General features: G+C 39.7%; 4 protein-coding genes across 12 annotated transcripts; 2 read left to right on the plus strand and 2 right to left on the minus strand.

Annotated features, from left to right (window-relative positions):
• Positions 1-1,593: 1,593 nt before the first annotated feature.
• Positions 1,594-4,076, minus strand: cfap298 (cilia and flagella associated protein 298). 2 transcript variants are annotated; one of them, XM_030746827.1, is made up of 8 exons: positions 3,932-4,076; positions 3,540-3,709; positions 3,130-3,297; positions 2,904-2,971; positions 2,654-2,812; positions 2,326-2,457; positions 2,150-2,245; positions 1,594-2,072 (listed from the first exon to the last, which is right to left on the minus strand). In XM_030746827.1, exons 2-8 carry the CDS (start codon positions 3,676-3,678, stop codon positions 1,962-1,964), a joined length of 873 nt encoding a protein of 290 aa, XP_030602687.1. In that variant the 5' UTR covers positions 3,679-3,709; positions 3,932-4,076; the 3' UTR covers positions 1,594-1,961. The 2 variants fall into 2 exon arrangements, with proteins under 2 accessions (XP_030602687.1, XP_030602688.1); XM_030746828.1 differs by lacking the exons at positions 2,904-2,971; positions 3,540-3,709; positions 3,932-4,076 and having other exon boundaries at positions 3,130-3,207.
• Positions 4,077-6,396: 2,320 nt separating this feature from the next.
• synj1 (synaptojanin 1) lies at positions 6,397-32,528 on the minus strand. Of its 2 annotated transcripts, XM_030746145.1 has the most exons (34): positions 32,264-32,528; positions 31,159-31,320; positions 30,814-30,900; positions 29,867-30,134; positions 29,497-29,722; positions 29,052-29,135; positions 26,349-26,410; positions 23,951-24,047; positions 23,002-23,177; positions 22,619-22,700; positions 22,385-22,537; positions 21,080-21,245; positions 20,708-20,731; positions 19,989-20,180; positions 19,075-19,159; positions 18,466-18,606; positions 18,193-18,385; positions 17,953-18,111; positions 16,972-17,128; positions 16,619-16,745; positions 16,254-16,466; positions 16,085-16,163; positions 15,774-15,939; positions 15,481-15,663; positions 14,835-14,963; positions 14,640-14,678; positions 14,405-14,440; positions 14,155-14,193; positions 13,152-13,199; positions 12,320-12,358; positions 11,510-11,568; positions 11,223-11,412; positions 10,547-10,875; positions 6,397-9,152 (listed from the first exon to the last, which is right to left on the minus strand). In XM_030746145.1, exons 2-34 carry the CDS (start codon positions 31,280-31,282, stop codon positions 8,136-8,138), a joined length of 5,169 nt encoding a protein of 1,722 aa, XP_030602005.1. In that variant the 5' UTR covers positions 31,283-31,320; positions 32,264-32,528; the 3' UTR covers positions 6,397-8,135. The 2 variants fall into 2 exon arrangements, with proteins under 2 accessions (XP_030602005.1, XP_030602006.1); XM_030746146.1 differs by lacking the exons at positions 12,320-12,358; positions 13,152-13,199; positions 14,155-14,193; positions 14,405-14,440; positions 14,640-14,678 and having other exon boundaries at positions 32,264-32,527.
• Positions 32,529-32,601: 73 nt separating this feature from the next.
• On the plus strand, positions 32,602-51,520 carry LOC115791865 (solute carrier family 46 member 3). 5 transcript variants are annotated; one of them, XR_004020990.1, is made up of 7 exons: positions 32,602-32,722; positions 33,123-33,336; positions 34,523-35,405; positions 35,852-35,935; positions 36,153-36,309; positions 38,620-38,838; positions 51,485-51,520. XR_004020990.1 is itself a non-coding variant. In XM_030746149.1 (7 exons), exons 2-6 carry the CDS (start codon positions 33,142-33,144, stop codon positions 38,735-38,737), a joined length of 1,437 nt encoding a protein of 478 aa, XP_030602009.1. In that variant the 5' UTR covers positions 32,602-32,722; positions 33,123-33,141; the 3' UTR covers positions 38,738-38,781; positions 40,188-40,225. The 5 variants fall into 5 exon arrangements, 4 of the variants coding, with proteins under 4 accessions (XP_030602009.1, XP_030602008.1, XP_030602007.1 ...); XM_030746149.1 differs by lacking the exon at positions 51,485-51,520 and adding an exon at positions 40,188-40,225 and having other exon boundaries at positions 38,620-38,781; XM_030746148.1 differs by lacking the exon at positions 51,485-51,520 and adding an exon at positions 38,895-39,705 and having other exon boundaries at positions 38,620-38,781.
• On the plus strand, positions 40,188-50,843 carry LOC115791866 (solute carrier family 46 member 3-like). Of its 3 annotated transcripts, XM_030746151.1 has the most exons (7): positions 40,188-40,253; positions 40,336-40,399; positions 47,001-47,212; positions 47,808-48,687; positions 49,093-49,176; positions 49,398-49,554; positions 50,519-50,843. In XM_030746151.1, the coding sequence occupies exons 3-7, from the start codon at positions 47,024-47,026 to the stop codon at positions 50,625-50,627; spliced, it is 1,419 nt and encodes a 472-aa protein (XP_030602011.1). In that variant the 5' UTR covers positions 40,188-40,253; positions 40,336-40,399; positions 47,001-47,023; the 3' UTR covers positions 50,628-50,843. The 3 variants fall into 3 exon arrangements, with proteins under 3 accessions (XP_030602011.1, XP_030602014.1, XP_030602013.1); XM_030746154.1 differs by lacking the exon at positions 40,188-40,253 and having other exon boundaries at positions 40,307-40,399; positions 47,023-47,212; XM_030746153.1 differs by lacking the exons at positions 40,188-40,253; positions 40,336-40,399 and having other exon boundaries at positions 46,799-47,212.
• Positions 51,521-60,948: the final 9,428 nt, after the last annotated feature.

Below are 60,948 nucleotides of genomic sequence, written 5' to 3' on the forward strand. Positions count from 1 at the left end.
AGTAAACCAGCACTTTCTGAAATACTTGTCTGGCACCAAAAACCATACCATGTCACATACCAGTTTGAACTTCAGCAGGTCATCTTGATCACATGTACCTGCCTAAATTCAGTGATTGATGTAAAATTAGACCATGAGGAAATGTTCAAGTTCCCAGTCAATAGTGGGCTGTTTAGCTGCGCTGAGGACTGAATGCTATTCGGCTCATATTACGCCACTAGATTTACTGGTTCATTACCTGCTGCCGTGTGATTGACTGATTAGATATTTGCATTAATCAGCACTTGAACAGGTGTAACTAATCAGGTGGCCAGTGGGTGTATTACTGTACTGATTCATCATCAAGCAGTCTTGCAGCAGCTGTGTCTATGATATAAACCAAAAAACATGTCAGGAAGCAGGTCCTGTAATCTAAAGGGATTATTAAAAATTATAAAGGCATATAAGGGCCATTTGATGTGTTACAAAAAAGAAGCTGAAAGAGGGTGATAATATTCCAGGGAAAAATTCAGAATAGCAAAGATTTAAATTTCAGGTATTCTACGATACTGAAGTGATAACTTAGTGGGAAAAAAAAAAGCATTTAGATTAAAAGCCATACATTTACAATAAAAAGGAAACGCCACATCACTTCAATTTGCAAGGTTAGATCAACCTCATCACACAACAGAAGCCACCTGTATCACAAAGGATACGTGTACATGTATTAGTGAGGCAGTGCAAAAGAAAGATATCAGGTTTTTTTTTCTTTTGGCAGTTTAATCAAAGTCTGCATGCTGCTGATAGTGTGGTGATTATTTGAAACTACAAGTATTTCCTTATTGCATCTTATGTGTTACTCAATTGTGTCATCCACTGCAGGCCTAATACACAGACAGTGACAGCACCTCTGGTGATGAGATTGATGCAGCCTTTTAGAGTAAAGCTTTGACCAATAAAAAAAAAAACTTTAATCTCAGAGAATTTTTGAGATTTTCTGCAAATGTATCACTTCAACTTTTTAAAAAATATTCAGGTTTTTCCTGGTGAATTTGTCCCTTCCACAACTTTTTTTTAACCTAAAAAAAAAGCACCAATATGCTATTGTAAGAAAACATCCTGAATACCAGCATCAGTGAAGGCTTACTCTTTAACCACAAACAAATTTTTGTGTCAAATGTAATCTTTTCTTATTAAAATGTTTTTAATTTATAAAACGTTCTGCTACATTTGTGGTCGTTAAATAGGCAACTATTGCGGATGCAGCTTCACATCAAGTCGCTCGATTAAAAGATGCCTGAAATTTGAGGAATTAACCTTAAAACTTGACACACTTCTTTGGCTTACTGCATCACCTCTGCCAACAGTTCAAGCGGATGAAGACTCAGTCTGAACTCTACACCTTCCTCAGTCCTGCTGGGATGGCAATCAGCTATGTGGCAACTTCCTGACAGAGCAACTTTCACAGGCGTGTGTTTATGTCTCATTACCAGGAAGGAGACAAAGAGAGGAAAGGTGTAGCATCCTTGTCCCTGCACTTCCAGGGATGTAAAACCATTTCTGTTTATAAATATTATTTATATTTATAAATTTTGTATTCACACAGTCAAAATATAAAACACAGAATTAACTTTATTTTTTGTACAGATTCAATAAAAAAGTAACTTAATAACAGGGTGAAAACAGCACAGGAACACAGGGACCAGATTTAAATTTAAAGAAATCAAACACCAGCCTCTATTTGACATCATATAATATGTCTAGATCCAAACATCAGGACATTTAGAAAGTAGGAGAAGCATCTACTTTAATCCATAAGAACACATAGGTTACATCATTAGTAAACCCTGGATGATGTCACATAAGATCAACAGGAAGCTGACAGGATTTGGATAAGGCATCTTGTCCAGCTTCATTTAGAGCTGTTATATTTCAAGTCACAGAAGTGACTCCAACTTGGGTACAGAGAGCGGTACTGGTCTTTATCTCGGCCCCCATTTGATATTAGTGAGACCTTGAAACTGTCTTTTGAGGGCCTGCCTGTCTGACCATTCTGAGTCCAGGTAGCTGTCGTCGTCCGCCTGCTCCAGTTTCTGAAAAAGTCGCAAAGAAAAGGTTAGCCTGTATATTCATAGCCAAATGATTTTGAATGTGTGACACGTTTCCCCACCTTGAGCTCCTCCTGTCTTCTGTAGTAGTGCATCATCATCTGTTTCTGCTGCTCATCAGTGATTATAGGCTCTCTCGCTGGCGCCCCCTGTCCTTTCTGAAGTGAACAGCAACATAAAATATGAGCTACGATGCAGGCTGCAAACATACTTAAAAGTTGGCTGAAATGGCTCTCACCTTTTGGATTTTAACCACGAGCTTTGTCTTTTCATTTCTGCCAATGTAGTCCTGCAGTTTTTTACCCCTCTGCATCTCTTTGGCAGCCCACCACACTTGGCATTCATCCTCTGTGATCACCTGCAGAGACGCCTGAAGTATGGAGATGGATGAAGAGGGCAGATGAAGAGAAAAGAAGGAGAACCAGTTTCATGCACTTCAACATAACCTTATAAAAAAATTAACACCTCCAATGATCCAATTGGCAATGGAAGATAAAAATGACTTTGGTAGTTTATTGCTTTTGCTAATTTTACATGTGCATCAGCCACCATTTCAGCTGTTTCACCTGTGTTCCTGAAAGGTCTTCCTTGTTCTCAAATTCCATCCTGATAGGGTCGTGAGGAGGCAGCCCCATGGGGTACACGATCATGACGGCTCCCCTTAGCTGATCCAGTGCTTCCTTTACCATCTCCATAGTGACACAAACATTGGCTTGAACTTGTTTCTGCAGGATGAAGAGAAAGATGTGATTAATTTGTGAGCCCTTGGCAAACAAAGCAAGTAGCAACGCTCAACTGTTAACACTAATAACTCACTTTAGAGGTCAGCGCCTTTGCCTCCTCCACCGTTCTCGTCAGCACCTCTTTCAGTTTATCACTGGGAGCTGGTAAAAGGTAAAAAAAAAAAAAAAAAAAAAAAATTTAATACCAGAGCAGAACCACCCTGCAATCAAACAGCACCCCAAAACCCAAAAGGATATGAAATAATGTGTCATGGTCTTCCTGACAACAATAAAACTACACACAAGAGCCAGAGTCTCACCCTGTCCATTCCTCCTCCCAATCTCATCCTTCCTAAACACAGGGCCTCCAGTGGGGATGCACTTTTCTTCCCATTCATCCTTCAGTTTCAGCTCCTCAATCTGCTCTTCTGTCAGCCCCTGCATGTTGGGAGGCAGGGCAATGCCATGGTCTCCAAGCTCGAGAATCTCTGAGGGCACACAAAGGAACAAGCAGGTCTGTCAGCGGTCCTCTTACAGGACTGGATGATGTTATTTACTGGATCTCAGAGACATGAAATGGGTCAAAATACAGAGTCAGCAGTAAATTAGAGGACACCAATACTAAACAGCTTTGTCTCTCATTTGGTTAGTAATATACAATCACTTAGTTGCTGTCCTGCTTAAACAGTAGTGAGGTGTACACATGCGAGTCCCGACGATGTGTTTTCACCTGAACATAGTCTCTCCACTTTGAGCCTTCCGTTGTAAATGGCTGTAATTTGCTGGATCAGCGTTTCCAGAGGCGCGTCCACGGTGGTGTTAAAAAGAAACTGGCTTTCATCTCCACGCTTCACGTGCAGCTGCACCATCTCGACAAGCAGCACCTGCTGTTCGCCCACCCTAAAAGTGAAATTTAAAGAAGAAAGTTTGGGCTCTAAATGAACCGGTAACACCAGCGCCACGATTCCGCTTAAGGACAACCGTGCGTAACCATAGCGACAGACGAGCCAGATGCTTCCAGAAAACATCAGCTAGCATTAGCTCTAAGGAAGCTTGCTGTTATGGCTGCTCATTCTGCTGCTTGGTATTTTCTCCACACTGACCGATAATGGTGACACGTACCTATGCAGCAAAACGTGAAGCGCTGCGTCGGTCCCTCCGGTTTAACTTGCGCTCAGACTTTGTTAACAACCGGTGGCATTACTTCACAGCTACCACTGGTCAGTGCAGCTACTTTCTTCTACTGTGATTTGGAGGACACCTTGTGTTACTGCAAACTGCGACACTGCCCCCTAATGGTACGCAGCGGTAACTGTGTTTTTTGCAAGGAGAGAAAAGGGGGTCCTTGTGTGAAAGTGACTAAAAAGCGTTCATCTTGAACACTGGTTGTCGTGTTTGGTACGTTAAAATCCTTTAATCTACCCATTACTCACGATTTTCTGACCTCTTAAGGAAACACTTTATTAAAACCTCATGTTTTTTTAAGAGGGTTAAGATGGTTTTAACAAAATTAACTGAACCAGGTTCATCCGTTTACATGGAGATAACAATTTAAAAGAAAAGATATTTAAAGGTAAAGTAAATATTATGGAATAAATGTATTTTTCCCAAAAATTTGAAATGACAGGAATGACTATGCCACTAGGAATAAGTGGCATGAATGGGGCACATGCAGTCACCAGACTGGCTAATTGGATATTAATGAAAATATCCAGTTAGCCAGTCACATGGTAACAACATTTAAGCATGTAGACATGGTCAACACTTGCTGAAATTTAAACTGAGCATCAGAAAGTGGGAGAAAGGTGATTTAAGTGACTTGGCATGGCATGGTTGTTAGTGCCAGACAGGCTGGTCTGTGTATTTCAGAAGCTGATACTCTCTTGCGATTTTCCCACACAGCCATCTGTAGGGTTTACAGAGAATGGTCTGAAAAAAAAAGAGAAAATATCCAGTTAGCAGCAGTTCTCTGGGTGAAAATGCATTGTTGATGCCAGAGGTTAGAGGAGGAACTCGTATAACCACTTCTTACAACCAAGGTATGCAGAAGAGCATCTCTGAATGCAAATGTTCGCACTTGAAGCAGATGGGCATACAGATGCCACTCCTGTCAGGTAAGAACAAGAAACTGAGGCTGCAAGTTGTAAGGGCTCACCAAATTTGGACAGGAGGACTGGAAAAACATTGCCTGGTCTGATGAGTCCAGATTTTTGCTGTGGCTTTCAGATGGTAAGGTCTGAGAGCATGGATCCATCCTTGTACCAGTGATAGTGATCTAACAGTGTGGGGGATATTATCTTGGGACAGTTTGGGTCCCTTAGTATTGGCTGAGCATGTTTTAAACGGTACAGAATACTTGAGTATTGCTGCAGACCTTTTTGACTACCATGTGCTCATCTTCTGCCACATCACAAAGCTCGAGTCATCTCAAACCGGTTTCTTGAATATGCCGATGAGTTCACTGTACTCGAATGGCCTCCACAACCACCAGATCTCAGCCCAATAGAACATCTTTGGGATGTGGAGGAACAGGAGGTTGATATAATCAATGTGCAGTTGACAAATTTGCAACGAGTGGGAGTGTAACATAAATATTCAGGTAGGAATGTGTAAACATTTTATGCAATCAAGTTGAATGCAGTCAAAAACAACAAGCACTCAAGTCAACATACATTTATTTTATTTTTTTTGCATACATACAACATAAACTGCTTCGTACATAAATGTGCCTTCTGCTGTGCACATAAAATATGGAACGATGGATATTAATGTGAATTACAGCTCCAGGTTTTCACTTTAATACATACAGAATATGTTCCACAACACAGACTCCTAGTTACTATGGATTATAGCCATAAAAAGGAACATCAACCTCACAAAAGGAGCCTTTTGTTTCCTATAAAATGTCATCTTGAACCGTGACATGACACAAAGCGCTGGCTAGTCACCTACTGTTAATGCCGATACAGTGTATACTGCACACATTTGAATAACACAATAGATGCATTTTAGAGATGACACTGACATGTAAGCAGAGGCAGCCTGATACACTTGCTTACATAGAGAGCTACTGCCTTCATTGCAGTGAATGAAGAATATTTTTGCGTATTTTACATGGGTTTGAACAGAAAGCAGGAGCATTAGTTAGTAGGTACGTTCTTAAGTCTGATATTTATCTTTCATGGACCACTCTAATGCTTTTCAGATAACATAATTCCTGAAGGCTGGGGGTGGGGGGGGGGGGGGGGGGGGGGGTGGCATGTGTAATGTTAGGAGGGATGACACTGTTGCTTATCTTTCTGCAAATCTATTGCTTATCATCACCGTCAACGTTAACGCTGACTAACAGCAGTGAAAAAGTGAAGTAGGTAGTAGAGGACAGAATACTGACACATCACCTGACACACACACACACACACACACACCTGAAGAATGGCTACAATATCAGCGAGGCTCAGTCATAAACACCCTCAAACAATTATGGGACAGATATCACATGTGGATCTGCAAACGCTGCGATTTTGACACCCAACACTCAAATCACACTGACAGAAATGTGGGTCACACTGTGCCTGAGAAGGACACAACAGTTATGTGGAAATGTGTTATTCTGATGCATCCGGGTATGAGCAGAGCTTGTAGTTTAATGTCGTCAGTCATTGGTGAATACTCGTTTCTACAGAGGAATCCTTATTTAGGCGTAGGTTGCCATGAGAAAAACAGTCCCGTCTTGTATTGTTAACGTTGCTGCGTACAGTCTTTGTGTAGACACTGGCAGGCTGAAGGAATACATACAAAGCTGCAGCCAGGAGTGAGTAAATACAGTGGCTGTTAGTTCAGAACCTGCCAGGAAATACACTGTTTATACTCAAAGGGAAAAAGCGCTGGTATTCAACTCTTAAGTCTGTACACACACTCACATCCAAACACAAAACACTGTCAAACACAATAAGAGACAATATGCACCTCAAACACATCACTTCTCACCACAGTAACATTACGATTATTCAGATTAAGCTCTATTAGAAATGAGAAGCAGTTAAAAGAAAAATGAAAGTGGAAAAAAAAAAAAAGTGCCCTCTTTTTGATGCACGGCATGTGCTCTTTGCCATTTCTACAGCCCCAAATCACATCATCTTTGTATTGTAACACGCACACACATGCACTCACCACATTCTTTAAATTTACAATAGCATAGTGTGATGCTTTGGATAAATCAAGAAGGATCAAAACACAACAGGTGAGAGAAATGTCAAAAATCCCTCTTATCTGTTTCGTCTGCAGACTCTCAGTCTCCCTTCAACAGCCAGGAGAGCACCTACAGTGCATTTCAGTTACTCTGTGCAAACCACTGACACTGATCATCGCATACACGCGCACATATATTTAGCAAGTAGTTTCCATATTGAAAACACACATTTATACATAACTTCTATGTATAGGCTTTGATAGAGGGCTACAGAATATGTTCAGCTAAGCATAAGAAAGCCGAACAAACAGAGAGAAAACAGAATGCCGTTCTACCAGGTGGATGAGATGATAAACAGCTTCAGTCCCCGGCTGAGCAGTCTGAGCGACTGACTCGTCTCTTTTTCCACACTGTGGCATCAGCAAGGAGCCAATGACGACCCCAGTGCAAAATAAAGTACATTCATGATAAAAGCAAGCATACTGTGTAATGTTTAAAGTTTTATCTCACATAACAAAAAGAAAGAACAAAAAAAAACAAACCTTACAATTGACTATATGCAAATCAAAGCAAACTGACTGCTGCAAACAACAGCAAATATTAGGGCAAATGTAAACCTGCAGCGCACAGCCTTCTGTGACGATACTGTGAAAAGTAGATCCGGTGAAGAGCTCATTCAAAATGAAGGATATGAACCGCAGTGTGTGTCAGCGGATGTAACAATTTTAAAGTTGCACAGATTTAGGTAAAACTTTGTAGGTACATGCAGTGTGCTGCACGGCCACACAATATTTTGATATTGCACAGATGGTTACACAAATGAGTTGTGCGTATAGATACACTTTGTATAACATACTGTAGACACAGGCACATGTTTGCTGCCATAAATAAAAAATAACCATCAGAGTGATTCTTAGTAAAATAAGTGTTAATATCAGAGAATGTAAAATCAGAACACACTTTTTGGCTCATACACGTCTCATCGTACTGCTCGAGATACAAAGCCTTTCCTGTGATTCAGAAGGGAATTGGTCTATACTTCTTATATACTGTCTCTTTTGTACATACACACACATATACACATTTACCATAGATCTATACATATCTGGATATGCCCTTTACATATGAACTGTGATTCTATCTTTCCATTGACTCCCTTGGGAAGAAGTTGTTGCCACTGGGTCCCTCTGGGAACGTTGGGTTACTGGTTGCAGTTCTATTTGGGATGGCAGGAGGGAGGGTCGGCACTGCTGCAGGCATGGCAGATAACCACTCTGGTTCTAAATCAAACACAGAGCTGGAAGGCTGAGTCTGAGTTTGGGGCAGGAGGGAATTGGAAGGGAAGACGGGGTTCTGTGAAGTTTTACTTGGAGATGGAAAATCATCATCAAAAGTGACCCACTGCTTAGCTGGTTTCCCTACTGGGGCAGGTGGCTGGTGCCGAGGCACGAGGATAGGTGGAAGAGAGGAAGGTAACGCTACGGGCAAAGCAGGGGCAGGAGATGAGTCAGGGGTAAGAGGGAGTAAAGGAGCAGGTTCAGGATTAAGACTGGATGAGGGTCCAAACAGAGACACAGTACTCTGGAACTGGGTGGTGGGTGCAACAGCAGGGGCTGCTGTTTGAGCTGTGGTGGGGATGAGTGGCGGAGTAAGAGCAGACATAGTTCTCTGAAGGTTTGTTGCTGGAGCTGAATGTTGAAAAGTGAAGTCAGGGGTAAGCGGGCGCCGTTGCTGATGCTGCTGTACCAGCGGGCCAGTGAAGGGATTGGTGCTGCTGGGTCGGGCAGGAAGTGGGTCGGCTGAGAAAGGGCCGGGGGAGGCACGGAGCGTCTCCTGAGAGCGACTGCGAGATGGGATCGGAGGAGGCGGGAGCAGTGCTGAGGCAAACGGGGATGGGGTGGACAGTGAGGAAGAGGAGGATGAATCGAAGGCTTGTAGGTCTGTTAGAGTGGAGGACTGGTGGGAGAAGGATGAAGGGAGAGTGGTGGAGGAAAACATAGGTGGACAACCAGAGGGTGGAGTATATAGGGAGGATCCTCTGGTCAGTGACTGAGTGGTGTGCCAAGATGAGGAGGACAGGAAGTCAGATGTAAGTGCGTCAAAGGGGTCGGGCTTCCATTGTGCTTCTTTTTGAATTCCATTTAGTCCGTTTGTCTGAGAACGAACAAAACAAAGAAAATCATTTTCAGAGATCACAACAAATGTGGTATCAAGATATAAACATGAACTAACATCACTGGACTGCTTAACTATCAAATGAATATGTATTTTGAAACACAGATTAAAGGGACCCGTTGGGAGTTTTCTTGTAAACAAACTTCCTGAATATGATTCCTAATCAAACACTAGCAAAGCTTACTTTTATGACCATATTAAAAGCCTGTACAGTTTATATCCATGCTTAGAACTGGGAGCAGTCAACTTCTTTACACACCCTTAAATAGCACATTCATACAGCTCTTGGTGAATTACTACCACTGACTGTAAATTTAGGGAAATTATATAGCTCATCTTTAATTTGGAGAATAACTACCCCTACCTTAGCCCACCCTAGAACTGCCACTGCCCCTCTGCAACTTTAAGTTCAGGAGTCCTGTCAAACTTCCAAAGCAAAGGAGGATGCATCAAGCAAAGTGCCAACTGGTATGCAGGCCTAGGCAGCAGCAGCTTGTTAGACATGTTTATCTAACCATTTTAGAAGACGTACTATAATCACCTTTATGGTTTGCATGCTTTAAACATCTGCATTACATCCCTCCACAGGGTACCTTTAATCTGGCAGACATAAAACGTTTACAAACATGTACATGTTTCATTTACTACACTGACTACTGCTGCCAACATCACTAGATCATTACAAATGAATAAAATAATACCAATTAAAAGAAATGTCAAAATAAATTATGTCATTGCATATGTGTTCACTTGACATCTGTGAGCCAATATGAAAGGACAAATGATGGGAAATGATCAAAAACAGGAATCACCCCCCCCCCCCCCCCCCCCCCCCTTCTCAGATCATTTATGGTTTGATATGTCGACTGACAGAAGAAGTGAAAACAAATGATGCTCTGCTTCGAGGCCTTGTAGCAGACTAAAACATTCAGGTTGGCATAAAAGATCAAATCAATTACAAAGTAAGAGAAAGGAAAGTTACTGGGTGTAATGCATGAAGGGTAATAACATCAGAGCAGAGGACTGTGCCATGGAGGATGAGACAAAAAGGCGGTTTAATACAAAGTACCTTTCACCCTGAGGGTTTCTCCAGCTTGTGAAAAAGAGACAAATGTATCAGAAGGAGCAAAGCAGGAAGAAAGACAAAGAACACTAAGCTCATCTGATGACAGAAAAGGAAGCAGAAAAGGAATCTTTTTTCCTATCACTGTAGTCTCTATCCCATATAATAACTTATTTAATTAATAGGAGTTCAAATCTGTTAATGAGAACAAACAGCAGGCCAGAAAAATAGTCTCACTATACTCCATAAATAATTACATTAGTGTTTGTTCAGTGGATAATAATTTAATGTAAAGAAAGTTGGCAACTACCTGTGCAGCTGGAGCTGTCTCAGACTTGGCAGCATCAGGCGGCAGAGCATGAGAGGAGCGGGAACGTGGTGGGGGTTTGGGAGAGGCTAAACCCTGCTGAGGTCCAGCCAGGACAGCGGCAGCAGGTGCAGCAGATGGACCTTCTGCTTTAGGAGCTGTGGCTTGCTGTGGCTGGAGAGGAGCTGGAAGTGTGGGCTGCATTGGAGGTGGAAGTTGAGACTGAGGAGAAGGGGCAGCTGGTTGAGGCTGCATGGGAGGCTGTATAGGTGATGGGACCTGCGGTTTCATTGCAGGTGGAGCTGCAAGAGGTGGTCCTGAGGGTTGAGGACCTGAAGAAGGGAGACAAGCGTGAGGAAACAGAAAAAAAGTTAAGGCTTAAAAGTTGCTGTCACAAAAAAAAAAAGACTTATTATATGAGGGTCTGCTGGCACACCATTACATTTATTGCCCCTTTGAGCACCCCTAAATTCAGTCTCTGTCTGAGACAGGCTGTTCTAGTTTCTGCCTCTTTAAAGTGCCCCTTCCATTAAGCCTAACATGTCATGACTGGCTGGCTGCCCCTCTGAGACTTTTGCTCCCTACAGAAACAAGTAACTGGATTTCACTTCTCTGTTTCAATAATGTCCTCTTGTCAATAATGTAGTTTATTAGCCTACATGAACACATATTTCTTTACCCAGAGGCAGGTCAGTTGGTTTGGTTTGGGCACTGGGCACTGGTCGTGGGGCTCCGGGGTGGGTGTCTGGGATAGGCCGAGGGGCCCCAGGATGCACTTCTGGAATGGGCCTTGGTGCTCCAGGGTGAGAGGGAGGTGTTGGGCGAGACTGAGGTGGCACACTGATTACCCCAGCTCGAGGAGGAATATTCTGGAGGATGAAGAATGAAAAAGTGAATAGAAATAAAAAAAAAGAAAAAAAAAGGAGACAAAAAAAAAAGATGATAAATCAAAAGTTGTAAACTCACTGGTCTGGAAGCACCTACTGGACCAGGTGCTCCTGCTGCTGTCTGGCCTCGACCTGAAACTGTTATAACACACACACACACACGCACACACGCACGCACACACGCACACGCGCGCGCACACACACACACACACACACACACACACACACACACACACACACACACACACACACACACACACACGTCAGACGGTTTCTTCCAATCAATACTGACCATACAGGATGTGCATTACATTTTAAGCACTGCGCTAAATCACATTCGAACAGACTGAACTGACCCCAACCTATGACAGACCAAATTCCCTGAGGCTGACTTCATAATTAATGATGACTCAGTCATTCCTGAGCTGCAGGAGGTCTGGAAGAGAAGCAGGCCTTGTTCTGTGAGCCAGCTGCTTAACACAGAAAAAGCATACTCCTCATCTTTCACTATTCTCTTCTTGAGCTCCTCTCAGAGACTGACAACATTTTCTCACGCCACTTGGATGTCTGTTTCTGTATAATACTTCACTGTACTGTTACCCAACATAAGTCACCCCTGCCAACCACACACCTCCTTACCGTGTCAGACGGATTTAGTTAACTTAGTTAATTTAGATAGTCATGCAACCCATACAAATGGGTCAGGTGGAGAGAGGGTAAGTCACCAATAGGCTATGCATCCAAACCCTATCCTCCACCCTAGGACAGGCATATTTTGTGTCAGAGTATCAAAACATACCCCAAGGAAAACACCACACAAAGATAAACTCCTTTGTCTTCAATGGTATATGGACGCTAACTGAAGCTTTGCATGCTATTAGGCACTCACCTGCAGCATCTGGCCGAGGAAGGGCAGGGCTTTTTTGTCCTTTGCAGCACAAAGGAAATCAAACCACATTATGTTACACACAAAGTGGACTGGTACTGATGGGATGTATGTGTCCCCAATGATAATACTAGCAAAAGCACTAGCAAAAGCATACAGTGGCAGTAATGCAGCGGACCAGTGAGGCCTGTGATGCTGTGAATGCCTACCTGCCTGAGGAGGATTTTTGCCACTACTCAAAAGGGATTAGTCAAGCTGAATTAAAGACCACCTAAAAGACCGAGGGATTTCCCTTCAACTCACATTATCTCCCCAGTTATGACAACTACAATCTTATGAATGCTTGTTCAGTCCATAATGACCAAAGACACGGTTGTCAGGTATCCTGTTCATCAGTGTGTGCAGATGGTTTTTAACAAAGCGTGGACCTCATGAACCCTGATTACTAGCTTTATTGTGCATGTCCACCTTTTTTGCTCAGTTGTAAAATTAATTTTCAGAACACAATGCCCTCTGGTGGACATGTTACACTGCCGCTGAATATTAAATGGGAAGGAAGAAATACGGTTTTCCAAGCCTGAATTTGCTTCTGTTTTACTTGTGTCGGCTTCTCCTTTAACCCTGCATTTCTTGCTTATTCTGAATTTAAATAAGTAAATTTTTTTTTTTTTTTGCAGTGGGCTACAAAACACACCTTTCTCTTTCACAAACACACACACAAGACTGAAAAGACTCATACTAAAGCAGACTTTGTCATCCACCAATGTAACACTGATGATGGGGTGAAGGATTAAAGGGCTCAGAAGAGATTTAAAAACAACTCCTTTTTGGTTACCTTGACTGCCTCTCCTACCAAGCAGTGGTTTAGGACACTGGTCAGATTCTTAAAGTCAAAGAGGGGAAACAATATTTTGAAAATAAAGTACAGAAGGATGCATGAAAACCAATATATTAAAAACAAAAACAATAAGCTGCAGTGTGGATTAAACAACATAAAAAAAAATGTATGAAGTACTAACTACTCAGACTTCAAGTAAATACAAATAAGGGCAACCAATATCTAAAACACCAAATGAGAACACTACAGCACTCACAGAGGTGACACAGAGGGAAGACAATCATTAATGACTATATAATAATTTATATCAACCAAAAATCACACATTGTGGGGAGTACTTGGAGGATGCACAGAGAGCTCTGCATTTTATTATTATTATCTGAACTTGACTTAAAGTGGTTCTTTGGTACTTTTCAACTGATAAACTTCATAAACACAGTCAATCTAATAGCTGCTCACTGCAAACCAAGCAGAACCAAGTAGTTCATTTTAGGTTTTTGCAACACCCCAGCTGAAAAGCTCGAGCTAAATCCAAAGGCCATCTAGATGTATGTTCATTCATTAAGGCAGGTACATGTTGTGTTAGTGTAAGGCAACAGTCTGAAATACTCCAGTAAACTGCCAGCAGTCATGTTCCCAGCCCAAAGTCTGTTTTTATTTGCTCAAGAGCACTTCAATGACAGTTTGTATACTTAATTATACTCCACGGAAGCAAATGATTGCATCGGGCATTTATTTTAATCTGAAATCCCTCATGACTTGTAAAATTTGGATCTGGAACTGTTCACACTTTTCTTTTAAAATCACAATAGGACATTACCAGCTTTAGCACTGAGTTATGAACATATTCTTGGTTTATAGCACACATGCAAAGATGAAAGGTTCCCAAATCAGCACAAATTCATTGCGCTCTTCTGTGTACAGCTCAAATGGAAAACAGCACCTGCTACATCAAATGCTTACGCAATGTAAGCATTCAACTGCACAGCAATCACTTTACCTCCAGAGTGCCTTCTAAGTGGCAGAGGACTCATGCCTTCTTCAGAAATAAGGCAAAGCATGCAGGAAAGTGAAAATGTTAACATCTGCCGACAGCCCATACAATACCAGGCAGAAAAATGAAATATCCAAACTTCAAATTATAAATTATATTTAGCTGCTTTTCTCTGCGTAGCTCTAATGGAAAACAGCACCTGCTATATCAAATGCTTACGCAACGTAAGCATTCAACTGCACATCAATCACTTTACCTCCAAAATGCCTTCTAACTGGCAGAGGGCTCATACCTCCAACAGAAATAAGGCAAAGCATGGGAGAAAGTAAAAATGTTATCTGCCTATACGTCATACAAAACCAGAAAGAAATATTTAATATCTACACTTCCAATTAAATATTATATTTAGCTGCGTTTCTGATGGAAAACAGAGCCTACTACATGAAATGCTTAAGCAATCTAAGCACTTAACTGCACAGCAATCACTTTACCTCCAGAGTGCCTTCTAACTGGCAGAGGGCTCATGCCTTCTTCAGAAAGCATGGGAGAAAGTGAAAATGTTAATATCTGCCTACCAATGCAATACCAGCCACAAAAATTTAATTTCCAAACTTCCAATTAAAGATTAGATTTATTTGTTCTAAGGTTGCAGGCCATTTCGTTCTTATAACTAAGGCTTACTTTACCTGAAGGTGGTGGTGGACGTTGCGGAGGTGCAGGTCTGGCGGGGGGGGCATTGGGGCGAGGGGGAGGTGGGCGTTTGGGCTCCAGGCCTTGAGCTGTGGGGGCACCCGGCTGGAAGTCAACAGGAGGCCCTGAAAGGTGAAAATAAGAGAGGTAATTTAAAAAAAAAAAAAAAAAAAAAAAAAAAAAAGGTTTTAGAAAATGTGTTGCTGCCCAATTCAGACACACTGTGAGAACATGCACTAATGCTTTTTGTACAGTTTTCTGAAATGTCTAACTTAAGTTGTTTTATGTAAATATTTGAGTCATAAACATGTTCCTTTTTGATAAAACTCCCAAGGTCTAACAAAGCACCTATTTAGTTTGGACTAGAGAAAAGATTATGTTAAAAAATTGCACTAAAACATCTCTCAAAAGGAAAGCAAGCATGTACATATCATCTTCTAACACTAAACATAAATTACATCATCACATATAACATTCCCTGATATTCCTTCCTCATTGACAATGGACTTCAATCTGCTCCCACACATTACAAACACAACAAAATTACAGTTTATATTCCAGCTGGCAGAGACTGCTACAGAAGCAGATGACTCTTAGCAACCCAACCTGAGTAATCACTTCTTTACTAATTACTGTATTTACCTTGTGATGGTCGGGAAGGCTGTGCTCCACGACTAGGTCTGCTGGGGGCAGCAGGTTCTCCATGGGTGGGGGAGGGACAAGGACTACTTCGAGGAGAAGGGAGAGGGGAAGATCCAGGGGCAGAGCCTGCTCCAGGTTGCAAGTGCTGGGGAAGGATCTCCTCAACCTCCTCATCTACGTCACCTGGTATGGGACACAAGAGGGCATGAATTAATACCTGGAAACCGTTCCCTACAGCTTTCACTTACAATCCACACTTTTGAGGATAAGGACTGGGATCGCTCACTCTTCACCTTCCATGTCGTAATCGTCGTCCCCCATGTCTGTATCTTCAGCAAGCAGGGTGGAGCTGGCAGATGTGGGAATGCTTCCACAGATTCGCTCTACACTCATCTCATCTTCCAGACTCTTGATCCAGCCTGGACTCTTCAGACGGATATCAATCACCTTGCCAAGGACCTTAAATGTAAAGCAGGTGATACGGACAAGAGAGATTAAAGAGAGTAGTTACCAGGTATGCAACTCGCAAAAAAAACAGGGTTGATAAAGTCAACCTGTTTATTTAACACAGAATATAATAATTTATATGCTCGTAAAGACTTACAGTGGAAGCACTGAGAGACAGAGCAGCTAGAGCAGAGTAACCTTCCAAGAAAGTCACCCACATTTTCTCCTCAACAAACCTGCCCAAACAAGGACACTGTCAATCCAGACTAACCATCTGAAGGTGAAACATGTCTGCCTTGTTGTTTGTATCAGGATGTCAGGCTCACCTGATGAGGATAACCTCTCCAAAATTAGCAAACTTGTCTAGCAGCTCGTCTATGAGTGCATCATCAAAGTAGTCGTCAGGCCCGGAGGTGCAGAGTGACACCAGAATGGTGCCATCTGGAGGCCCCTGCCGGGCAATGACATCTTTGTAGACCTGATGCCGAGCTTCTGGGTCCACCTCTAGGATGTCCACATCTATTAGTGCCACCACAGGCCTATAGACAGACATGAGAGAACGCAGGTCACCTTGATGTCAGCGGCGCTCGATTTACAAGGAACACCACATTTTAACAACTGTGTGGTTTCTAACCTGTGTGATGAGTTTAAATTTAGAGCTTTCACATCTTCTACGTGGGTTGTTAGTTACCTGTGGTCTGAGGTCTTGAGCTCAGCCCTTCCATAGTACTTTAAAGTGCCAGGACTCCAGGTGCATTCTGGATCATCATCACTATCTCTGGATGAAGAAGCTCCTCCTACTACATTCATCTCCTCAGCTGTAAATTATGCACAAGCACAAATATGTACCGCTGCAGGCATTATATAGTAAGATTTCCTATGCTTAAAGTTTTAGTACATTTTTACACATTAGTACAATTTTATTTTGTCACAGAGGAAATTTAAAACACTTTGCCTTCGTTGCTATAAGACCTTAAGAGATCTGTGACAGAAGGTAAAATTACTTGGTTTAGTTGGGTTATGCACAGTGACTTTGCATCTAACCTGTTTTGTCAAAGTTCCACTTTCTCCTCTTCCAAAGAATACGGTCAGTCCAGGCGGGTGTGCGGCACTTCTCACTGGTGTCATAGTCTTCTGAGAAGAGGTCATATTTATAGGTGGGGGCAAAATCTAATTTTCCCTCAATAAAACCTCGAAAGATCTGTGGAAGACATTTTAAGAGATTATGCTCTTCATCACAGGGTTCTCACACATTTAACACACATTATCTCCATGACTTTAAAGCAGTTTTCATGACTGAACAGTCTGATCTTTGTATGTCTGTGAGAAAGGGTTTGCATAATAAACTGATCACAAGAATCCCTAAATACATTTACATGAAACACCCCAACTACATTTAAATGAAGTAAGACCATAATCCAATATATTTTAATCTAATCAATAAGCTACAGCATCACTGGTCATGCGGTGTAATGATATGGCCATATTATACTGTCATTTTATATAATTAATATTCCAATACAGATCACCTAATTTCTTTTTCTTACAAACTTTTCAGTATGAATATTTCGATATGGTATGACAGCTCACAGAGTCCACCACCCATATGTTGACCAAGCTAGGAAAGGGTTTGAGAATGATACCTCAAGTAGTTACTGCCACTGTAAGGACAGGAATATTGTCTTATAATTTTTATACTTATTTGTTTTTTTTTTCTGTAAGCACGAAGTACCGCAGCAATTTCCTAATGCTGTGAACCTGTTCACCCATATGGCAATAAAAACCTTCTGATTCTGATTCTGATTCTGATAGCTTTACAGGTGTGCAGATAAACAGTGGACACCACGGATGTGTACTTATTATTTCACTCCTTTCTAGTCTGCTTGCAGGACACATGTACATTTGGTTCTGTGGCTAACAAATCTGCCTGCACAGATCCTCGTGCTTCCTCTGATGAAGAAATGGACATCACTGGACCCTTGCAGATGGAGTGGAAAGTACAACACTGTTGTGTGTAGGTCGTACCAAACCAGCATTCTTCTGGTCCACCAACTGGTCCCCTGCTGTCAAGGCATCCCAGTTCTGCTGTTTGATGAGGTCTTTTACTTCCTCATTAGGCAGACTGATGCGATAGTTAAAGTCTCCACACCAGAACACATAATCATGTGAGTACAGCAGACGACCCTGGAGGGCAAGATAGATGTTGTTATGCATATAACTTAAGAATAGGGTGTTTTCTTGACCTGTCAGTGTTATGGTTACTACCATGGGGAAGCTGAGTCTGCGTGTGATCTCGTTGTAGTCGTCATTCCTCTCTTTGACCTGTGACTGGCCGGCAGCAAAGTGGGAACAGACGAAGCAGATGCTGGTGGTGTGGAACAACAGGCGAATGGCCACACCTCCTTTATTACCTGTCGCACCACCCATTCCAGTTTTTACAGTATCAACAGCTACATCCCTGGAACATAACAAATAATGAGAGTACATCCACAACCATATACTCATGATTTCATAATTTTCTACTGTACTTTCTTTTACCTGATAAATGGAGCATGCTGTGGGCGGATGAAAACAAAAAGACACACTCCCACCAGCTGCTCTGAGGCAAGTAGCACATACTTGTGGTCCCGTGAGATATTTTTCTGGAGCTCAGCTGCCCACAGTTTCTGGTTAGTAGTACTGAGACAAGAACAGGAAGAGGTGTGCGGAAAAAAAGAAAAGAAAAGAGAATTACATTATGATCTTAACTGTATAACTGTTACAAAACCCTCAATGCAGTTCACATCTAATGACCTAAGCAATTTTTATTGCAAGAGGAAATTTAGGTAAATCCACAGCCACTGCTCAAATCAACTTTCTTTTCCAGGCTTTTATATTTTGTACATATTGTGCTCTTTAAAACAATCCATGTATAATTTATGTTTATGTTTCTTATCTCCTACCTTTAAGTAAAAAAAAAAAAAAAAAAAAAAAAGCACTAGTGTTCTTGTTGTAGCGTTAATCTATGAACACAAAGAGCAGGCTGTATAGGGGACAGAAAAATGCCTTATGTTCTGTAGCACAAAGGCTGAAATATCTTTGCTATTTCCTAACTAATAACTACATGACAAAGGTCTTTAATCTTAGGTTACAATCTTGCACACATACCTGGCACTGACAATGTTGCCAGCATTTAGTTCAACCATTTCCTCAAACCCGATGGCAAAGATATCTATGGGGTTAGCTTTGCTGTCTGTAAAAGAAAAAAAAAAAAAGTACAGTTGTTATTTGGAGATTTCATTACATTTTTCTTTTTTAACCTATACTGTACATGTTTTGTTTCAGTTTTGACTAATAAGCTGTATGCTGGCATTGTACTGCATTATTACTGTAGGAACAAACATAAGTGACTATACTGTAGTTACAGGGTTATCGTGATCTAAAGAATAGCAAGTTAAAATATAACCGCATGAATCAGTTACAAAATATTAGCATCCCACCCTTTATCCATTCACATTCTTTTCTCATTATTTCATGCTTGTTTACATTACTTAATAAATTCATCAAGTATGAATTTAGTATGAATAATGTCAACAGTGGAGGAGAATTGAAGTGTTTCTTTAGATTTTCCCCATCCAAAGTTTCTCAGTCACACTGAAACCTTAAACTTCTGTGCCCAGAAATTTTTTTGTAATGCTATACTTCACTTCCTACAGTATTTTTACTGCAATGAAGCAACCAGGAAATGCAGCACAGACAGCAAAAGTTCAGGATGTATCTTTCTATTAACTACAGTGTGTTTCTTATAGTTTTTTTGTACTACATATATGTTAAATAATCAGATTTAGATTTGCTAACACACATATTTTGCAATATATAAATTACTACTAAGTTCCCTAAGGTAATATAAGTAGTCACTGGTTTTACTCTGATATTTAGTGTACAGACATGAGAATTCTTCATATCGAAAAGGAAAATGTGCAAATTGTTAAAAAACAGCAAAATATTTCTCCGACCCAATAAGTAAGATATTTTTGTTGATTATATATACAAAAAGTGCCCACTGATAAATACCAACATACCCTGGAACTCAGGATGTCCTGCCTTCTTTGGAGCATCCAGCAGCCAGTCATTGAGTGTCTGGTTGCGGAAAGCAATGCTTCGAAATTGTTTACCCCCATTGACATTCCAGGTACCGATGCAAACACGAATTTGCTTGGGCCTTGTGTATTTATGGTAGTTCTGGCACATTCCCAGCAATACTCTTGGAGAGGCTGCAGAAGGGAAAAGATTAGAATTAGAGTGTAAAACCGTTATCTATGTGTATATATGGAGGGTGGCATTCAGGATAACAGAACTAGAACGGGAAAATCTAACCAAAATCAACAAAACCAATGGAATGGTGGTATCCAGTAACAGGATATTATGAATAAGTCCATAACAATGTTCTAAAAAATGGGGCATGGGAGAAAGGATGCAAATCTGAACTCTTGCTAAAATACATAAAAACATTCACATAATCAACCTTGGTAATGGTTCACTGCTGTCTGTAAATTTCTACTTAAATGGATATTACATTTTATTACAAAATTAAAAATATCCTTTTTTTTTTTTTTTTTTTTTTTTTTAAATCACTGCTTCAGAAGCCTGATGATATGCAACAGACAGTGGATTAAACCACTACCAACACTGGATTTTAAATGAATGGAAAATAATAAGCAGCAAACACAAATTATAGGGCACGGTTATGATGGGGTAGGAAAAGATCCATCCATGGGTGGCAGTCTGCCAGTTACTATACCTGATTGTAAGACAGGCTCAGTGACTAAGATTGTGTGCGAAAACAGAGGGGGAGAGAAGGGAGAAAAGTGTGGGTTAACCAGAGCTGTAACACTCAATACTGGCAAAGCAGTCGCTCAGTCTGAGAGAAAGCTAACATTATGCTTCCCACTTTACATAGGCACAGTGACTTCTGGCTAAAAGTGCTATAACATACAGGAGCATACACAAAACTCATCTAAATATTCAAAGAATTTCCTCTTGATGCGGGAGAAATAAATATTATATTATGAACATTAAAATTTAACTATTCAAAAGAAAATTTTCGGCAAGATCCATCCACTGATCCAAAAAATTAATAAAAACCATAAAAGATCTCCCCCCGAACATTTACCATAAAGACTGGAAGTGGTAAGCAAGGCCCGAGCTTTGTCTGCCAAATCACTGTTGAGTGTGGAGCCCAGCCTCAGGATGTCTATAGCCTCCTGCTTTGAGCTGTCGAAGAAGTTGTTCTGGATGGTCCGCGTCACAGAACGAGCTCCATCTTTGAGCTTCCCCGCCTACAGTAACGACAAATATTCACACACCGTACAAAAAACAATTAGATAAAACCACCTTAATTATTAACAATACTTGGTGTGAAAAGAATCTATACTTCCCACTCCTACAGTGGGAGAGAAGAAAGGAGGACCACTTCAGAGAGATCCAAAAAAATACTGATTTTCTTTTTTTTTTGTTTTAAACTGATGGAGGGATCAAAACCGCCTGAAAAGGTGCAACTTTAAAATGACAGTGACTGATATGCAACACTATTTGCTTTATAGCCACAGATACTAACAATTTGGACTGACTGTTTTCAGGTTCCAGACACCAGATAGTGCCTGATGGTCATCAATTATTTTTATTTTTTTTATATTTATGAACATCAGTAATGAGATCTCCATGAAGCATTCTCAGCAGTTTTTAGATAACAGGGAAACCTCAATGGTAATATGAAAAAGAAAGTAAACAGAGGTTTGACCTATCCCACCCTTCATCATCATCACCCTCCTCATTTGACCCAGACATTGAAATCAATAATTCACCACGACGGCTCAAAACACAACATCAACTACCTTGTTAACTTACCACACAGGCAGAGAGGTCCAGAGGACAGCCGAAAGAGATAGCACACAAGTGTTAAGAAACAGAAGCACACAGTTCTACACACACAGAGGATCAGTTGTTCATGCAGAACTCTGTCACTGCAGGCACTATGCACAAGTGGCCATTACTTCTATAACTCGTAAACTCCATATTTCTATTACAAAGTGCAATTTATACTTTAATACCTAAGTTCTAACCAACCATTTTAAACATTCACCAGGTCACGTGTGGTAGGATCGGTCTGATTTTTATTTGCAGATTTTTATGCTTTTTCTATTCAAATACTAGGTTACTATTTAATAATGACAAATACAACACATGCAATACTGAGGTTAGATGAACACTTGATTTCTAAATGAAATTAATGGTGCAAGGTTTAATGAGCAGAGCCAGTAGCGACCATTAAAAGATTGCTGGAACAGGTTGTGCTATACCAGGCAGGCAGCAATATGACTGCTGATGGTAAAATTTAAAAAATTCTTATAAGTACTTCAACTGTGAATTACTGTGAACTTGTGTATTGTGTGCATTTTTTTTGGTCCACTGTGTGTACCTTGGCCTTGCCATCCAGAGCTCCGGTGCCTGCGTAGATCTTACTGATGGAGTCACCATTAGCAGACCACATGGTCCTAAAAACCTCCTGAAACCTGGCCACCAGCTGTGGTTTCTCTGTCAGTCCCATTTGTTCCAGCTGCTTAGGCAGCATCTGAGGAAAGGAGGGTGATAGGGTCAGACTAAAATCCTCTTTAAAGACTACAGGAGCAGACAAGCTCAGCGGTACTCTTACCTCAAGAGCAAAAAAGGCTTGGACACTGTTGGTTCTATCCAAACAGTCCAGGCAGTTGGTCCTCATAGTCCCTCCCTGAGTCCTAAAACAAAACAAAGACCAATGCAGTGGTTTTACATCATGTACACTTATAACTTAATTGGTGACAAGGTCATAATAAAACACCTGTCTACACAGGCTATTATTAAAAGGTACTTATTAGTTGAAATGGTCTTAAAATTGCTGCATGATCTCTGAATGTGTCTTGAATAGAAGCCTCAACTCAAATAACAATCAGATGCAATTTGCAAAAAACTGCAATAATTTTAACAGTATTATTTAACAGTAGTAGTAGTATGTATAGAAATTATTTTGTGGATCTCAGAGTGAAGGACACCTCTCACCTTAATATCCCATTTTCTGCAGAGTAGTAGAAGAAACCACACTCTTCTATGAACTTGCTGAGCTGGGGCTTGAGCACACTATGCAGTTTGTCTGCTTTTCCACCTTTCACATTCTGATGGTAGTCAAAGTTCACCATTTTCACTGCTGATGCATGCTCTGATGCTTTCAGGTGACTCTAAAGGGACAAAGAGGAAGATAATTTATTATTACAAAACTATTTTGCATGCAAGGTGTGTTACCTTACCTGCAAAGCAAATTCGTTTGCGTTCATAATGCAAATCATGGACTTGGATCTTTGAAATCTCTGATACTAATGTGTAAACACGCAGGCCATGCTTTAGAAACTACTGTTAAACACAGCTGATTATACTCTCTGCATTGCTTCTTTATTTCTATGACATCTTCTGTAACATAGCTACATGGTTTTGCTTTACTATCCAAATACCCACTCAGCTTACAGAAGATATCCACAGTATTTATGCCTATTAACCAAAACATATGGAACCTGAAAAGCCAACATGTCTAGCTACTGCTAAGCCTGTAATATGTTCTACATTTAACAGCAGTATGGTTTTTTTTTTTTTTTTTTTTATTTCAGTGATACACTTCCTGTGTGGTTTGTTGGCAGCTAGACCACAAAAGAAGACAGGCTTTGAGATCATGTGATAAGAGGTAAAAACACAGGAAATGTGGTGTACAAATGAGTACAACAGAAACAAATATACTGTTTACTGACTCATCAACCAGAAAATACAGTAAAAACCTGAGGCAGTCTTCCTTGAGCAGCAGTATCCACCCACTTGAAAGAATTTACCACTGCCATTATAAGTGTGGGTTTACAATGCAACAGAGAGAATCTGCTTTAACACACAGAGACTTTTGGAGTCCCCTCATCAGATAAAACCTTACAGTGTGTCATTGTTAAAAGACAATGTATGGACTTCTCACCTGAAACGCTTTGCTGAGCATATGTTCCCCTTCTTTACTTCCCAGCAGGTTGATGATCACCTGTTTACCATACAACCTCCGCAGTGCAGTGAAGTGTCTGGAAAAAAAACAGATGCTGATATAGTAGGTACTGTACACATATAAAATTAACCTGATCCTTTACACATTTGATTTAAAAAACATCATACTAACAATTAGGATGGATGGAAATACAAAACAACTCTGATTCATCAGCAAGAGCCTATAATATATTGGCACAGTTTGTAATAATAAGAGAATTTGTAATTGTGCAAAGTTTATGTGTAGGGGGGAGGACGGGTGAACAGTAGCAAACCAAGAATATTGAAACAAAAAATCTTGTCACTGTATCAACCTCAACCTCAATTACAATAAATATGATAGAAAAGCAGCACTTTAAAACAAAGTGATACACAGACATATGCAATGAACTGCTGTGTTTATGACAAGGCATACCTGTCTAAACCCTTTAGACATAACTACATTGCACTGCTAGCTTCATCCATCTGTTAAAGTGATGACACCCAATCATTCACATATATAGAAAAGGTGACACTAAAATAATAATAAAAAAAATGGATGCTTGACTCCTAAAGTGAGAGGCTGCAGTGACTTTGTTTTGCGGTGAAGAAATTTGCTGGTATAGTTTGGATCTACTTGTTCCTTTTAAAGGAAAGACTAACTACAATCAATACAATGTTCTTCTGAGTTATGACTTTCATCCTATAATGAAAAATTTCTATCCTGATGAGAGATGTCTCTTCTGGAATAAAAATGCCTCATTGTTGGGTCAAACTGACTGAGACTGTGACTGAAAACTGATGTGAATCATATGTTATGGCTTTGCAGTCACCAGATCGCATCATCTGGCATCCCAACACTTCTTTTTAAAGACACTTAATATTTTCTGTAGGCCCCTTAAGTCAATGTTCCTCACAGATTAATTCAGATATACCCACATGTGGCTTAAATGTTCTCTCACAAATCTGCTCTGAGCCACCCTCATCTCTTGTTACCTCGCCCTCTGCAAAATCTGCACAATATTCCCTCAACTACTGAATGTGGATGGAATCCAGGAGCAGAAATTTCTATCCGCGTTAAGCAAAAGCTTGCATAGGGCATTGAAGCCTGCTGATGCCTGTAATGCTTTCTTGGTTGTTTCTCTAGAAGGGGGGGGGTTATAATCGTATTATTGCCTGTCTGTTAACACGACAGCTTAGATAGGAGAAGTGTTAATAGTGATATATCAAATTAGTGGAAAGGGGTACATGTCTAAAAGCCCAGCATAAGAAATGACATTCTTGGCTGCAAGAAAACTAACCAGATATCACAAAAGATGACTCATCATCTCTGAGCTGAATAGATATTAGAAAGATTAGCAGTCCTGCCAACTACATAGTGAGAAAAACAAATAATTTCTCACACAGTACTAGTGGTTTGAAGTCTGAAATACTTGTCATGATGCATCCATAATAATAACTCCATAACAATACTGAGCTTAGCCATACTAAGTCTATCCCGTAGAATCCAAAATAACCAGAAATCAAACGACCACTGACAGACCTCCTAGTGTAAAACATTTCTGCTGGAATGCAGGGTGAACAAAATGGCTACTTTGAGACTGTTAGGGTAGCTGCTGAGGGCTGATAAGTTCATACTATCAAGGTGTGACCCAGAGATTAGGGTCATCATCTTTCTTGATGACCTGGGTTTATGCCTCAGTGACAATGCATTGGACTTAAAGCCAGCAAACTAGCAGCTCTGTTATGTTGCTAGCTCTGCATCTGTAATGAGCTTGTTGACAGGGAAAGTAAAGAAAATAATGTATCCATTTTCAAGGTTAAAGTCAAATTATTCTTACTGGCACAAAATCTTTACAGCTTTATTGACTATCAGGAAATTTGTGTATCTAAAGAAACATTTATGTTTATCAAACAGCTTTAAGAGCATTTTCACTTTTTGATATTTAAAATGAATTTAAAAATATGTATAACTGTACTTAAGGAGGCACTAATAAAGATAGCTGTCAAAGACAGGCACACACACAAATTATTGACTTCCAAATGAAATGAACTAAAAATCAAACATGTAAATAAAACTGCCTGCAATAAATATAAACTACAGGATATCAAGGGCAATGGCCAAATAAGGGCAACTAATGTGTCCTTTATTCTTCTGGCAATAAACTAACCTCTGAGGGCTCACTGCAGTTAATGTCCCCTCTTTCACATATCTTTAAGAGTTTTTCTGTACTGTGACAAGTAAATGACACGTATTACAGTGCCTCCTTATTACAGTGGCTATCTGTGGTAGGCCAGATAAACCTGCAGGAAACTGCTACACTCAAAAAGAACTGTGCACACAAAACATTTTTAATTACCTTTCAAATGCCGGTGCATTTGCCTCAAATCCCCTTGAGAGTTTGACACGATGAGACCCAACCTGCAGAGACAGAAGTCACAGCAGCCTGCTTTGGTCAAATATACAAAAAATGCCTGTTGCCTAAACACACACATGTTGCAGATTACCAGAAAACCTGATGATGACAAATGGATTTGGTATAAAAGTGCAGACATTTGAAATGGGGAAACAAGCTCTTAATAGGGTCCAAAAAGAGAATTGCTTAGGAAAAGAGCAATATAGGTGCAGAACAGGGAGATTTGTTCCAACAAAGACACTGAGCAGTAGAAAACATACAATATACTAGATGGGTATTTTCTTCACATTTAGCCTCGTTTTTCTTATTAATTCTTATTTGAAAGTATGCTGTCACTGACTGAATCATGAAAAACCTTAAGTCTTATTAGCAAACATGATCACACATGAGTAGCACTGGATAGGCTTTGCAAGATATTGCAGAAATCTCCTTATTCTGCAGATCAGGCCTCTACTTGTTCCTTTGTTTTCCCTACACATTTCTGCCTGACTCTCAATTCACTTCTTCTATTCTCTGTTGGACATGGTGGATCAGTGGTTAGCACTGTCCTGGGATTAAATCCAGGTAGGGCCCCTGCTGTGTGGAGTTTGCATGTTTTCTCTGTGCTTATGTAGGTTTTTCTCTGGTTTCTCCCACCATCAAAAGGCTTCCGATCTGGGCCCAGGACACTCTTGCAAAAAGAAACTTAATCACAAGAGTTTCACTTCCTGATTAAATAAATGTCGGTTCTCTTGGTGTTCAAATATTTCTCTTTCTGGCCGTGACATCCTGTTATCAGCTGATAAAATGAGAATCAAATACAGCAACCCTCTTGCCCATTCTAGTAATCCCTCATACTTCAGCTAGTAACTGAAAATGCTTTTCACGGTCTAAAAAAACTGCAGTTTCTCTGGGAATATTATCGAGATCTACTGAGTAACATTTGACGTTCACTGTGTTTTGGAAGGCTTTTCCTTTCTTAAGAATCTTACGCTGCTTCCTTTTATTTTGCAGTGTCTGCTAATCTTTCTCTGCTTTGAATTCATCTGCTTTGTTTGCTTCTACATGCCAAAATGACTGGGCCTGTGTGTGTGTGTGCAAAAGGGCTAAACATTTTCGCGCTGTGCTGCTGTCATTTGTCACTCCTTTCTTTCTCTACTGTTGAGCAGGTCTACACTTTGCATATTTTATAACTTCCTGAGATGGCATCTGAAACTATTCAGGTTACAGCTCAGATCTGCAGAGTGACTGTGGTCAAATCACTATTCTTACTTGCTCTGTTAATAACATGCAAAGTTAATTATACCAGCCAGATATGCCACAGACTAAAGGAACATTTTGTCTATTAATCCATAAAGCAGCAATCTAGCAAGAGTTCCTGCACTCTAGTGTTTAATAATGATTAATACTTATTTGTAAATATGTTTGTAATTGTCTTCTGTAAAAAATAAATGAATAGGGCCAATCCAACCACTTTAATGATTTATATGTTTGATTCTAGGCTACAAATATAATTCAAATACTAATTCATCTATTTCTAAATGTACACTAATTGGGTACCTTTTCCTGTGGATAAACCAAAATTGCACAACCTGCTCAGGGAATATTAGACAGTATGGGGATGAGAGCTTAAAAGCCACAACTGGTAGAGGGGACTAAGAGCTAAGGCAGCGCTTCAAAGCAGAAGGGCTACAGTTTTGTCTGAAAACAACCCCGACCCCACTACCCAGTGTTTTGACCAAACCAAAGACTTTGTGGACAGAATAGGTGACTAATGTGGTCTTGGCTTTTTTTTTTTTTTTTTAGAGGCCCTGGCAAATTGATAAGCCTAGTCCATATTATTAATTAACACCTATCCAGTTGCCTGGGGAATCTCAGCAGACACAATGAAGGGAAGTGGTTCGGGAATGTTTTCAGATCAGGCTCTCTCACCTGACCAAAGATGTCTGGGAGCTGAGGAAAACAGAAGAATGCCCTTTACCAACCACTATCACTGCCATTAACCTCCCCCACTCCTGATCTAATTTTCCAGATTGTGCAATGTCAGGATAAACGCAAGAGAATCCCTGTGATGCCCTTTGTGTTGTACATTACATATAGGATCCTGATTCAAATGTCCAAAATGCTTTTTATTCTGTACAGATACTGTGTATAGGACTTGAAGAAAATTCTATCAAGGAATTCCCTGTTTTTTACCGATATCCTTTGGCACTGCACAGAAGAAAACCTATCTGCAGTATAAAAGCACCAGCACCAGCAGAGCCAAAACAAACAAACAGAAAAACAAAAAACAAAAAAAAAACAACCAAAAAAAGTTATACCAGGTGGGGGTTCTCAGCCAGTCCATTAGGGTGCCGATTCTCATTCAGTTGCAACAAAACACCCTTAACGGACTTTTTCTGAACACAGCAACAAAATCTGTTAAAACGGTGACAAGTGTATGCACTGTAATGACAGGGAGTCTCCTTCCCTTCATGCTGTCTTAACAGACCCAGAGGCCACTTTTATAGAGAAAACATTTGTTGCTTGTCTTGCAAATGATCTGTGTCAGCTTCATCAGTTTTCCAATGCACACACACTTTGCCATCAAGCCAAACCGACCCATATATATATATATATATATACCTCATAGGATAGTTGTATGGGATAGATTTATCTTTTAATTACCTGGATTCCTGGCTGTTCCCAGAAAAGTGGAATTGACCCACGGATCTGTATGAAGGATGAGACTTTGTCATCCAGGAAAATAACCTGTTCAAACCAAGATTAAAAATTGGATTTAGTTTGGTTAAAATGTGACATTTTATGAAAAGAAATTGCTCTCTTAAACAAACAAAAAACAACAACAAAACAAAACAAAACAAAAAAAAAAAAAGGAAAAAAATCCCACATGTATAAAATATATATAAATATTATAAAATATCAATCTATACAGCCATATAACACAGAACAGGGAAATTACTCCACAGTATTTTACACGTGTGTGTGTTTATAGCTGCATTTTCAGGAAGCAAATATAATTAAAGTAGAAATCAACTGATTTTTGAGCTATTTACCATTTCATTCTTGAATCAAGAATAAGGTTCCAAAAACTTGAATCAATTCACTTCACCTGTTCAGTTTCCACAAAGTTGGCCACTTGTCCATCATCATTTGTTCCTCGGACATTGAATCGCGTGCCGGCACGCTCTGAGCTGAGGCGTGAGAAGATGCACGCCTTGGCTTGTTTGTGCCCTGCATAGATGGTCCTGATCTCCACACCGCCACACATCAGCCTCAGCAGCCAGTCGTCACAGTTAACGCCGTAATGCTTTAGGTGCAAGTGCAGGGACTGGTTCCTAATGATTGAGAAAGTCAGATTTAACAGTAAGTACAGAATGCACTTTTGCAAACCACAAAATCCCCCATATCTCAAAATAAGAGAAATAATAAATTATAGCATCTATGTAACCTTGGAACAGTAACGTTTTTTAAGCTCCTACCAAAAGTAGCGGTTATCTGTAGTGTCTTCGATGATCCTGCGATGTGCATTGAGACTCAAGTCCATGCTGACTCCAGTGGAAGACCAGGCAAAGTAGAAGTGTCCTGAATTTAGGACTTTTCGCACCTCGGAGATTCGTTCTTCATCTCCTGGATCATTCTTCAGGGATATAAAGTCCGTCTGTGTGACCCTGAAAACCTCTGAATCCTGCACCTTGCCCACAGAGCTGCAGCCTGTCACTACCACAAGACTGTGGAGCATCGAGTCACCTGTTAAAAAGTGTGAATATGAAAAAACTAAAATTACTATATATGGTTCAGACCTGTTTGCTTATTCCCAGTTTTCATGTTTTTTTATTCTTTGACATTATATTATATTACATTACATTATATTATATTATATGCTCATAGCCAGAGGTTTGTGCCTGATATGGGTAAAGGAAGGATAACCCCCTGTTCAACATCATAAAGATGCAAGAGTCGAAATAAAAAAAATTGAGTGTTTAAAACAGTCTGAAGTCTAAGATTTTAGCTCTGAGGAATTACTTGTACATATGCTGACCTCACTGTTTGAAACTTTGGCCAAGTTTAATATGAGCATCCACCACTGTAACGATGTATATATGACAGAAAAAAGGAAACGTATTATAGATCCACAAAAAAGAATAAAAGAGAGGAATCAATGATGGACCATTCAGAAAGAAAATAGACAAAAAAACCATTAAAATTCTCAGCAAATAGGGTTAAATATATATATATCACCAGTCAAATCTGAGCTTTAATCATTTACAGTGGTTTTTTTTTCTTGTTGTGATAACAAGTGCTTTGAAGGGCACATGAGAAAGCAGCTTAGAAGAGAGCAGATGATAGAAATCAGAAGAAGTTCACAGTCAACCAGGAATGGACCCGCCAAGCAGCAACAAACAAAAAATATTCTCTCGTTTCTTACCCAGGTTTAGGCGAAGGACACCCAGAATTCCATAGGCATCAACTATCTTGGTATATGTGTTTTTAATAGCCTCTTTCTCTGCTGATGCTAGAATGCAAACAATGGCAACAAAATGTAAGGAAAACATTAGAGATTGCTTAAAGATAAAAAAAAACAAGCAAACAAGAAAAACAATGCACCCTTTGACTTAATCTTAGCATTAAAGCACATCCAGTTAGTTATTCATGCAGTTGGAGATAAACCTCTTTTAGTTCCATTGCAACTGTAGTATCCTTATTTAAAGTAATGGTTTAAAGAGAATGTAAGCCATTTATTATCTTAGCGTAATCAAACAGGATCCCTTACACAGAACAGCAACAGCTCCCGATTCAAACATGAGGCACTCCTCCTTGGTCCTAGTTTCCACAATGACACTGTAAGGTGGTGGGTCCAGCTTGTGGTAAATACGATATCCCTTGCTGAAGGCCATTATTGATTCAAGCTGGGAAATAAACCTTTATTTATTACCTGAAGAAAAAAAAAAAGAGCAGCAGATCAGATCAGTTAAGAGATATTCTCACACAAATCATCTGCAATTTCACGATGACGAACGCATTAGATTTTATGTTTACTGACAGAAATGTGACCTCAAACCTGACCACCTTTTGTCTGCCACAGATGTCTGACTCAGGATCAGTTATTACAGTTTGTATAGCTAACGCTGAGACTGAACCAAACGTAATGGCGAGTTTCCATAATTCTGCCCCACTCTGACTGTGGATTTAATCATTTTTGGGGTTTCTCTTTTTTAAAATTTCAAATAAACCTCATAATTGGGCAATAAATGTATTCCCTAACCCGCAACGAGGGTGAATTTGCATTGCGAAATCCGAAGCTTAAAGTGAGATCAAGTGCAGATGCAGCTGAGGCCCACACCTATAATTAAACAATATTAAAATGAGTATCGCAGGTAATTTAAGATTGCGAACAGCAGGAGCACCGCGACCGATAACGACAGTTGACAGTTAGGCCGGGGAGGAGGGGGGTCTTAAACACCATCCATCGGACAGTCACGACTTCATAATGCAACGGCAGAAGGCGAGGCAGATACTAACGTTCACCAGCGAGCTAGCTCAAATCCTTGGTTTTGTGCAATCCCAGACCGACACAGACAACGACAGATGACATAAACCGAAAGTATCAGTAGCTGCCTTTCACCTCTGCACCGATTAGCTGGTAACATTAGCCAAGTTAGCCGGATGACTCACAGGGATAGCTATTATACGCTAGCTTACAATATTTTGATGGTGGTACTTATCTGCACGTCCGAGGTGATAAACTGTCACTATTATATTAATTTAGGAGACTCGGCCAGGCGAAACATTTGAACGGAAACATAATTTACATTATTGCAATGCCTAACACTGAGTGATTTTCACAGAAATGATACAGAATTAAGACACCGTCTTACCGTCTCCCCTGCCGGGTTGTAACTCCGCTGTCACAACAAAATCCTTCCCGGTGTGTTGCCAGAATGGTACATTCCGACGCAAAGTCCGCCTACCTCCAGTTACCGTAATGCCCAAGAAAAACGCAGGCTTTCATACAAGAAAGCTTTTGGAGTATGTAAAATAAAATCTTTGCAACCTTGAGATGAGCTGGAGATTTGTGTCAAGATGCTATAACTAACTACCAAACCAGAAAACCCCACAAAATGTTCTTGCGCAGTTCCATCCATGATTGACAGTCGCTCCAATCCAATGACAACAACACGGAAACACTGCTGTCCAATCATGCGTGCCGAGAGGCCGGACGTCGGCGTTTCATAACTTCTGACATTTCTGTATAAAACAAGCGCTCTAACCAACCTCATATAAATAACATAGATCAGGTGATGTACGCGGCTCTGGTGGTTTTTTCTTTTTAACAGGTAGGTGTTAAACTGATTTATATTCCACAACATCCTAGATAAAGTCAATGCTCATCTGTTACCTTCCGGTGGGAAGGAGCTTCTCCAGCTTCTCATGCAGGAATATCGTTAGATTGGCTTATATTTCACGGATTGTTTCAGTCAGTCAGGAAATATTTATCGACATTGCAGCTCACAGTTCCAAAAATAACCAAATATCTGCCTAACTCCACGCAGATCCAGTCATATTACTTAAGTCGGCTTTCTAGCAGGTGTCATCTGTTTACTTGTTTTCATGACTACTGAAGATCTAAATGTATCAGCAAGTTTGAGTTTGAAGCTGTATTTTTTAAATTATGTGACCTGTGCTCAGGCTTAAATCTAATCTAACTTTCATGTCTTTCATGTCTTCTCCCTGGAGATTTTTTCAGCCCTTTAACATGAAGAGGCTTTTCCTTGTGGAGCCTCTGGTGGCCCTGTATGCTTTTGCCAATTTCCTCATCTATCCACTTGTGCAACAGTATGTATACAGGAGAATCTGGCTGCAGGTGACAAATACCACCTACCCCATCTCTGACAACACTTCCAGATGTCTCCCAAACAGTAACAGCAGCAACCAGTCACACTATATTGAGGTTAGTGTTTAATCACTGAATCTAAGGGCTCATTTGTTGAAGTAGCCTAAAGGATTGTTTGTTTTCTTAACTATGATGAAGCATGTTTTTTTTTTTTTTTTTTTTATTTCACTGAAACAAGCTAATAATGGATGTACTGTGCAAAAGTTAAGGCACTTTGAATATAGTAAGAATCTTTTGAAAATGACTGCGAACAGTTTTATTTAAAAATAAATAAATAAATCAATATTTGGTGCAAATCTTGACCTTGAAAACAAGTCAGATTCTTTTAGGTTAACAGCTTTTCGTGGGACTGGGCGGATGGGTTTCTGTCAGCAGCTGCTGTTTGAATTTCTTACTGTTGTAATACCAGACTGACATGATACTGATATGACTGTGTTTTTTTTTTTTTTTTTTTTTGCAACGTCATGTCTTACTGATATGAAGATGGCTCTTAACGACACTGTATGTATCAGTTAGGTTGCATCACTTGCAGAATTATGGCATAACCTTCTTTTATTTACAGCATGTCTGCAATACACAAACCATATTTTAAGAAGCATGTAGAAGAATATTCTTCTGAGAAACAGTGACATCTTATTTTAACCTCCGTTTATAGAATAAAAATGAAATGCAATAGAGAAGTGAGAATCAACACGAACAGGAAAAACCAGTTTTGTCTGAAAATCAATACCTCAGCACCTGTTGTACTGCAAAAAGCACTGTTTCCCCCCTTTTTGACTTGAGCATTAAAAATTCTCATGAAATGTCTGCAAATACTCAAATTTTTTTTTTTTTTTTAAATACATAGCTCATTGTTAGCCAATATGCATAGCTCAGGAGAACCTATTCTAATCTAGTATGATTTTCACTTTTTCTTCAGTATGACCTGTAATGAGTGACTGAGCCCATACAGTCATCAGGCAGGTGTCCACAGACTTCAAGTCAAAGAGCCATTTTTTTTCCCCATACACCTCTATAGGACCACAAGTGTTTTTGCAACCAAAAAGAAGGCAGATTTAAGGCACTTCTGCATTGGCTTCACTCTTCAGACCTTGTATTTCATATCATTTGAGTGTCATTATTTGTGTTAATTTGTGTCATTTGTCAGATAGCTGGCAGCTTTAGGGTAACTGTCTTTCTGGTGTTGCAGTTGAATCAGTGTTCATTTAAAATAACCATGCTCTCTCTCTTTCTGCATTTCCAGGAGGTACAGAGGCAGGCATCTCTCTTCTCCCTTTACACAGAAATCTCCTCCACAGTCCCATCCTTGGTGGTCACTCTCATACTGGTGGCCTATAGCGACCAGGGAGGACGCAAGATAGCCATCATCATTCCTTTGATTGGCACAATGATATACACACTGGCTTACCTGACTGTGTCCTATTTTGAGCTCAACATTTACTTACTCATTGGCTCCGCAATTCTCAGTGCCCTGTGTGGTGGTTGGGGCACGTTTCTGGGTGGCTGTTTTGCCTATATAGCAGACTTGTGCAAGGATGATCGTCAGAAGACGTTGCGCATAGCTGGAGTGGACATGATGATTGGCCTGTTGTCTGGGGTGGCTGCAATATCATCAGGCTACTTTCTGAGAGCTGCAGGATTTAACTGGCCTTTCCTAACCTCTTCATTTATATTGTTTTTTAACATACTCTATGCCATCTTTATCCTTGAGGAAACTGTGAAGAAGATGCCAAATGATGCCATTATTTCAGATGGAGTTCCTCAATGTTCAGCCATAAAACAGATGATCTGTGGGGTCTGCCAGATGCCTATAGGGACCAGTCGCAGGTGGAAAGCTGTCTTAGCCCTCCTCATTATTAGCTTTACCAGTTTTTCTTTTGCATATATAGGAGGGCTCTCCACAGTGATACTGTATGAGCTCAAGCAGCCGCTGTGCTGGACTGAGATTTTGATTGGCTATGGCTCAGCTCTGTCCCTCACTGTGTTCCTGACCAGCTTTGTGGGAGTGTCTGTGTTTACATACTGTGGTGTGCCCCAGCTGTTGATTGTCCTGTTGGGGATCCTGTCTGTTATATCAGGCATGGTCATGGCGGCATTTGCTAAAACAACCTTACTGATGTTTACAGGTGAGGTGAAAAATACAATTACAGAAGTTGATTCTTATCAATATAAAGAAATTGGTGTGTGTGTGTTGATGTATAGTATTATATAAAAAGGAGCATTTTAGCAGCTAGAAACAATTTAGACACATAATGCATTTTAAACAGAGAAATTGCACCCCCCCCCCCCCCCCCCCCCCCCCAAAAAAAAAAAAAAATACATTGGAGGCTAGTCACTTGCATTACTAATTGACAGAATAGGCCTTTTTCATAGTTGCTGTGCAAGGTGTAGAAATACTGCTGGGAGGCTCACTTTTTTTTTTTTTTTAATTGCATTGTAAACTTATAAACAGTGTAATTATGATATGTTATCACTCTTTTGTTTACTTTAAATATCTTAGTTTGATGCTTTTACAGTAAAACTGCTGTGATATGATGTATTACGTTAATCTTTTTGTATTCCTTTACCACAGTGAGGATCCCAATGCTTCTGGCTATCATGCCTTTCTCTGTTCTGCGCGCCATGATGTCAAAGATTGTCCCAAAGTCTGAGCAGGGTGAGTGAGTTTAGGGCTTTACATGAACTACAGAACCATGTCTGAGTGTGTTTGTAGAGTCAGAGTCCACTGAAGGATTGCTCGTTCCAGCAACTCCAACACTCCAAGTTTCTGTTGAATTTAGCAGAGGGTTCTCTTAAAACTACATTTTTAGGCATCAAAGGTTGTTAGTAACCCTTATATATATTTTTTTCTCTTTCTCTTGTCTTTTTTGCAGGAGCCCTGTTTGCCTTTCTTTCCTTTATGGAAAGCTTGACTAATAATGTGTCAGCTGGAGTCTTCAACAGTGTTTATGCTGCTACAGTTGCATGGTTCCCTGGCTTCGTCTTTCTCTTGTCTGCAGGACTCTGTGTAATTCCTTTGTCTACCTTAGGGTAAGTTAATCATTTTGTCCATGGTTTTCCCACATCTTTAAAACTGGGAGTAGTCCAGATCCCACTTTTTTATTTATTTATTTATTTTTAACCGCAACATGCAATCTTGTTAATAATTTGGACATTCTGTCCACCCATTAGCCAATCTCAAAACAATCCTCCAATCCTCTTCAGGCTCTGCTGCCAGTGTTTTTTACGGGGGTTGGGGGATAATTTTGACACAGTATTTTAACTCTTATGGTCCAAAACTAAAACTAGCTTTCACAAAGATAGGTGGGCATAACTTTATTTGATTATATAATGACTTTAGCCATTTGCTCATGTTTTTATGAGCAGTGCTTGATAAAGCCACAAACCGTAACCCCCCTCTGTAGAGGTACACTCTTGATGAGTCCCTTTCATAGCTGTCTTTTCTAAACAATAACTTTAATTAGTGACTACATGTGATGCATTAGTAGTTAAATTGTAGCTATAAAAATAACCTGGGTTACACTTTCTGAAGAAGCTGCACTAGCGGTTATAGTTGATGTATCCAATAATATGCTTCCAAACTAATTTCCTGTTGTACCCCCCCAGACATTATTAGTTTCCATTCATTTACTGTGCCATAAAAATCAATGACGTTATCCACCTCATGTCTCACTACTTTTGTTCATGTTGTATATTTTGTGTCATACTGCATACAGAAACCATTATTCACTTCCAAAACTCACTGTGTCCTGTTTGTCCTGGATTGTGTTAATGGTCTATGTTGGCTGAAGGTGTTCGAGTATTTAACATGGGGCATTTCTTTTCTTTTTTTTTTTTTGAGATTACATTAAAATTGCACTACGATCAGGCTTTAAGTGTAACTCTGCTCCATGTAGATGGAGTTGCATTATAAAGCTGCCAAGTCACTGTTTACCACCTAACTGTCTCTGAAAAAGGGAAGGTTTTTTTTTTTTGTTTTGTTTTTTTTGTGGACTTGAGCAGTAAGAAAACGGGAAGAATCACTTCCTCATTCTTTATCCAACCCATTACCAAAAAAAAAGAAGCCAGGAGTGCAAACATCCACCCAGCAGCTCACTCTCTGGGCAGTACATACTTTTAAGGGACTAATATTGTATTTTCTATATATTTGCTTTCTTTGTTCTTTTTCAACATACTTCAATAAGTTTGTAGTTCTGTAAAAATCAGATTAGGGCAGCATGACAGTATAAGATTAACTTAAGCTTCATTTAAAATATTATACTACAGTATATTTCTGACTAACCAGGCAGCTCATTCTTTCTCTTGACCCCAAAATGTGTTATGTCTCTAAAGAGAACACATTTTTGGGGTCACCTTTTAAAGAAAAGCAGATGTGAAAGTAAAAGTGAGCTCAGAGGTTGAATGTGACATATTTTGGTGCAAACTATAATATGATTTTTAGAATCCCCATGTACTTGTATAATTCCCTAAATGTTGCCAATAAAGACAAAATCAGTAAAAAAAATTTTTTTTAACATAAGACATTCTATGACAATTTGACCATATGTGACCATGAAGAAAAGGTCCTGTCCAAAGTAACATGATATTCAGAATCCCAGTGTCATTCCCGTTATGCCTACATGTTAATACAAACAATGACAGCAAGAAACCTCATTTTAAATGGCTCTATATAGCTATTACAGCCTTGGTTTTACTTCTTAATTTGAATAAATTAAAGCCTTAAAAGGATACTAGTATTTTTCTTCTAGTTCATGATTTTTGATGCTGTCTGAATCTGGTCTGTCTCTTGTAGTTATCTTATTTGTCTGTGTAGATTCTCAGTCATCCAGGTCATAGTAGTCTCTGGAGCTTGAAAAAAGGCGACTGGACTTCTTTTTGTTTCTTGAAGACATTTCACCTCTCATCCGAAAGGCTTCTTCAGTTCTCAACCAAATGGTGGAGAGACCCAGGTATTTGAACCCCTGTGGGCGTAGTCCCCTGGAGGTGGTTATGACCCTCTATTGTTCATGTGTGTAAACACATGTGCCCAGGTGTGAAGGAGGCGTGGGTCATTTCGATCAGTGGTTTCAGTTGAAACCAATTTAGGACATCGCTCTATTGTTTTATGTGGCCTATTGAGGTCACTGGAACAATTCAACAAATTATTCACTAGCCCCCCCCCCCTTTCACATTCTGTCCATATCCACCTTAGTAGTTTGATGCAGTTGTTGGAAGTGTATGGATGTAATGTAGGGAGGAATACTAGAGATGTGGAGGAAACAATGGACACAGAAAACCGTTGGCTACTTTTAGCTTCAACACACGTCCTCCTTTTCTTTTGCTCTTATCCTCCCCTTTCAGAGTCGTGAGTCTGATAGGAGTGGATGTTGCCAAAGAGGTCCAAAGGCCAACTCATCACATCTCAGAGGAGGAGAATCCTGTTCAAGATCAGAGTGAAGCCAGTCCTCTTCTTGCCTGAGACACGTGGGCTACCAAAATGTTACCAGCACCTTGCTTGCTAAGGTGTGTGTGTGTGTGTGTGTGTGTGTGTGTGTGTGTGTGTGTGTGTGTGTGTGTGTGTAAGTTTCATAAGGTAATAATGCAGGCATTACATTTTCATCTGTCTTTGTAAACAGACACCGATTTCTCTCCAACCCCTCTCAGGTATAACAACTCTAGTTAAAATTGGTAGAAATGCATAAATGTTAAATTTAAATTATTTCATTTTATATTTCCCTGTTCTTTTTTTTTTTTTTTTTTTTTTCCCTAGAAATGCCAAATTAAATTTGATTTTGACATTATTGCATCACTTTTTTGGGGAACATTGTTCAGGGAACATTGGAAGACAGGGAAGAGAACTCACAAGCCACAAATGGTAAAGGGGACTAAGAGTTAAGGTAGTACTCTAAAAGTTGAAGGACTACAGTTGTGCACTGAATAGGTGACTTATTAGGTCTCTGGTTACCTTGAGGTTCTAGCAAGTTGAAAATCTCAGTCTCCCATATTATCAGTTATATTATCACCTTTGCAATTGTCTGGAGAATATTAGCAGACTGAATTAAGGGAAGTGTTTGGGGCATTTTTTTCAGACCAATGACCAAAAACTCTGGGGGTTGAGGGAAAACTCATTTGAGGAAGAATGTCCTTTGCCAGCCACTATCTCTGTCATTAACATCCCCCACATCTGATTTTGATGTACAATGGCAGTGAGGTTGCTTCAGATGTGCATTAAATGGGTGATGCTAGTTTCTAACCCACAAAGAGATTTTGTTGGTTTTCACACTTAAGTGTTCGTCTGTGCAGTATGAAAGCACCATTAAGTATCACTGGGTGTCGCTGCAAATGTCACTACATGCCTGCCGCTAGTAATGTTTGGATTTTGTTGTATTTAAGATGCTGCATTGTAGGTGTAGTGGTTTGTATTGTGTCAACAAAATGACTAATAAAAGGAGAAAATATTTAGCAGTGTCTGCCAAGCTTCCATATTTTAATACATGTCCCCCTGATAATGGTTTGAATGCAATAACAACTACTACACAACTAAATATCATCACCACATCATTTGTTTATAAAGACCATATTTTACATGGTGACGTGAATACTTAATGTTCTAAATGTAATCCTTAAACCTTTCTCTTCCTGATGGAGATAAAATACTAAGAGTACTCTTGAATGTATTGCTGTCCACTGCACCCAATGACCTTCACAACAAACATGAAAAAATAGTTTCCAACTTTCTAGGCAGCTCCCAGCTGAGAGGATGCACACATGATTCACATGCATTTGGGGCTGGACTAGTGCAGACTGGAGTGCACATAAACTGTATCATATACAATATGTACACCACCATCCTCCACGCAGGTGTACTGTTTTCTAAGACCGTTGTCCCATTCATTTGATTTGATGTGAATCTTTTACTACATGAAAAGGTGAAAATGGCGCAGACGGGGAGGAAAACTAACCTGTCGGAGAGCTTCATCTAGTCAGCATCACAGGTGAGCTGAGTTGTGACTTTAATTTACAGGAACTCTAGCTGGCCAATCAACTTACCCGGTACACTTTTACTTTTACTGCCAGGCAAGCGGCCCATTGATAGTGTCTATCCAACGTCCTGAAAAAAAAAAAAAACAAAAGAAGAAAGGTAAGGCTGCACTTGATAAATCTTGACCCTGTTTTATTCACATAGTGTGATGTTTTACCGTAGATTTATCATATAATACATACATCATGTTAGCCAGCGCCATAGGTTTACGTCTGTTTTAGCATAAATGAGGAAGGCGGAGTGATCGCGTGCGTTTTCGTTACGCCATGTTTTAAATCATGTCATTGAGCACAGTATAAAGTCAAAACTCCCAATTTAAGAGCAGAAGATATTCAAACAAGCGGAACTGGGGTAACCCGAGTTTTGCTAAAGTAAGCCAGACCTGACCCGGGTTCCCTATGACGTCTCTATATATATACCTGGCAACAGCGTGTGCGGTAGTGTCTAAGCTTTTCATTGGCTCCCTGCCTTTATATCGAAAGGCTCCTGGACCTTAGTTGATGGCGTTAATAATACTTGTAAAATATGCAAAACTTATTAATCTCTAAATATATATAAGTTGTCAAACTTACTCAACAGTGGCAAGTTTAACTCTAGTCAGACATTTAGACTGAATAATAACCGTGAATAGCTGAGCAGTACCAGTTTTCCTAAAATAAAGAGTTTAAAAATATTTAGATTAAAAAAGATAGAAAATAAAATGTAACGAATACAGTGAAAATAAACAGTGAATTATTAAACGGTAATTATATAAACAAGATTTTTTTTAATCTTTTTTTTTTTTTTTGAGATATTAAAGACAACTGTGGAGAAAGGAATGAAGGCACCCTGTCTTCACCTCATTTATTCTTCAATCAATGAAAACAGACCAACTGGTATTAACTTTAGATGGATCAGGGCCCCAATTCCAGAAAGTTTGTTAATCCTAAGATGAAAGGAAACGAGTTTTCTGCTCCAGAAGGAGCCAACTCAGTCATTTATCAGGGCAACAGACTATGCACCCAACCTACTCCCTGGCAGGTGTTCTTCAGCAAACTATTGCTGCTCCTGAGATTTATTCCATTGCAATGAATCAAATTTAGTCCAAGTGGGAGGCATTTGATGAACTGACATGGAATGACTCCTGAAGCAGCTGTCTGACATGCTGTTTCATTTCCTCATGCAGCCAGTTTTAAAGTGCACATTGAAGGACACTCATTTGCAGCAGTATGCATGTTTACAAAAACTGAACTGAAAAACATTTCAGTTTGTCATCTTTAGTAGGAGCAGCTTCATAATCAGTCGCCAGTGTAAGGACAGAGACAGCAATCACTGGACATAATTATTTATTATCAGCTCATATATAATCTGTTGTGTGCATCTGTCTATCACTGACTCTATGACTCTGAAATGTACAATCTTTGTCTTCCTTCTGCTGCTTCCTTTATGGGTTGCCACAGTGGATCGTCAGTCTCCATCTCACCCTATCCCTAGCATCCTCTTCTGTCACACCCTCTGCATGTCCTTCACTACACCTATTAATCTTCTCTGTGGTCTGCCTCTTTTCCTCCTCCATCTTCATCATTCTTTATCCAGTATATGCACTATCCCTCCTCTGCACATGTCCAAACCATCTCAGCCTGATGTAATCATTTCTAATCATGTACCTCCTTGTCCCTCCCAATGAAAATCTTAGCATCTTCAACTTCTCCAGTATGGCCTCCTGTCTTTTTGTCAGTGCTACTGTCTCACTGTCTCACAAACCTTCCCTTTCACTTTATTATTTTGGATGGTTGACCACAGGTATTTAAGCTCATCCACCTTCAGCACCTCTACTCCTTTGACCTGTATAGTTATACCTGTGCCCCTCCCATTCTGACACACATTCTGTTATGCTTCCACTGACTTTCATTCCTTTTCTCTCCAGAGCACACCTCCACGTATCCATGCTCTCTTCTACCTGCTCCCTACTCTAACTATAAATGTCTAGAATGGAAAGTCTGAACCTCGACACATTTTTCAACTGCAAATCAGGTCACTGAACAGCTGGCAGTAGCTATACAGTGAAAAACTGGGGAATCCCAAATTTCTAGGTAAATAGTAATATCAGTTCTAGGCTGCAGCCTTATTAATTAGCCTGTGATGCCAACTTCTGATTGGCTTTGTCTAACATGTTCATGGCCATGAATAGTACAGACTATGACGCATACCTACTGCTCAGCAATATTGCTCACATGTAAACAACATGGTTGTATAATATTTTGTATGTGGTTGCCTTATGATTATAGTGATGGTATACATAATGCATTGATATCAATAGATTATGCAGTATGGGTGGATTATGTAGTAATATTCATGTGCACACACTCATAATGTATGATGTGGCATTATGTCTGGTACATTGTTATAGATTATATAAATAGAGATTATATAGTATACACCCTTGCACAAGAGTGCAGTATGTCCATTCTCTAATTTGTTTACCATGGAAATATTTTGTCTGTTCTAGTAGTGTTGTAGTACTCGAGATCGGTCTTGGTCTCGAGACCGGTCTCGAGACCGCTTTTTGATGGTCTCGGTCTTGTCATGGACTCGACCGCATTTGGTCTCGGTCTTGTCATGGACTCGGACCTTGCGGACTCGGGATTTTATTTCAAGACCAGTCAAGACCACAGCTGTGGAAATATCACTAAATTGCCAGAATACTGTCCAATTTATTTGTTAACATCTTTGCTTTTATTGGATGCAAAACGTACTGATTCAAATCCAACAAAGATTGCGCTCCTCTGCCTCTCAAAGGAGCACCTCACAGACTCCGCCCCGGCTAGGTCGCTGCTATTATCGCTGCTTACGCCTGTATCATTTCACCGCAGTTTGCAATCTACCACAGAGCACGGACAGTTTCATTCACAATGTGTACGTTTGATCTCACTATGGTCATGTGTGTGCTGCATAAATCGAAATAACAACCGGCATGAACACGAAGAGAAGTAAGAGGGAAAATGAAGATCAAAGGAAAATTTCAGGCTTCCGATTCAACAAAAAAATCCCAGCATGAAAGGTAAATACCAACCTTCATGTATTTTGATACACAAACTAAAAATTTAATGCAAGTTTTAGGGCTGCAACGATTCTTGGAGTAACGCAATTCGGTTATTAAAAATCCTCGACACAAATTTGTTGCTTTGATGTTTGGTTTCAGCTCTGCAGCTCAGGTGTCTCCGTGTAAGCGGAGCATTTCCAAAAAAAAACAAAAACGACCCTTTAACGCGAGTGGATCGCTGAGATGTTTTTTCACGCCCCCACTTCTCTGTGCTGTGAGTGCGCATGTTTGAATGTGCGCATGTCAGCTGTTATTTTTTTCTTTACGTCAGCTGTAGCCACCAGAACAGATCTATAACCACAGTGTACTGGGGAAAGGGGGGCTGCCATTAGCACTAGCAATCGTTCGGTGCCCCCTCCACCACCATCAGTACAGAGGGGATCCTTCAAAATGTTTTTATCAACCACCTGATCAGCAACATGAAGAACAGAGAACTTTGTAGCTGCTCCATCCACCCTGTTTGTTTCACACAGAGAAACATCTGCAGTACGGAAGTTAAAATATGCTGATGAATTGTTAAAATGAAAAATTATTTCTTATCCAATTACTTGATTAATTGTCGGAGTAATCAATTGAATACTTGATTACTAAAATAATTGATAGTTGCAGCCCTACTTGTATTCAGAAAGCCATAGTCAAACATTAGTTTTCAGCACCAGTAGAGCTGTGAGAGGCCTTCAAGAATAAAAAACTACAGTTCCCAGCAAGATGATGTCACTTCCTATTGTTGCATTAAAAACGTGATAGTTTATGCTCACAACATGGTGGCTGATATTCAAATGTAGGAAATGCTTTTAGCAGCTGAGGAATCTGGATTATGTTTTTGTATGTTTTTTTTATGTGATTTCTGCAAACACAGTGGAAGGAAATGGCACTCTGGGACACATTAAATGCTTAATATATAAATGTAACTTTTCTGGATTATATGCAAAAATGATCATTCTATCGATCTGATAAGGCCTGATTTAGAGTTCTGCATTGATCCTTTGTGTATAACTGAAAATCCTCTCTGAAGCAAACCTGACATGCACCTTGAGAAATGTAACTACACGTCCAAAAAAACTGATTACTGCTTTCTGGTTACGTCTTAGACCCCATCACTCAATTAACGAGTGGGAGCGGCATTTAGTGGTTAGCATTAGCTTACTAATTAGCATTAGCGTTAGCGCTGGGGTGAGAAATATTTCTTGCTAGAACCCGGAAGTTACCATGGCCACCACCAATGGTAACAGCAGAGAAGTAAGTAAGTTGTTTCTCCGCCATTAGTACATTGAGCTAGTGGTGGGCAGATCGATCCTAATATCGATAATATGGATGCCAACGTTGTATTGGTATTGATCAATATCAGTGTAATGAGATCGATACTTTGGCTTCAGTTTCTCTCCTGTATGCAGTGCTGCGGTTTCATCAAAGATGCGAGCTGACTGTCTAAGTGTCGCTCCTGCCACAGCACAGAGCACTTTGCTCCTCCCCTCCCCACAGTGTGTTTTTATACTGTCATGTGATGCATAACATATTTTATTTGGGAAAAACAAGGATTTTGCTATGAAACATTTAAATCAAATTTAAATTTAAATTTGTAGAAAATTAGTGAATGAAGGGACATTTTTTATTAAATTTTTTTATTATACTTTCTGAAAAATCTACCTGGAAAAAAGTTTGCATTTGTTCTTGAGTGATGATTTTGTACACTTCATTTATGAAAAAAAATTCCAGACATCAATGTGTGGGGAAAATTGTTTTATTCTATTGTTTCAGAACAATAACTTTTATTTTGATAAAGTATTTTCTACTTACATATAAACTTTGCCCAATTCTATCCTGGGTTTTAACTAATTAATGATCCAAAGGAAAAAAATCTCAAACCAGTTAAACTTCATGGAAATTCTTCATAATTATTAAAAAGTATTGGTATCAGTATCGGTGATAATGGCCCTGTGGCATAGGATCGATACCAAATTATGAAGTGTTGCACACAACTACATTGAGCAGCATACACCAGGAGTGATTGACAGTGCTAAGACCCTCCTCCTGGCTCTGACTGGTTGTTTTTGACTGGGAGCGGTTCAGGGAGGAGGTGAAGGAGCTCCATTTTTTTCGCAGATTATTGGTCTCATACTGTCTGACATGGTGACAGTTTTAACAAATATGTAAAAACCAGATTTTTTATAAAAGTTACATCCTGCAGCTTTAATCTGTATAAGATTAAAGGCTTTAGTTCTTACTGTTGATGAGTGTTTGCCATTTTTTCAGTTTTACACATTGCAGCTATGTGGTTTTGAAAAAGCACCCATTTTTACAAAGGTTGTTGGTTTAAAAACAACACAACTTTATGCATAGTTTATGAAAGGCAGAGAAAAGTTAAGACTATTGTGATGAACTATGAATAATTGTTTTACATTCTGTGATAAATGATCTTTATTTAATACCCAGGAGTATTAAATAAAGATGGTTATATTTATTTGAGCTGTGAGTTTTTAATATCAGGGTAATTTTATGGGAATGCGGATCTTTCAGATCAATTTGAGAAGTGATTTTGATCATTTTTCACATTTTATTGTGTCATGTAGTGTCAGGCACTGGTCTTGGTCTTGTCTCGGTCTCGCTCCCCCTCGGTCTTGGTCTCGACTGGTCTCGGACCCTAAAAGTCTTGGTCTTGTCTCGGTCTCGATACCCTCTGGTCTTGGTCTTGTCTCGGTCTCGGGTTAGGTGGTCTTGACTACAACACTATGTTCTAGGTTACCAAAAAGTACTTGTAGAAATGTTAAAGATAATCACAAAGTATCAATCTCTTACATCATGCTTAAAATAGTTTTGATTTCATGGCCATCATTAATATTGAAATTATTTTTACTGGAATATTTATTATTATATCTTTACTAATCCAGGGGTGACTAAAAGTATTTGGATAAAAGTTTAGAGTGAGGCCTCCAAATTACTGCAAAATAGTTTTGTTTCTATTATGAAATGGGGCCGTAATGCTATCCTGACTTCTACATTTATATTTTCATTAATCACAGGAGGAAATTCCCGTCAGTGATGGGTCTTGTTTGAGAGAAATGTCGTGGTCCACACTGACATGCATTAATATTTCTCTGACTGGATTTCAGTAGAGGCTGTCTTTATTTACTTGTTGCCATGGTGAACCCTGGTATTGGAGTTCCATTGATGACTACTTTCTGTCACTACTCACGCACACACTGAACACAGGCTGTACACACTCAGGGCTGATTAACCAACCCTGGTCAGATTTCCTGGCACTGAAAGTCTCAGGAGTTTCTCATGTCAGAGTTTTAAGTTTAACTCAGTTTGTTAAATCTGCTTTCTGGATCAAGTTTATTTGCTTTATATATGTTATATATATTGTGCAGATCATTTCTTATACTTTGAATCATAACTCTAGTTTTTACAAGAATAGGGTGGATATGTTTTTTTACCCTACATACTGTACAGAATAGTTGGAGGTTGCAACTGTATAAAAAGATTGACTGAGCTGTTTCATATTCAGATTATTTAATTTTTTTAAGCTACAGAAATGTCTTGCTCAGGAAGTGCAATGAGGAGAATGAAGTTATTACCTGTATTCAAATGTAAATATTTTCTTCATTTCTGGTTCAGGGAATTTTTTTGGTCCCCTCAGAATGAAGCGTTTCTTCCGTTTGATGCCGGTGATGGCCCTGTGTGCTTTTTCCTATTTTCTCAACACTCCACTTATGCAGCAGTATGTTTACCGGAGGCTCTGGCTGCAGATGACAAACACTTCCTATCCCATCTCTGACACATCCAGCTGTACAGCAAACAGCAGCAGCAACAACTCAAACAATTCTGAGGTTTGTCATTAATCACTCGATCTAAGGTAGGATTCACTAATGGACCCCACTAAACATAACATGCTTTCTCTTCCCTGTGAGAAGGATAACAATCTGCCTGGGACTGTTAGCCAGTGCTGTACTTAATTATCATTTCTTGTAATATATTGTAGCAGTTCAAGTATAGTATCAAACAAGAAAAGGGAGGCCTAAAACTGTTGGCCTAGTTGCTACTGTAGTAGCAACACTGTAGCATGAATTTTATATTTAATGCTAATTTGCACCTATTGTAGTGTAGAAAAAAACATTAAAAGCTCTCATGTCAAATCTTTGTATTTCATGACTTTGTATTAGCACTAGCTCTACTTAAATCTTTTTTTTAGCTGACAAATTTAGGTACTTACAGTTGGGTCCATAATTTGGTGGGCAAAGGCATACATTTTCTAGTTTAGCTTCTGTATACGACCATAGTGGATTTTAAATCAGTGGCAAAACTTCAAAAATGGTCTTTGTCCACAAACTGATGGACCAAATTGTATTTTAGTCTGTGAGGTCTGCTTTTGCAGCTAAACTTTATTTTTAGACTTTTTCTCTCTCTCTCCTTCTGCGTTTCCAGGAGGTCCAGAGACAGGCATCCCTATTCTCCCTCTACACAGACGTCCTCTCCACAGTCCCCTCTTTGGTGGTCATTCTAATGCTGGTGGCCTATAGCGACCGAGCAGGACGCAAGATCACTATCATCATGCCTTTGATTGGCATGTTGATCAATACCGTGGCCTACCTGACTGTGTCCTATTTTGAGCTCAGCATTTACTTACTCATTGGCTCCTCAATTCTCAGTGCTCTGTGTGGTGGTTTGGGCACATTTCTGGGTGGCTGTTTTGCCTATATAGCAGACTTGTGCAAGACCTGTCGTCAGAAGACGTTGCGCATGGCTGGAGTGGACATGATGGTCGGCCTGTTGGCTGGGGGAGCTTCAGTATCAACAGGTTACTTTCTGAAAACTGCAGGATTCAACTGGCCTTTCCTAACCTCTTCATTGATACTGTGTTTGAGCCTACTCTATGCAATCTTTGTCCTTGAGGAAACTATGAAGGCTCCAACTGATGCTGCTATTATAGATTTGTCACCTCAGCGCTCATCCATAAAACAGATGGTCTGTGGGGTCTACCAGATGCTTGCAGGAGCCAGTCGCAGTTGTAAAATTGCTTTGGCCCTCCTCATTATTATCTTTACCAGCTTTTCCTTTGCGTATATAGGAGGGCTCTCCATGATAACGCTGTACGAGCTAAATGAGCCACTGTGCTGGACTGAGATTTTGATTGGCTACGCCTCAGCACTGTCCTCCACTGTGTTCCTGACCAGCTTTGTGGGAGTGTCTGTGTTTACATACTGTGGTGTGCCCCAGCTGTTGATTGTCCTGTTGGGGATCCTGTCTCTGGCATCAGGCATGGTTACAGCAGCATTTGCTAAGACCACTTCATTGATGTTTATAGGTGAGGAAAAAAGTACTACTGTGCTGATCATGCCAATGATATAAAGCAAACTTGAAGCTTTGTATTGATGATGAGCAAAACTGAGCTGATCATATTGGACTTGGTGCCTGTTGGGAAGTCTTTTCCTTCCTGGCTTTCAGTAAAACTGTTAAATGTATTAGCTCTCAGTCTATGCACATGCTGTCAGAGCTAGGAAAAGAAGGAAACTGCATATGTTTACACAAGCAGAATATTAGTTGTTCAGTTTGCAAAATCAGTAAAGTGTTGATAGATGCAAAGGTCTGCATTGCTTGTACCTGCAACGTAGATTTAAACTCTGAAATATTAATTTATTCAGATATCCCTAGTTGCACTATAACTTCTGAAATATAAATGTAATTGTCTGTTATGCATGTTCTCTTCCAGCAATTGCATCAATGCTTCTGTCTAAAATGCCATTCCCTGTTCTGCGCACCATGATGTCAGAGATCATCTCCAAGTATGAGCAGGGTGAGTGAGTTTAGGGCTTTGCATGAACCACAGAACCATGTCTGAGTGTGTTTGTAGAGCCAGAGTCCCCTGAAGCATAGCACAGGGTGCACTTAATCACAGAGCACTTCAAGTTTCTGTTGGATTTGGCAGAATTAAACTCTAATCTTTATCATGTAACCATTTCACCTCCTGGGTGTGTGATTATTTATTATTAATATATATTTTTTTTCTTTTTGCAGGAGCCCTGTTTGCCTTTATCTACTTTCTGGAGGTTTTAACCAACACTGTATCGACTGGCGTGTTTAACAGTATTTATGCTGGTACGGTTGCATGGTGCCCTGGCTTTGTCTTCCTGTTGTCTGCAGGACTCTGTGTGATTCCTTTGTCTGTCATCGGGTAAGCTAATAATTTTGCCTTAAAGGATCATACCACTGCTTTTGCAACTTTTACTAAAAACTAGAAATGGTTTACATGAGTGGAAAAAGAGTTTCCATTCATTTCAGTGTGCCATTTAAAAAAAACAGGTTGTAGTCACTTGAAAGTTGGAACCGCATTACTTGCACTTTCAATTGGTTCAACAGTCTCTAACACTGACAAAAAAATCTCTCATATACCTGCGTAAGGCAAGTTTTTATTGTACATTTCAACAAAAAGATGAAGACATCAAGGTAAACTGAAAAGGTAGTATGAGAACATTCTGACATATGTGTTAAAAAGATTAAAAGTTACAATCTAGTCTAAAAATTAAGTTATTCATTAAAAGCCAGTGGCAGGAAAAAAAGGAAAGTTTTTAGCCTTTATTTAGAAGAACTGAGTTCTCTGGGAGTTTTTTCATGATATGGGAAGCATAAAAACTGATCACTGCTTCTCCGTTTAGTTTTAACTCTGGGGTTCAAAAGCAGACCAGAGGGGGTGCACTATGAAGTGAGATTAATGCCTCGGAGAGTTATGTTGCTCTTAAAGTCAGTTTTTTGTGTGACAAAAGTGGCTAAATGACCATGGTAACTTCTGCTGAACACTAAACCTGGTCGTGAGCCGGTTATGCTCAGGGTTTATTTAAAATTGGCTGGAAGTACCACATTCTCATTAATCGTTTTTATTTACAGCATGTTTTAAGTGCAGTATAGATTGTCTGCTGAAATACAAGGCTGTCAAAGGGCTTTTTGTAGTTTCATTCAGCTTTATGCTCCCATATATGTTTTATGTGCAAGGTTTTGAGCCGCACTTTACTAACACCACCGAATGAAGCCCATCTGTGAAGTTACAGCATCGCCTTATCGCTGGAATGTGCAGATGGAACTGTTAACAGTTAGAAGTAAATTGCTTTCCCCCCCCTTACACGTGTTTATCCTCATTTCAGGGTGGTGGTTCTGATGGGGGTAGACTTTACCAAAGATGCCCAAGTGACAACGCCTTTCATCTTAGAGGAGGAGAATCCCGATGAAGGTCCTAGTCAAAACAGCCCTTAGAAGAGATACATTTATTCCAAGATGTTTTTCTTTTTTCTTTTCATCTTTCCGGCTTCACATGTTCCTAATGCAGACTGCAGTTGAGTGATGTCTAATCTAACATTTCAATTAAAATGAGGTTGCGTTTATATTAAACATTATTTATAACCCCCCAAAACATTTGAAATTGAATTTGAATATAAATAAAAATAAAATCAAAATTTCATACATGTTAAAGATTATTGTGTGATATCATCTTTTCTTTCTTCGTGTGTTTGTTGGCCTGGTTTAGTGCCAGGTTTGTGTGTTTTTATCGGTGTATTATGTTCATCAAAGCTGCCAACAAATATCAGAGCATACATGAAAACACCTTGGAACAAGTGGAGCAAATTAAACTCAGAGGGAGGAAGGGGTTTTCAAAGGAACTTTTTTTCTTAGAGCAATGTTTCATGGTTCCTCTTCAGTCTTAAGATTATTTGAGAAACTGCGAGGAAAGAAAGTCACTGATAGTATTTTGACCTGAAGTGCAGGTCTCACTGAGTCTAATGATAAGGAAATACATTTTGTTTGGTGGTGATGGATGAAAATGAGGTTGCAAATCCCACTCAGGATATCACACAGTTTGAAAAAGAGAGCTTACAGGCCATGACTGATAGAGGGGACTAAGAGGTAAAGGAGTGGTTTAAAACCTAAGTGGGGGGTGCAAGCCCACGTCCACACCCACTTTTGGTTTTCACCAAACCAAGCACTTTGTGGTCCGAGTAAAAGCGTAACATGTTCTTGGCCTTCCTCAAACCTCTAGTACATTAATCAACCTATCATTAAAACTAATCTATGATCTAATTTACCTGCCTGTGCAATGATTGGACAAAAACTACTGTGTGTGTGTGTGTGTGTGTGTGTGTGTGTGTGTGTGTGTGTGTGTGTGTGTGTGTGTGTGTGTGTGTGTGGTACAATGTTGAGATACTGTCCACAAGACCAGAATAAAAATCCATATTCTGTTATCATATTCTAGTATACATGTAGTAGACTTTTTTCTTGTTTTGTAAGAGGTCTATGTAGCATGCATTAGTTTTTCAGTGTTCACACACATCCTGGGAACAACAGATGATGAGTCTTTAACTGTGGAACTTCTGTGCAAACAGGGAAGTTTCATATCAGGTTCCTTAAGTATGAAAGCTTTGCTTTCACAATTCAAGGCTGGCCCTGTGGGATAGCTTTAGCTTTCATTACCCAGATTCCTGGCTGTTCTCTGTAATGTGAAACGGACCTGTGGAGCTATAACATGAACAAAACTTTATCTTTCAGGAAATAACTCTATCATGCTGAGAAGTCCATAAGGCAAAAGTAAAAATGGATTTAATATTGTGCTTCCAAGGGGATCATTGACCCTGCACATGAGTTCCCTCATGATGCTACGTCTCATTTCTACAACAACTGTAAGCCATTAAAGAACACTGCAGCAGTAACATAATATATACACCACTTTTCAAAACACAGTTACGTTAAGTGCTTCACAGTTTCCTTAATTATACATGTAACGAATAAACAAACACATTACCAAACACACAGTCAACTATATGATCAAACGTTCAATCCACATACACAATTCCATACCCGACAATATTTCACTGGGAGCCAGTGAAGGGATGCAAGAATAGGTGTGATATGAGAATGTTGACTAGTTTTTGTTAGCAGCCTTGCCGCTGCGTTCTGCAGGCGGGCTATGGAGGACTGAGATAAGCATGTAAAAATGGTGGGAGATTACTGCACAATACCGTATTTGAAAGAAGATTAAAATTTAGTTCATATACAACGTGACAAAACAGAGACATATAAATTGCATGTATTCCTTAAAATTGCTATTTAAACACATTTTTAAAAAAAGTAATTGTCTCTTCTTATTTTATTTATTACAAAAAATATCACTGAAGAATAAGCTTGTACATGTGCATGTATAGCTGTGCCTTTCCTGATGCGCTGATTAAGCAATAAAAATGGACATTCAATAAGAAACTCTGATTTATCAAGTAAAAGGCTTTAGAGTGACATCTGAACCAGGACCTGAAACAGTTCATTCTTTTAGATAAGTATTTTGGGTCACAGCACCATTATGGTCAAGTAGTGGTGTCTTTTTGTATATTGGCCACTAGATGGCACTGTTGGTCCAGGCTTGACACTTGCAATATTAATGAGTAGGAGAGTTTGGGTTTTTTCATTTTTTTAAAAAGTGAAATAAAAAACTTTTGAAAATTCATTTTCATTATATATGCTGAATGTAACCCATAGCCTATGTTTCTTCATAGGTTACAACTGTACTATGTATTACTGTGTCTTGTTAGTCCATCCGTGGTTTAATTGAATGATCTGATAACTCGTTAAGAGCCGCATCATGTCATGGGACGCATCTGATGCAATTAATACTCCCAGAATGATGTTAGTGTCCACGTTTATTAAAGTGAATCAGAATATTCTAATTATAATTGTGATAATAATAATAACAAACTTTTATTTGTTTTTCCTGTGCTGAATTTTCCCACCCTCTGTCTTTGTCCTCTACACAGAAGGCACTTTACTCAGTGGACATGTATGTAAAACAGTTTGAATTACACTCGAATCTCAGTTGAATCTTCACAGAACATTCCATTTAAATCTGATTAGACCTACACATGATGCAGCACATAGATGGTTTAGATAAAGTTTAAACTGAACTTTTAAACTTTTTGGTGTTGGGATGTTTTGATTTCAACTGTGCTGAGACATGGGGCTCTCACAGGAGAGCAGGAACTCGATTGATCTGTGTTGAGTGTGGTGACCGGGCTAATTCTGCCTTTAAACATGTGGCAGTCCACCTTGCACTTAAAAGAAATAAAATCTTGTTGCTTTTTAAAATTGTAGACACAAAACATGATAGTGAAATTGTGCTCAATATCCTTTTCCCTCCTTTTTGAAAATCCTTGCTATAGGTCTACAGGGCACGTCAGTTTAAATTGGCTTGATCCCTGGAAACCCAAATGACGTCTGACCTTAATGTGCAGTTATTTGATTTCCATCCTCAAGACTTAAGGTCCGTGACTGCAGCTTGATTGTATGGTAATGTTGACACTGCGTATGAATTAAACTCGGTGGAGGAGGTTACAAAGGGAATCTTCTGAGGCAGGGCTTTCTTGGCACCAAACATGAGGTTTCTGGTTAAATTAGAGATGGAGGTGTGGTGAGGAGTAACACTGCTTTGCACAGTTTTCCCAGGGGTAAGCAGCTCAAGGGGAGACAGTCGTGGTAGTGGCTTGAGTCTGTCTGGCATGCATGGGGTCGCTGACGATTAAAGGGAAGTTTGACAGAGTATGGTTGAGATTGGAGGCAGGGTCTTTGGTTTCTGGTTTCTAAAGTAGCTTAGTCAGCAGTATGATCATCTGCAGCACACCACATCACATCAGATCAAGAGCCTGATCTCTGATGTTGATCCAGAAAGTTGCGAGCAGACCTCTCTTTATCTCAACGTTCTGCTCCCCTGGAGGAGATAATTTACAATAATATGAAATCCCATTTGAGGTGGTTTGTGTGACTTGAACTAAGAGGTGGTGGGACAGAGTGGCTTCTCAGTCAAGATCAGTTTGATGATCTGAGGTTGATTTGTTCACACTACCATCCACTGCTTATTCATTTTAATGCTCAGCTTCCCTACAGTTAACAGACTCAGTATAGCGCCTGGAACTGCAGCTTCAATTCCTACTGAAAAGCTGTCTAACACTGAAAGACTTCCCTGGAGTAGATGGCAGCTGTGATACTTGCCTGCAAAACATCTTGATAGCACAATATTTGCAGTCTGTGTTGTACTTTTGATGAAGACACATTGTTTGATTAAGGACTTACAGTTACCAGAATGGCAGCAGAAGTTATGCCAGCACATCTTTTCCACTATTGTCATCTAAACCCTCAGCTGGAGGACATTCATCCCCCCCCCCCCCCCCCCCCCAGCCCCCCTTTTCCCTCTACAAAGGTCACACAACTGTGTTTGTTTCCTTCTGCTGGCAGGCTTGCCACGAGCTGTGGATGATGTGTGCTGGTGATTTATTATTATTTTTTTCTGATTGCTCTGGCGATCCAATGCACACCACATGTTATCTCTGTGTGTGTGTGTGTGTGTGTGTGTGTGTGTGTGTGTGTGTGTGTGTGTGTGTGTGTGTGTGTGTGTGTGCGTGCATGCGTGTGTGTGTGTTGGATGGATGTTTGTATTCCCTGGTGTGCTTTTACTGTGAAAGGTTCTAGTCACTTAAAGGTAAAATAATCTTCAAATCACATTTTTGGATTTTCAGCCCCCACCCCCACCCCAACAGTTTTAGTATTGCACGGCTGTTTATCTTCTCTGATTCATCTTTTATCGCTGAGATAATCACATTTGCCCACCTTTTTCTCTCACATCTGGATCCCGTGGCTTCATGTGGTTGCCACCACTTCCACAGATGTCTTTTTTCTGTCTTAACTGCCAATAATGACTATTTCCTGTATTCCCCTCCCACCTCCTCGTCCTCATCTTTCTTATTTGCTCTGCACTACTTCGCATAAGAAAATGTGCTTTGTTTTTTTTTTTTACAAGGTTTCAAAAATAGATCTTTGACACACGCCTTAACCACAGATCCCTCATCTCCCCCCTTTTTCCTTTCCCATCTCCAGTCTTTGACTCTACTCGTGTTTAAAGTCAAATTTACTGTGGATTTCTTGTGCATATGTTTCATGCCCCCTTCCACACAATATGCAAATGCCACTATCTTCACTGAGTTGCTTATTTCATTTTGAAATGCTGTGATCTTATATAAATACACAAATAGGGTTAGTAAAATCCCATGGCACTTAATCGCTGAGCATAATGATTGTCTAAAAGAGTTCATTCTTATGTATTTTGTTATCAGAGTACTCATTTAGTTTAAAAACATGCAGTTTAGGGTTTTCCGCTTAGATCTAATTAACATTACCTTGTGTTACTTTAATTACACCTAACTGATACTATACACTAGGGACTGATGAGAGGTCACAATTTTGTTAATAACATCATGGTGCTGATGGATAAACACCAAAGAATTCAGTCATTAAAATTAATACAGCCACTTTATTTTTAAAGCTCCCTTTGTAGGAGGACCAAACTGAAGACTGTTGATTGGTTGTGTCATCCTGCTGAAAGCACAGTGATTACGATCCAGTGTCTTGGAAGCTATGAATGTCATTTGTGCAAAACAAGATTCCTGTCTTTAGCCATGTAGTCTTAAAGAATGGCAACCCCCCACATCTCTAGCAGAGTGGCAAAGGAAAGGTCACTGTGACAATCAATACTCTGCCTGGTTCTGCTTCAGTGCATCAGACTAATCAGCCTGCTATCCAGGGTGGGGGAGATCTCAGGACCTGATAAGTGGAAAGGTAGAGAAAGAAGAAAGCTACCACAGTCAGTACCAAGGGATTACAGTCAGCATTGCAGATCCTCCTCCTTCTCATAAATTCTCTCATAATTTGATTAATCCACACTCTTTTCTCTGGTCTCAGTTTTTCTCATGAAGGGTCCATTATCTCTTTTGGGTTTGTTAACAAGCACGTGTGTCTTAAGTGTGTTCACACTAACTACAGTTGGTTGGGCCGTGCTGTTAAAGACACAAAGACATTAGCACACAAACTGAGAGGTACCTGTGGTCAAAGCAGAAGCTCTTCAGTTTCACTCTGACATTACAGAAACCACAGAGCCTGTAAACCCTCTGTTTAGCCCATAGACTGTATGTACAGTCTCTGGTTTAGCCACATGGGCAAACAGTTAACTGGCATGCTGTGGAGTGATGTGCGAGCACACAGTCACATCTGTATTTATCAGATTTTCTCTTAGCCAGCCCGTTCTTTGCAGTCTATTCATTTTTTACAGCCTCCATTCAGCCACATTGGCTTTTTGCTGCTCTATTAACGGGGTGTTTCTCGTTTCAATGTGCATTACAGTTTCCACAGGACCGTCAGTGTGGAAACTGCAGAAAGTTCAGAATCAGTATAAACAACTGATACATAATGCTATTTTCTTCCATCTTTCCAGTAATTTAGTTGGCCTGTGCATGGTTTTATTCTCAGAAAAGAATAAAACTAAGTCTACATGGCTATAAATACATGGAGAAGTCATAGTTTTCTATATATTTGTTATCTGAGCAAAATCCATAAAAAACAGCTATTTGTTATTTAATGCTGTTTGGCTTCCAGAGCCAATCAGTGGCCCTTATTTTGTTTAGTTTTTGAGGCTTGATGATTTTTTTAAATGCTAAATGTTCCTTTTGTAACCAGCTGTACTCAAAATAAATACACTGCAAAAACTGTAGATCCAGCAGAGTTTAATAATCTAATCTAAAAAAAATCTAATGGGTTATGTTTGCATTGCCTGAGTGCTAGTTCACACCAAACCCATCCTTCCAATTTGGAAGGATGGGTTTGGTGTATTTCCTATTTTCTATCATACTCAAGGGAGTAAAGACCTTGGAGGCTAGATGCCAAACACTAATTCTTCAGCAGTAATAAAGCAGCCATTTCAAACATGGATTTTATGACTGGAGTGGATTATCTAGTTCTTTGAACTCTTAGAGTTTTCATTTAATTGAACTAAATGTCAGTATGTTTTTCTTGATAGGGAACTTACTCTGTGCGTGTTTCCTCTTTTAAATGTTCAGAAATTATTAACATTTCACATGCAATTCATAAGCATTTCTAAGTTCTGTCAAGGCAAACATGGTTTAAAAAAAAAACATTGCTTTGAATCAAATCCATATAAAGAGCAGGGCAGTGGTGGCTTAGACCTCTGTCACATTAGAGTAAAAATAGGATGGCAGCCTCCATGTTACCAGGAGAAACTGGTGGTTGGTGAGTGATTGCATTGATTATTAAATTAAATTGATATTTTATTTATTTGCAGTCTGGGACCCATTGCAAATAGTTGAGGCAACCAAGTGGTTGCCCAGAGGTTGAGCATGCAGGACTCTCCACCTCTGGATGACCACTTTCCGTTGCAAGGCGATTGCTCAGGCTGCCTGGTGGGAGGCAACCTGTCTCGGTTTGATATGATTGCAATCACTCTCAAACAGACTGGTTCAGGTTTGCAATTAATCGACATCTAATTTATAAATGCAGACAAATTGCCAACATGCTGTAATCAGTCGGAGTCAGTCTGCGCCGATGAGCTCCGTCAAATAATGAAACACATAAACCCAGTTTACTAAGGTTTGTTGCAGGCAATTTACTGTAAAGTGCACTAAATTTGGCACTGAAAAGCATGTCTTATTTTTCTCCCAATGTGTGTGTGGTACTGTAGTTGCCGTTATAGGAGTGTTCATTTAATTGGAATGAGAGGGGGAGATGTGATCAGAACGAGTGTGTAATTGGCACAGCTCGAGGACTCAAAGCTGTGAGTGCAGTGCCAAAACTTTGTCTCTGTCCTGTAACTCTTTAACCACACAGAACGAGCACTGAGTAGAACCAAGCTCCACGTATTCCTGCTCTGCAATAATTCTGGTATTTTATTGAAACACAGCTGAACTGAACTGAACTTAACGGAGCGTTGGAGGGACAGAGTCTGCCCCTGGCTCCAGTACAGCACTGCACGTCTAATGTAGATGGCAACAGATTTGGAACAGACAGTAACAGATTTGAGATTTAACACATTTAATCTGAGTCACAAATAGATTGCATGTAATTACCAACTTGAACCCGTTCATTTGAAAACTGATAGCAGACTGACTCTGTATAATTGCCGTTTTATTGCTGCCTTGAATCACCAAAGTCAGTTTGAAGATTGGTCTCATACCTTGGTCCCTGCTTGAACCCACCATTTCAAAGGCAACGAGATCACAAATTGATGTCACACTGTTGCAATAATTTTGGACGTACAGCATCTCCAACCACTGTTTTCCCTAGTGTGACTGTAACCTTAGGCGCAAGTAGTAGGTAGGTTGTCAGTCAATTGTGGGGTTGGTGCTTTCATCCCCAGCGCTTTAGCATGCCTAAGTGTGCGAGGGTTCAGTGCTCCACTAACACTATGGAGGAATAACAAACATCGGAAAGGACTCTGTGGAATAGCTGTGGTTCTGCAGAAATGTTGCTCAGTATCTCTGCTTTATACAGTCTTTTTACTCAAGAAAGAAACAAATGTGAACAAAGAACTGACAAAGTAGTTTTGATTTTTTTTTGACTTAATATAATGTGTGCTTTCATTTATTAATATTTAAAGAAATTTACTAGAAAATTAGTAAGCTATTTTTCTTACCTCACTGGCAGATTATTATTTTGTGTGAATTTAGCAAATCTTGTTGTTTTTTTTGTTTTTTTTTAAGTGTAGTTTATGTGTTAGAGATGATCTTTATGGGTTGAAGTAATCCACATGCTCTAATTGGTATTTTCTGAACCAGGACTGTATTTGTGGGACTTAAACTAAAATGTCTGTGTTAATGGAAAGAAACATGGCGCTCAGGGCAACTTGTGGCTTAATTTTAATAGCATTTAGACAACAACTTAGCTTTATGGCACTGATGAATAAACAACATTAAACTTTGGCTACATGGACAAATTGGTTCATTTTTGACAATGTGCTTCTATTCATGGGAAATTCAATTCATAAAAGGCATGCTAACAGCATTTCTGTATCCACCATAAAACCATAAAACAAATAAACTTGAATCAACCTTGTCACTGACCCTTGGAGTATTACTGTTTTGTTTTCATCTGTCTGAATTAGCAAATCCCTCAATGTTTAACACTGGAGTCAAATGATCCATCTGGACCATTTTAATGAAAGAAGTTATTTGAGATGCCTTTTATTTTGTCTTTCAGGCCTCTGCTGTGAACCCAAACATAAGAGAGAGGAAGTCTCAGTCACCTTCAGTACAGTAGTAGATGACATTGTCTGTTGGAGTTTAGATGAAGGGGATACCAGGATATAATTACAAATTTATTATCCATGCAACCCTTACGGCGTCCTCCCTTTAGCCGCTCTTCCTCTCCAACAATGAAAGATCTTTTGCAGCCGGAGTGAGACCACTGAGATTCCCTTGAACCTTTCTTTGCTCTCAGTGTCATCGCCAGTAGGGAATGACTGGGACATAAACCTCCTGGTGTGTGAATGTGAGTCCTTGTAGCTGAAGTATTTGCAGATGCAGATACTCTTCCAAGCTGCATGGAAAGTCTCAGGACACAGATAATGTCCCAGGGGCTGTTTTGGCTTTATCTTCTTTTCAGAGGTTTCTTCTGGCAGCTGTTATCCCAGAATTATTCGAGTCTACTGGAACACCGCTAACATCTGTGCCGTGTCTGCTTATGATGTCAGCCATATGACTGATATCAGCGTATCACACACACACAACACATATGAACATGAACATATGCATTTACAGTGCACAAAACACATCCGCTTGTACGCGAGGCTGCATATGTAGACAACCAGACATGAGCGCAAGATACTTTAATTGGCTGCAGCGGTTCAAGCCATCTTTCATGTCTGAATTTGTTTGTCACTAGAGTGACTAAACTGACAAGACAAAGGATTTTGTCTGATGCTGTATAGGCTGCAGGTCAAAAATATAACTACGGTTGGTAAAGTGAGAATGAATTATACTGTGCTATATATATTTTTCTAGCATTTTTTTTTTTCATTTAGTCAAAAGCAAAAGTCAAGAATCTCAAATTTCTAATTATTTCAGATTATTTTTTTATTGTTTTACTTTCCCAAACAAGGCAGTGACCTTAACCCTAACCTTAAATAAAGCTGTTCAAGTTGTCTAATCAAAATTTGCGTCAAAGTTATTTTAATTTACTGAAATGTAATCACAAGCTAGCCTGACACTACCATAGACTCTATTGCCAAACCCATCTAAATAATTGAATTCAGATGTTCCAGTCACTTACAGGGCCACAGGTGTATAAAACCAAGCAGATGAAAACCTTTTAAATCTGAAGCAACTCTGTGAAGCTATCGTGTCAATATGGACCAAAATCTCTGAGGAATATTTCCAACACCTTCTTAATCTATGCCATGAAGAATTAATGCAGTTATGAAGACACAAAGGCATCCAACTTTGTACTAGCAATTAGGTGTACCTAATGAAGAGGCCAGTGAATGCATATCCATGTAGTTGCCAATTCATCTGAGCTGTTGTTGCTTCAGCTTAATGTGTAAATAGTGTCAAGTTTGTCTTGTGCCAAACTAAACAGATGCAGTCGGCACTTCACTAAGAGGAAACCACTGGTCAAATACCAATCTATGTCCCCTCAAAATGTGCAGCCTCTGTCAAGATGCTGTTATATGCTAACTGCCACACTACAGAGCATAAAACAAGGG

Source organism: Archocentrus centrarchus, chromosome 14, assembly GCF_007364275.1.
Source record: "Archocentrus centrarchus isolate MPI-CPG fArcCen1 chromosome 14, fArcCen1, whole genome shotgun sequence".
Taxonomy (NCBI): Eukaryota; Metazoa; Chordata; class Actinopteri; order Cichliformes; family Cichlidae; genus Archocentrus; species Archocentrus centrarchus.

Excerpts from the sequence above, each read along its gene's own strand:
- cfap298 (XM_030746827.1), bottom strand. The coding sequence starts at position 3,678 with ATGGTGCAGCTGCACGTGAAGCGTGGAGATGAAAGCCAGTTTCTTTTT. Across the intron at positions 3,298-3,539 it reads AGTGGAGAGACTATGTTCAG|AGATTCTCGAGCTTGGAGAC; the intron begins GTGAAAACACAT and ends GTGTGCCCTCAG. Across the intron at positions 2,073-2,149 it reads GAAGACAGGAGGAGCTCAAG|AAACTGGAGCAGGCGGACGA; the intron begins GTGGGGAAACGT and ends CGACTTTTTCAG.
- synj1 (XM_030746145.1), bottom strand. The coding sequence starts at position 31,282 with ATGGCCTTCAGCAAGGGATATCGTATTTACCACAAGCTGGACCCACCA. Across the intron at positions 26,411-29,051 it reads GGGAACAGCCAGGAATCCAG|GTTGGGTCTCATCGTGTCAA; the intron begins GTAATTAAAAGA and ends CTGTCTCTGCAG. Across the intron at positions 14,194-14,404 it reads AGTTAGAAGGCATTTTGGAG|AAGGCATGAGTCCTCTGCCA; the intron begins GTAAAGTGATTG and ends TTATTTCTGAAG.
- LOC115791865 (XM_030746149.1), top strand. The coding sequence starts at position 33,142 with ATGAAGAGGCTTTTCCTTGTGGAGCCTCTGGTGGCCCTGTATGCTTTT. Across the intron at positions 35,936-36,152 it reads TGTCCCAAAGTCTGAGCAGG|GAGCCCTGTTTGCCTTTCTT; the intron begins GTGAGTGAGTTT and ends TCTTTTTTGCAG. Across the intron at positions 36,310-38,619 it reads ATTCCTTTGTCTACCTTAGG|AGTCGTGAGTCTGATAGGAG; the intron begins GTAAGTTAATCA and ends CTCCCCTTTCAG.
- LOC115791866 (XM_030746151.1), top strand. The coding sequence starts at position 47,024 with ATGAAGCGTTTCTTCCGTTTGATGCCGGTGATGGCCCTGTGTGCTTTT. Across the intron at positions 49,177-49,397 it reads CATCTCCAAGTATGAGCAGG|GAGCCCTGTTTGCCTTTATC; the intron begins GTGAGTGAGTTT and ends TTCTTTTTGCAG. Across the intron at positions 49,555-50,518 it reads ATTCCTTTGTCTGTCATCGG|GGTGGTGGTTCTGATGGGGG; the intron begins GTAAGCTAATAA and ends TCCTCATTTCAG.